Source organism: Ixodes scapularis, unplaced genomic scaffold (genome assembly GCF_016920785.2).
Source record: "Ixodes scapularis isolate PalLabHiFi unplaced genomic scaffold, ASM1692078v2 PGA_scaffold1__304_contigs__length_218370807, whole genome shotgun sequence".
Taxonomy (NCBI): Eukaryota; Metazoa; Arthropoda; class Arachnida; order Ixodida; family Ixodidae; genus Ixodes; species Ixodes scapularis.
In genome coordinates, this window is record NW_024609846.1 from 16,283,150 (window position 1) to 16,355,238 (window position 72,089).

At 43.9% G+C, this 72,089-nt stretch overlaps 2 protein-coding genes across 2 annotated transcripts in view; both read right to left on the reverse strand.

Moving 5' to 3' along the window:
• Positions 1–24,319: 24,319 nt before the first annotated feature.
• On the reverse strand, positions 24,320–40,815 carry LOC120850873 (chymotrypsin-like protease CTRL-1). The gene is made up of 6 exons (XM_040223558.1): positions 40,671–40,815; positions 38,865–39,042; positions 36,012–36,141; positions 33,351–33,495; positions 27,586–27,716; positions 24,320–24,563 (listed from the first exon to the last, which is right to left on the reverse strand). The coding sequence occupies exons 1-6, from the start codon at positions 40,804–40,806 to the stop codon at positions 24,354–24,356; spliced, it is 930 nt and encodes a 309-aa protein (XP_040079492.1). The 5' UTR covers positions 40,807–40,815; the 3' UTR covers positions 24,320–24,353.
• Positions 40,816–62,407: 21,592 nt separating this feature from the next.
• LOC115316314 (chymotrypsin-like elastase family member 2A) overlaps positions 62,408–72,089 on the reverse strand; it is a 22,528-nt gene continuing 12,846 nt past the window's right edge. Inside the window, exons 5-6 of the mRNA XM_029975710.3 lie at positions 71,882–72,012; positions 62,408–63,192 (exon numbers count right to left, since the gene is read on the reverse strand). Of these exons, the coding sequence (XP_029831570.2) occupies positions 62,980–63,192; positions 71,882–72,012 (344 nt within the window). The 3' untranslated portion in view covers positions 62,408–62,979. The remainder of the gene's footprint in view (positions 63,193–71,881; positions 72,013–72,089) is intronic.

Below are 72,089 nucleotides of genomic sequence, written 5' to 3' on the forward strand. Positions count from 1 at the left end.
AACGTGGATTGGCTTCGTCTTGGGCTACAGCAAAAATAATGCATAGCAGTAGTGGCGGAAAATAGCAGACGATATAGTTTAATCACGGAGAAAGCTCTCGAAAAGAGGATAATGTGAACTGTTTCGAAGTTCTTTGACAGCGACGACGCGGTGTTTTCAATGACTGCTCCACCAGCTCCGCTTGGTCACCGTCCTTTTTACCTCCGAACAGGGCGTCATATTGTTTATAAAGTTTGACGCCACCACCACCATCCTTTTGAGCAGTATATCGGTATCAAATTCACTTACTACTTCCAGTAATGCATCAAAATTGTGTTTTTATTATTCAGCGTGATCGCTGCAATTTTTGCCTATGCGCACTAAACGCATACGTTTCACGCATCGTAATCTGCACCCACTACGCTTTGCAGGAATTGATTCCACACGGTGCAGGTTTGCAGCGAAGGGGCTTTCTCACAATGATATGTAACTTACGTTGGATTTGACTCGAGTATGATTACGAAATCACAGGGAACAATCTCCAAACCGCTTTAGACAATTTCTTGGGTGCGGGGATGGGGTGGGGTTGTAGACTGTTGGTTAACATGAAATATTCGAAGCCGCTTTGCAAACGTTATCATATCATTACACACACAAAAAAAATAGTTTCATATGCTGAAAATAATTCCTGGAGATGGAGAACAACGCGGACAAAGGACAAATACAAATAAAAAAAAACACAACTTGGGAACTGGTGCGCGACCGAAAAAAATCCGCCTGGTCCTGGTGTCGAACCAGGGACCTCTCAATTTCTAGTGGAGCCCCCTACCAACTCTGCTAACCACGACTTAGACATCAGTAGAGCAAGCGGATTTCATCAGCTGCCACCAGTTTAACACCAAAAAGAGTGAATAACTGCTTGCATTTTAAGGTTATAATGAAAATGAAAATAAATGCAAAGTTGCAAGCGAGCTGGACAAGAATTGCGAAAATAATCCGTGGAGACGGAGAAAAAGGGAAACTATGGACAAACACAAATCTCCAAACACTTCTAGGTGACTGGCGCGCGACCGAACAAATTAGCCTGATCCTGGTTTCGAACCAGGTACCTCTTCATTTCTAAATCCGTTTGCTCTACTGCCATCTAACTCCTGGTTAGCTCAGTTGGTAGCGCGCTACACTAGAAATGGAAAGGTCCCTGGTTCGACACCACGACCAGGCGGAGTTCTTTGTTCGCTCACAATTCGCCTTGCTGTGCTTGGAGATTTGTGTCTGTCCTTTGTCCCCCTTATTTCCCCTCTCCATGGATTATTTTCGTGATTCTTCTCCAGCTCGCTTGCACCTTTGATTTCATTTGCATTATAATTATAGTTCACATCATCCACTGCGCTCGAACCTTCTCAGCCTTGAACGTAAGATTACGGAGTTCCCTCCAACGCCGTCGACGAGGATGCGGAGAAGTTCCTCTAAACCCTCGCACTCTGATAATAAAAATAGGTCTGGATGTGTTGCACGGTCGGTCAATTCTTTCGGTGAAAACACCAAATCGCAATAACCACACATAAATGGCTGCACGTCATTCATTGTCATTTTGTACGTCTGCCACCAAAGCAAGCGGACCAAACGAGCTTTGATGGCTGTCAGCACAGAAAGCAGACGACGAGCAGACGGCGAGCAGATCACGTGTCGAGTCTGCTTGATTTCATCCGACGTTGCCTCCCGATCGAAGAGGGTCACGTGAATAATTACTCCAGAGTAAACAAGTCGCTTCTGGAAGGCGGGTTCTGATGCCATCAAGTAAGCGCCAGTAGGTTTTGAAACGCCATGCTATGGAACATTTACTCCGCAGTCGGGACGATTAAATTTTGGAACACAGACTAAGGCAACATTTGTTCTGCCCAGAAGGAGTGTATGCTTGAAGAGGTCGGTGACATCAGCATCGTACGTATACAAGGAGCGAAAAAACTTAATTAAATTATCTGAGCTTGAGAGGTTTCCCAACTCTTCTCTTTTCATTCACTTTGAAAGTTCTTTAATTTTTTTTCCTGTTTCACAGTTTTACGTGTTACAATAGGATTAAGGTACCGTGTTTTTTGCACATACCCTAAACATCAAAAATTAACTCCCGAGGCGGTTTTCTCTGAATCTGTGAAAACTGAAAATTCCCAAATCTTTAGCTGTCACAAGAAAACGGAAAAGTAAGGACTGCCAGCTTTGCAAAAAGCAGTTTTGTACCTCGCATTTCTTTTTTCTCGTGGACAACGAACACAGCCGCACTGAACTGTCTTAGGCGTTGTTCTTTCTATAGAAACGACGTTCCTTGCCTGAGTTCCTTCTCTTTTCGTTACCAGCCCTACTTTAGAAAGTATTATAATTTATAAGATATAAGTTATAATGCGTTGTTTACTAATTATTGAATTGTTTTACATTACACGTCCGGTACAAACAGATTTTACTCCGGCATTGAAATTAGACCGCGAAAAGCACCGATGCAAAGGATTAAAAAAAAAAACGAAAAATAACCCCGAATTGTGAGAAATATCCCGACCAACAAAATTGCACCATCTTCCCGAGGGGAACCATGGGGTGATGCGGAGCGTCGCGGATCGTTATTAACGGTGTTAGTAACGTTGTTAACTTGCGTGTTATTACGTTGTTAACTTGCGTTGGTTACCACACATCGCGTGAACGTTGTTGGAAACTCCGCGATGCTCCGCATCACCCCATGGTTCCCCTCGGGAAGATGGTGTAATTTTTTTAACGTGCATCACGCAGTAGTGATTACACGAACGCGTTCTTGAAAGATTTTTTAGGTCCATAGCTGGGACTAGAGTCACCGTATGGGTTCCCAGATCAACGCATTCCCTTTCTTTTTTCGGTTTGCCGACAACATACTCTTTTTTCCCTTTAATGGAGGAGGAGGAGACGAAAAGGAGAAGGAGGGGGGAGCAAGGCCGCGGAGGACTGGTTCCCCTTCTCCAGCACTGGACAAGCGTGCTTCCTCCTCCCCACAGTAGGAGGAGGAAGTATAGAGGGAGGGTACCCTCAGGGTCCTCTGAGAAGGCATGGTATGCTTCTCCTCCCCCCCTCTTTCCCCTCCGCGCTTTCCTTTTCCTACAAACCCCTTTGTACCACAAATACACCTACGAACAGAACCTACAACCGTCATCGCTCAACGCGACAAAAGTGGACTGATGCAATTAAGATGTAATTAAATACAAAGGTGCAAGTGAGCTGGACAAGTATGACGAAAATATTCCCTGGAGGAGGGGATCAGTTCTCCAGGGACTATTTTTGTCATTCTTGTCCAGCTCGCTTGCACCTTTGCATTTAATTGCATCATAATAATAACCTTAAATTGCAAGGCTTTCACCCTTGTTGGTGTTAGACTGGTGGCAGCTGTTAAAACTTGTTTTCTCTACTGACGTCTAAACCCTGGTTAGCTTAGTCGCTAGAGCGCTCCACTGGAAATAGAGAAGAATCAGGTTCGATAAATGGACCAGGCGTTCTTTTTTTTTATAGCGCACCGATCACCTAGCTGTGTCTTTAGGTTTGTGTTTGTCGTTCGGCCCTCTTGTTCCAATTCTCCAGGTATTATTTTCGTCATAGTTATTGCTCTCGCGAGCTCTGTCTGTAAGCGAATATTGATAAGCAGAGAACAGGACAGGAAGCGAACTACAAGCAGTATGACCTTTCAAAACGCCAACAAAACGTCCGCCAACGTTGAGTGCCGTTCTGAACACACCTACTTGAAGAAGGTGCGATCGGTGTTGTGGCTATTATGTGGGTTCTCTTTGTTATCCATTCACTCACTTCCGTATCCCAAGGTCGTTTATAGTGAACTCCCCATATAGGTAATATGGATTGTAGTCAAAGGATGCGTCTGAGATGCGCCGCAGGACATGATATTCAACCCTGCAATTGTAATTAAAATTAACTTTTTCCCTAGAAATGTTTCGTAAGATGTATCAGTGAAAGTAACTTGAGTAGTATTTTAAATATTACATAAAGCAGGTATTTAGTAACTTAAGTTAAATACTTCTATCGAGTGTTTTGTCTAACACTGCTCTTGACCAAGGCGTGCAATCGGCGAGACGACTCGGGACAAGAGGCTGGACGGACGTAGCATCGTGTCTTAGCTGAAACATTGACTATGTCATGTAACAATCGGTCCCTAGACACGACTGTTCACATGGGGTTCCATTTTGCTTGCACTTCGAAACCAATGATGTCGTTTTTCCTTTTTATGCACTGCCATTGGCGAGCTTTCATACGTTAAGTCGTCAATGGCCTTATATCTCTTTTAGTACCGACAGCGCGTTCAACGGATAAATTTAATCGTGTTAACGTTCTGCTAAATAACAGACTCAATATTGAGTTTACGGACCGCTTTATTTAGAAGGGCATAGACGTGACAGGCCTCTATTAGCTCCCCATGTGACCTGCACTGATGCGTTTGCTTACCAAGAACCCATTCTACTTTTTGTTTGACTTCTCAGCATTGCCAAGCTGCGGTTCTGCTCGGCAGTGTTGAACGCTAAAGGGAGTTTCCCTTCAGTTCCAATGGTTTTCACGAACATAATGAACACCGGCCATATTTTCATTCCAACTTCCACTGGGACTCTGACACAACGATCGGCAGTTAAGAATTGATTACACAATGCATACCTTACCACATTGGTCAAGGAGGTGTAAATTAAATAATCTTAGCAGGCTGGACATTTCGGAAATTTTAGAAAGCGTGGTTTTTGGGAGTATTTCCGGGGCACGAAATATTTAGACTTGGAGTAATGTATTATGTATTCGTTACCCTTAGCAGTATATTCACGAGAGCAGTTTTTCGCGAAATTTTTCAATTCGAGAATTTCACATACGTTAGGTCCTGGCGTAGATTAAATGGTTTACAGTTCTAATATTAACACGTTTTCTTAATGAGCTTCGAATAGAAGTAAGTTCCGCACTTAATAACTGTTTTACAAGTAAGCATTAACAGTACCTGGAATAATTTTTTTTTTCTGTCAGGTGTGCGTGTAATGTGTAGAAGGGGAAGTCGAGAGGTGTTTTCAAGAAGTACGAGTTTATTATTTTTCATAGATATTTGAGTTGCCTTCTTTGTTGAGTTAGTCGTTCGTCGCTTTTTTTTTTTCGTGAGGGCAATAGTCCCAGCAAGCACAAATTTCGCATTATCCAGTGATGACGTCATCGTCCTTTACATGTTTTTTTTTTTGTTTTTTGTTTTGTTTTTTCATCTCATACAAATCATAGCTCCAGACGGGTGAATGAACAAAAGAAATCCTAACGTCAAAGACATGGGTAAAATATGTTTTTTTCCGTGTGTTTTGCGAGGCACGCCCTGAGTTAGAACTTCTGGATAGTTTCAGGCACATGCCGAACGGGAATGTGAAAACGCAATTAGGCGCGGCGTCGACATTTTTTTCTTCAATCATGCATTCCTCGCAAAAGACAAACCACGGCGAATGCGTTTCTCCTTACGGCCTCACTCCGTACGTGCACAATTCTGTCTCCCACTCAAAGACATCTCATGCGAACAATTGTTAGAGCATTCTGTTTTCTACGATCGAGGTACGAAAGCGCCTTTTTCGTCAGATAGAATACGGGCTCAAATAAAAGAATAATTTCACAGTATCTTACCGCGCTATGTACCATGGCGGACTCAGCTGTAACACGCGAATTGTGACCTCGTCGTACTCCCAGCGTCACATGGGAGGCAATCTTCGGAACACCTCGCGTGCATGGTGCGACACATATCACTTTTCGATATCGTGCACACACCACCCTCTTGTGCGCGGCCATTCCAAGAATGCCAGCTATAGTGGTGGCAGTACGGCTGTATAAATTCTTCTGATGCTACACATCTTTTTGAGTGTGGCTAAACTAAGAGCGAGTAACCAGCAAATTTTGAACACAGAAAATGTACGCAGGGACAAATGAGTAGGTGAAACGTCGTTACCTTTGTCGCTGCGCGTGTCAGCTTCTTTTATTCATCTATCACTCTCTGTGATCCTGCACAGATTACTCGGATATTCTGGGTTTCGTCATTCGCAGGGATACATTTATCGTTAGCCGTGATTGGCTCTCGCCATGTTCGGTAGAGTACTGAACTCACGTAATTTTTAAAGCGTATACTGGCTGCAGTCTGAGAAATCCAGTGTGTCATCTACTTAACACATCAAAGCACATAAGAGAGTCAATCACTGCAACCACCGGACGGAGTTAGGAGAATAGCGACGCTGAAGATACTGGTAACACAACATAAAATGGTGTGCCCCATGGCACGAGGACAACGATTGTTCTGCTTACGAACAGCGTATCACTGAAGAGGTCAGTGACGTCACCATTCGGAGTATACAAGGAAAACTAAAAATGTATTCAGTTCTACGAGTTTGAGTCGTTCGACTTGTTCTAAAAAAATCTAAAAAAAAAACACACAAGTTTTTACTGTTTCCGAGGAACAAATTTTCTACATCTATCAGGAAATTAAAAAGATCGCTATCTTTTTTTTTAACAAAATGAGCCCGTTTTTCTTTTTCTTTTTTTTTTGCGCATACTTTGCTTCTTTTTGTCAGAATAAAGTTATACACCTGTTTCGAATAGACATTTCAGGGAACCTTCTTTGAAAACTTTATTGGGCCGTAACTAACCCAACCTCATAACTCAGATCACATTTTGTGTCACATATATAGATATGTTGCGAAAAGCTGGAGGTCCGTCGGCGTGCAGAAATTAAAATATTACGTTGATGGCACGAAGAATCTCCAGCCTACCTCCAATTATAATCTCCCACTAACATTCCAAGCAGCACAGATTCCGCCAATCATTTGCCAATGGCTGGAAATGGTTGTTTGGCCAGTGGCCAGACAGCGGCCAGTCATTGGTTGATGACTGGCCTTTCTTTGGACATTGGCTAATGGCCACTGGCTCTCAGTCATCGGCCAAGCATTGGCCGATGAGTCGCTACTCTTTGACTTTTTGCCAAAAGACCACCGCCAACTATTTGCCAATGCTTGGCCGAATTCCGTGCTGCTTGGGGTTGCAATTTACCGCAAATACAAGGTGTTTGATTTTAATTCAGACGAATATTTAAAAGGCGATGAGAGTTAGATGAACACGGTCTTCGCCGTTTGTTTATCATGCTTGGGGGACATTTGATGAGAGAATAATTATCCTGTTAGTTTGGTTATTAGATAATTTATGTTTGCAAACTTTTAATTTACTCATTTTAGATGTTATGGTGAAATTCCAGTGACAACGAAAATTACTATTAGAGGCCAGAAAAATTGAAATAATTGGGGAAATTGTCGTGGTTCTTAAGATAATAGTTGATCCATTTTTACTGTTCTTAGCCCGATGCAAGCCATACATGGCCCAGTGCAAGCCATGTATTTGAGAGATACAAATTACGCTTCATTGGTGCAGCGTCGTGAGGAAAAGCGCGAGCGTCTGGCACCACGAAAACGCTCTTCCTGACGAGTATTTGATGCAGAGGTAGTAGTTTCCGGGGCTAGGCTTTCTTGTCTATGCCGAAGATGCGGAGCAGAGATACCTTTGCAACACAGTGTGTTTTTTACAGCTCCTTAACCCCCCCCCCCCCCCCCCCCCCCCCACCGCTTTTTTTTTTTTCTCTCTCTATTTCGATGATCCTTTAGAGAATATCCTTTCTTCCTGAGCTACTCCCTCCTCCGTTTGGGGGAGTTAAATTGATCATTATACTGGGTGTTTCACGAAAAGTGGACAAATTCGATATTGCGAACACTACGCATCGCAATAAAAAACGGCTTGTGTCATTTTGGTCTGCCCATCTAAGAAAAAATGATTAAATCTAATGATAATTAGGTTGTTAATTATTTTTGCGTCATTAACTTTTTAATATTGTGTTTAGGGGCATGGTTTCAATTAGAAAATTGCTGAGAATCACCGAAAAACACTAAATCAATAAATTGCAGAATGAGCGAAGGCACGGGTAGCATTGTACGACTTTCTGAAAAACCGCACAACTTCGACGGCTTTTCGAGTTTCGGTTTGCAAACGGAGCGCTTCTCGGCACCGACGGCGCCGCGCCCCACGCTGAAATAGTGAAACCAACCTCTGCTTCGCTGGCCTCGCGCAACACAGCAGAGGCTGGTTGCGGACTGAGATCTTTTGTTTCAGGTATTCCTCCTGGAAACAGCTGTAATTCTATGTGAAGTCGGATCAATAAGTCACAATTCGTAAATACCTCACAGGGTCAACTCTTTGAAGCAGTTTAGCAACAAAGAAAACAGGACTGGGGGCCTCAGTGATGTGTACATATACATTGGGCCGTGCACCACTTTTGTACTTTCAGTAAATACTGCTAAAAACATATCCCTGACGTTGTTACTTGCAAAAATAGTAATACTTGTTAATTTCCCTCTTCGCGCACTGGCAGACGTAGAAAAATAACGGAAATAAACAGTCTTCCCCCTCCTCCTCCCCCTAAATTGCCCATTAGAATAGGCGGTCACCTGAACTCACGCTAATTATGTATAGGTACGTCAGTGTTCATCCTAGTCATGCACTGAGGCTAGCAAAGCATAAAGAATTGGGCTCGGCTTCAGTCAATGTTACAATTTGGCCATCCTTATCTTTACTTGAACACGACCCATCACGCGAATGTATGGCGATGCTGACTGTCATGAACCCGAGCACTTGACTCGGCACATGGCAGTCGAGTACGTTAGGCTGCAACAAGACTTGCGGTGCGAAGTCGTGATGTCATTTGACGTCACGGCGTCAACAACGCTAATAAATCTAGTGACGCTCTAAATTTCAGTCGATCTACGCAGTGAGTCCCATGACGTCACTGTGCCACTTGACGAGACATAACTTGACAGCATGTCTTGACACTATGGTGCCTGCAGCGCGTATCTTAGTGGTATGTTTCCCATATCGACCATACATCAACAGCGGTCCAAAGTGTCACCAAATAACGTCACAAAAGCTGGAGTGTTCTGCTGTCGGATGTCGCGATTATGGCCGTTGGTCTTAGAAATGCTGGCGAAAAGCACGAGCGAACGCGGGTGTCGCTGTCGTCGCAGGCGTCCCTACTTCTGGCTTCCGAAACTTCCGTGAACTGCCACAGTGGAGAGCGACTTGCAGCAGAAGACACGTCTGCCAGATCAACAGCCACTGCAGGGGCGACAGCTTGGCACTTTTATGATGTCATCAAGCGGACATTGAGGCACCACTTTTTTTGGGCGCGCTAAACACACCAGTCGGAGACACGTTCCAGTCTTTATATAAAAGACCATGCACGTGAAGTGACCACGTGACACATGATTAATCATACTGCCAAATCAAAATTACCACGAGAACCCACAATTTCTAACACATTACAAATCTGCATTTGAAGATTTGATCGATATATAGAAATACAGCTGTCCAATTTTTATTCTCAAATAGTTTTTTTGTCATACCGACGAAAAAAGAAAAATAAAACATGAACCGTGTTGAACTGAATACCTTTATTTTAGAGCGCAGCTCTTAGGGGCCCGTTCCCGGCTTGAGCGGCGTCGCCGTCGGCGTCGGCGTCGGCGTAACCAAGGTCATCCCAAGGTCACGTGACCCCCAAGGTCACGTGACCCCTCCCAAGGTCATCTCAAGGTCACGTGACCCCACGTGACCCCCTGAAGGTCACGTGACCCCTCGAGGTCACGTGACCCCTTCCAAGGTCATCTCAAGGTCACGTGACCCCAAGATGACCCCACGTGACCCTTTGAAGGTCACGTGACCCCCAAGTCACGTGACCCCTCTGAGGTCACGTGACCCCCGAGGTCACGTGGTCGCCTCCCCAAGGTCACGTGACCCCCAAGGTCACGTGACCCCTTCCAAGGTCATCTCAAGGTCACGTGACCCCACGTGACCCCCAGGTCACATGACCCCTCTGAGGTCACGTGACCCCCCGAGGTCACGTGACCCCTCCAGGTCACGTGGGGGTCACCTTTGGGGTCACGTGGCCTTGAGGTCACCCCCAGGTCACGCCTCCCCGAGGTCACGTGACCCCCTCCCCGAAGTCACGTGACACCCCCCCCGGAGCATATTAAAGAATGAGGGGAGGAGGAGGAGAAGGGGGAGGGGTCTACCCTCCCCTCAGTACCCTTCACTCCTCCTCCTCAAGAGCTGCGCTCCAATTCGGCGTTACAGGGATTTGTAAACGGCTTTCACTTTTTTTTCGCTCAGTTTCTTTTCAGTTACAAGAGGGCGGAGAAGATTTCGGCTTGGTTCAGTTCAGGTTCACCTAAAAATAACGGCCCAGTTCCGGTTTTCGGTTCGGTTCCGGTTCGACACCTTCGTTTAGCTATAACGTTCCATCTGAAAAGCGAGGCCTAAGCATCCTCCTGTAATTTTTTGCTGCTTCATCGGCTGCATCGGATTGTGCCGTCGGCTGATGTCGGGCTTTAATGTGAAACGAACTAGGAAAGTGAATGGCGGTGTCTCCTTCTCACTGTCTGTAGAGGTGGTCGCATTTTCGCTCGCCGCCGTGACAGCGTTTTGTTTTAGATAATTTGTTCTATATTTTTTTTGTTCGTGTTGAACCGCCCTTTCTCCGCCATAAACGGAGACATATCGAGGGTATTCCACAATGGGCCCTTGCCATTGAAACTTGCCCCTGACATGGAGTCGTCCGGGAACGCGAACCCACGCGAAAACTAGAAGCTAGAAAGTTCACCCGTCAAACGGCTGCACGGTTCGCCATTCCATAAACTATACCGAGCACCGTGGCCGCGTCTCGAGCTAATCTAAGCGTCTCCGTAAACGTCGGATCATGTTCCGGTGGTTCGAGACGTTGACTGCGGGGAATGGGGGGGGGGGGGGCTCATTGGTTATTTTTTTGGCCGGGTCTACCGGGATGAGAGAAAGGAAATCGGCATTTGTGCGGTGCTTCCCTCTACGGTGACAAATCTCTAACTGATATTCTTAAAGCATAGAGCCCAGCGAGCGAGTTAAGGGGTAAGTTCACGTTTTGTTTGAATTCATGACTATATAAGTAAGGCCGAAAGTGCTGCACAGTCAAGATGAGAGCAAAACATGCCAGTTCTGTAGAATGGTACCGTTGTTTCGCACCCGTGAGATGACGACTTGCGAGGGCGCGCGATAATTTGCTGAGCTTTGTCCGAGGCGTGTTCTTCGAGCTCACAGACCATTTCTACTGGCGTCGATACGCAGGAAAGATACAAATTCCGGATAGAAATGGGCTACAATTTGCAGCTAAAGACAACTTGCTTTGATATCGTTGAAAGCCTGCACCTCGCTTGTGGTTCATTGACAAGGGAAGTTTTTACAAAGGCGTAATAGGGCCGGTGCGCGACCTGCAAATTCTGAAAGAAACTGCCATAAATAACACGGAAATCCGAGAAAGCTTTCCACTGTGGAGAGGCGGGTCGGGTTTGGGTACTTTGATATCTCTCTGTGGTTTCGCGGTCGAGCCTGAGGCCGTCCTTGTTGATGACACGACCAAGGTAGAGAACCTCTTCAAATCCCAAGAAACAGCTTTGAGGTTTGATCCGTAAATTTGCTCGATTAAGTGCATCGAAAACTAGTTCGAGTCTTTGGTCGTGTTTTTCAAAACGTTCTACCATAAATAATAATGTCGTCAAGGTAAAGTAGTGCCATAGTCCACATGTGGTGACCTAGAGCCTTATCTACAAGTCGTTGGAAAGTAGCTGGTTTGAAAGTAGCCTGCCACGACGACCTGACATCCGCTCACCTTGGCTACAGCCGAACTATTGCAAGGATCCAAGAGGCGTATTACTGACCCAAGCTTCCGAAGACTGTACACCCCTAGAGAAGATCGTGCCACGAGTGCCTGCGACGGAAGAAACCGCCGAGGAAACCGGCAGGACTGCTTCCGCAGATCGCGCCCCGACTGCACCCTCTCCGCAGATTGGACCATTCCAGACGAGAACGCAATAAAACCGTTGGATAATTGTGGCAACTGATTACCTCGTTCGATACACCGAGACAAAGGCACTCCCTTCGGGAACCGTTGTGGAAATAACCAAGTTCATTGTTGAGTCTATCGTCCTCCGACCCGGCGCTCCCCAAGTCCGGATTACGGACCGAGGCTCATTGTTCATGGCGCAACTGAACACACCAACCACCACCGAACCCCGGCATACCACTCGCTGACTAACTGGCTGGCGGAGCGATTAAACAAGGACATCGACGGCATGATCTCGGTATGCGTGCACATGTAACTCAAGACCTGGCACGATATCTTGCCCTACGTCACGTTTGCGAACAAAACGGCCGTTCAAAAAACCACTGGGGTTACACCTTTTCAGCTTCTGCACGGCAAAAAGGTGATGATGATGATCATCGCCATGCTGCCCCACGACCCGACGGACGACGGCACCGACGACGCCCAGCTGGTCACCCAAGGGGCAGTAGAGGTATCCCATCTAGCCTGTTTCGGATGAAGGACTAACAACGTGTCGACGCTGGTCGTTACAACCATCGCCGCCGCGACGTGGAGTTCCAGCCCGGAGACAGGGAGTGGTTGTCAACGCCCATTCGCTGCCGCGGCCTCAGCGAGAAACTGAAAACGCGACTTCACACCCTACAAGGTCATTTGCCGCCTTGGTAACATTAATACGAGGTGCTCCCTGACGGAACCCGACCTTCAGGACGCCGCCAGAATTGGGCAACATAGTTTGACTCAAGCCGTTTTACGCGCGTTATGACTGCGACGCCTGATTTTTAATTCGTTTCACGGAAATATTTTTATTTGCCATTTTTGCTTTCCTTTTGCGTTCATTGGGACGATGAGCTTTGTATTGGGGCGCTGGGACTCGTCAAGCTGCTAATGTGCAGCTTTTTTTCCAGGGCCTTTGTCACGAATGTATTTTTCTGGCAGAAAATAAACTGATTTGATTTGATTTGATTTGATAAAGCGAGGAATAACGCATCGCTCAGGGCCGAGCAAGCAACTCTCAGTCACGGAGATCTTGGAGATTGTCATTTATTGGGGCGTGACTTTCACTATTTTGTCCTTGTTTCTTGTTCTCGAAAGTGTCTGGCCATCCTCACCCCGAACGGGTGACGCTCGAGCATTTTGGGCCAAGTTTTCAAGATTGTGACGCGCACTAGATAAGGAGCTGCGCGGGACGTTGTCGAGGCAGTCCCGCTCTCGCTTTTTTTTCCGTCGCTAAATCACTGTCCGCCATTCAAGTGTCTCGACGCTCGTTTTTTATTTGTTTCTCACAAGTTCGCCGATTAAGCCTTTCTTTTTACTTGATTATTTATCTTCTCTTCGCCTTATTCTGCATCAATACATTACAATAGTACTTTTATGTGAAACTAGAAACTTAAGAAAATTCGAGTATCGATGTTTGATAACACCGTCTGCTTATCTCATGTATATACGTTCTCCTAATTAGAGAAAATAATTTAGAGTCGAACTTTATTGTAAGGTGCTTATTAAGAATCGACCGCATCGACTGGCCTATTTTGGTTTATATTCTATCACAAAAATAATTATGTGTACCGTTTCTGGGAATCTATTTAGAAATTTAGGAACAATGGAACTCAAAATTTGAGACCCATACTTTTTGCGAATATTTTTGAACATATTTTTTACGACGCAAGTTATAAATTGTGGTTTTCTGCCGGCAATTTTCTTGAAATAGAGGCTCGCTGTATTTAAAATTTGTGTAAATTTCTAGAGCCAGTCTAAAGTAATAATATTTTTGGATGGAAGGAATACTGTGCTTCAGAAAGAAGCAGCAGTATGGTCGTAACTATCTATGTTATGTATGCACAGGATAGCTTTCTTCTGTAGGACTCGTAACCTGTCAAGGTTAGTTTCTGTTGTTGTTCCCCAAATCAATGAACAGTAGTTAAGATGGGCGTGCAACAATGCATAATACAACTGACGTTTTAACCTACAAGGCAGGGGTAGCTTAACTCTACGCGAAATACCAATAGATTGAGAAATCTTTGAACGAAGGTGTTCCACACGACGAGACCAAGTTAAACTCTCAACGAACCAAATACCAAGACATTTATGCGACCTAACGTTCTCTTTCTATACTTGTGCCTTCAAACTTTGCGTTGATCTGATAATTCATAGGTGTATTTTTAGGCTTAAAAATAATATATTTTGTTTTGCCAGTGTTCAACTGAAGCTTGTTGAACTGTAACCAATGATAAATTATTTAAGCACTCATTTGGCATAGTTTCCAGCTTCATTTGATTTGAACCTGAAAAAATACACTCGAGTCATTCGCGTACAAAATAATATTTTGTGTATGTTTCAGATTTACAATGTCATTTATATACAGATAAATAACAATGGACCAAGAATAGAACCTTGTGGTAAACCACAAGCAATTGTTCCAAGCTGAGAACGCGTGCCATTTATGAACGTGTATTGAGAACGTGCCGATAAGTAATTATGAATCATTGCCAATGCAGTGCCTCTAATTCCATACATTGGCAATTATGTTAACAGAATATCTAGCATTATGGAATCAAATGCGTTGCTAAAATCTAAACAAAATCCGAGTGTGAAGAGATTATTTTCTATATTGTTAATCCTTCCTTCCAACCTTCTAGCAGAGAAGACGCGCTATGTCTCAAATACTGTTAATTAACGCATGCAAGATACATACCGGTTAAGCGAGAAGAAGATGCGGAGTTGTGTTTAAAGTAGAAAATAATCAGAACAAATATGGCGGTTTTAATTTTTCGACTTCTCTCAAGAGGCGCGTGACTCGAAGTACACTTGGAACTTTGCTTTAAATGCAAACCTCACCATACAATTTTTTTTTTGTTTTATCATTGTGAAGTGTTTTGAGGCACTTTAATCTGGATACCGTTTGTTGACTTAACGCAGGCGCAAAGAAACAAAGATAAAATGCAGCGATAAATATTTAAGGTTTAGGAAAGGGCCCACGCAATAATACAAGGTAAATAAACTAGGAGTGCCAGCTCACGGACTAGGCAACCTACCGCGTGAAGAAGCTTCCAGCGTGCGCCCATCTACCATTTGTGAAATTTCGACAACACGATAAACCAATTCAACTGTCCCTTGCTATGAACCATAGGACTGGCATGTCTTAATAACAATGTAAAGAAGCCAGATTGACGTGTGTTCTGTATGCGAACTTAATTGCCTTGACCGATTACCAACTTATATCTGTAATGTTTAGGAAATTAATGCTTTGGTTTATAACAATATTTTTTTTGTAAATCACTTAAATCCACTAAATTATGAATGTTCTCACGGACATCTCGAAATTCAATTGGATATTCTCTTATGCCCAGAAGGCAATGGTTTCTAAAAAAAAGGGATGACATTTTTAAGAAACGTTTGTAGTGGCTACTGAAGCCAAGAAAGAAGAAGAGAGATCGTGCAACAAGTTCACGAGCCAGGGACAGAACAGAGCGGTTGCACTGCCAGTGGTACTACCTTGGGAAATAAAACATAATGAGAGGAAGGCGCTTCACCAGTTTGGTGACCCAGACAATAAAAAACGCAACATGCGAGCTACCCCGAGCCCTCTACGACCATCGCTGCTGTTACAGTCAAGCTTTTACCGTTCTGGCCTGCATATCCAGCTCTCTGGTTCGCACATGGTGAGTCCCTATTTGCAAAACGCAGTATAACACGGCAGGAAACGAAGTTTCACTATGTGGTCAGCGCACATCAACCAAGCGAGTCCGGCGAAGTCCGGGTCATCATTATGAACCATCCCACTGAACATCCGTATGCCAGAATCAAAGAGCTCATTAAGCGCACAAAGGCATCTGAGCACGGCGTCTGCAACAACTGCTTACAACAGAAGAACTAGAAAATCGTAGACCGACTCAACTGGTACAATCCATGTGGCAACTTCTCGGAGATCGTGCAACCACCTTTGATGACTCTATATTACGCGAGCTCTTTCTTTAGAGGCTTCTGAATAATGCACGCATGAAATTGGCAACATCCAGTAATACTCTTTGGAGTGTTTAGCCGAGCTTGCAGACAATATCTTAGAGACCACTGTACTATCTGTAATCTCCGCCCCACTAGCTTCCACCAATACACAGGCGTCGGGAACTCAACAACTCCGAGACGAAGTACGCCAACCAGCACAACTGATGAATTCAAGATTTCAGCTGCCTCGTTTCAACAGCCCTCGCAACATAAACCAACGTGGCTCGAACAACTTTAGACCTAGACAAAGCAGCTCATCCCCACGTTGGCTCCATCGCAGCACCACAACAGACAGATCTCCGGAAGGTGCCATCTTCTGGTGCCATCGCACGTTTAGTACCCAGACATTTGAATACCAAGACCCCCGCTCTTTCCAGGAAAAAAAACCCGCACAAACTACTGACGGCGGCCAGTTTAGTTGAGTCATCTACCAGCCGCCCCGCACTCTTTTACATCTCCGCGCGCCGGACGAGGTTTCCATTTCTTATTGACACAGGAGCAGACGTTAGTGCAATTTCCGCAACCTTACATGACTGTAAGATTACCACATCCACGAATGCTCTGCAAGCAGCAAATAGAACTGCCATTGCAACTTACGGGGCAGAGGTCCAAAACCGTAGATCTTGGATTGCGCAGTACTCTAAGATGATTATTCATTGTTAACCCACGAATGGCACGAATATTTTCCGTCTCCTTTCATACAATATTTTTTTTTTAAATTTAAATCGCAGCAGTGGTCGATGGGGTGGAGTATAAATGTTAGTGAAAAAGGCTGCAAATTGTGCACTAATACGAAATATGTGTACCATTACAAGTGATTACGATTTTCTGGCACTTGAATTGCAAAATACGATACTTTTTTTGTTATCGTCCCCCTAATGGTATTAGGACGCCCTTCTTAGATTAGTTGGAAACATTCTTTTGTTATGTGAATAAAAATGATCTCGATTTAATTTGTGGAGATGTGAATATAAACATGCTAGCAAATGCTTCTTCAAAAATTAGTCTATATGTTTTGTTCAATTCCAATGGTGTTTAGAACATGATCAATCTACCTACAAGAGTAAGGCAAAGTCGGAATCGTTATTTGATATTTTTTACGAATATAACTCAGGCCGATTCAAATCGGGCGTATTTGCTTATAAATTAAGTGACCACTTACCTATATTTGCTTGCACAAAAGTACATGCATATAGAAAAATTCAAGTCGATATGCTTTATACTGTCACGAATGAGGGTGACGAGAGAATGAAAAGTGAACAGAAAATAAAGCATCTAAAAGGCGAACTTGTGCCAGAGAACATAAGGCACGAGCGTCAAGACAGCAGAAAAGCCGGGGGCGATTAGACGGCGAAACAACATGCGAAAGCGAGACTGACTCACAAGGTCGCGGGCAGCTGCTTATCTATAGTGCGTCACTATCTGGAAAGTTCGGCACAGAAGGTTTGAGCGTCGCGCTCTCGGGGCAAGGATAAACTGGCACATTTGAGAACAAGAAAGCAGGATGAAAGTTACAACCGGGACCAGAATAAACGCGAATTTTCCAGAAGTCCATGACCGAGCGTTGCTTTCACGGCCCATCGGGCAGCAACACGACAAATGAAGGAAACAAACTCTGCACATTATGTAAAAACATTGCCTTGGTGTCTTCAAATTCCGTGCTCAGATCAAATGATAGAAACGACACTTATGAAGAATTTCTTAATATCTTGAAGCCCATATATGCATTTATTTTCCCCCTCGTATATATAAAACAAAGTACAAAAACACGAAAGCTCTGGGTAACTGCGGAGCTTTTAACAAGAATAAGAAAGAAAAACATTCTACTCAACGTTTTCTTAAGTATAATTATCCAAAAACAGTTCAGGAGTTTAGGTCATATCGAAATTGCTTAAATAACACTTTTAAAAAAGCGAGGTTTGATTTTTTTTTTTATTTAATATGTTCTGCTTTTGGGTGTACGGATCACACATGGAAACGACTAAACTCTATCTTGAACTGTAAGACTTTCCATGTCTCTCTTGATGATATAAAACGAAATGGTATTGAAGTGTCTGGTAAACAGCTTGAAGATATCATCAATAATTATCTTGAAAACATTGTTTGATAGACTAACGTTAAATACCGACCTTAGACATGTTTCATACAATAACTAATTTTTTCTTGAACCTGTATGCAAAGATGAAGTAGCTATATACTTGGAAATTTGAAAAATAGCAATGCTAAAGATATTGATATTATGCTTAAGCATTCTGTTTTCTTTCTTCCACCATGCATAGCGCAATTTTTTAATATTTTCCTTATTCAGGCGTTTTTTCCAATAAAAATGCAGGTTTCGCGGGTCACTGTGCTTTTCAATAAAGATAACAGGAATGACATGGGAAACTGCAGACCAGTATCGATTCTACCGGTACTCTCAAAGGCATTCGAGAAAGATTATTTTACGATTCAATACATTTGCAACAAAACATCACCTGCTAATTGACTCCCCAGTATGGGTTTCCTAAACACGTCAGTACAAAACTTGCTCTACTTTTGCAGAAAAAGAGTATTTTATCCGAATTAGAAAAAAAAGAAATTTAGTCTGTTAAAATCGTGAGGGTGTCTATTTTCTGTCCCTTCTACGTTTTGATGTTTCTTCTCTACCCCAGTCTCAGGTTAATTCAACATGGTTAGTCTTAGTTCCTTAATATAGACTTTACAAAAGTCTTCGACCATATTAATCACAAACCTCTCATATAAAGACTAAAGCGATATGGATATCGAGGAACAGCGGCACCACTTATTCGACAATATTTACACTATCGTAGCCAAATCGTTAGCTTGGATGACTTTCTAATGGACCATCTACAAGCTTCTTCCGGTGTACCACAGGGCAGTATTTTTGGCTCCTCTCTGGTTAATATGTATGGAAATGATATCGTAAGTATTTCGTCTAGTGCTAAGTTTATTAATTACGCAGACGATAGGAGTATACTTTTTTGCTGGCAAACTAACCAATGAAATAATTGGCCTTGCAAATTCAACACTACGCAGGCTAGAAGACTAGAAAAAAGGTAATGATTTAAAAATAAATTTTGAAAAGACAAAAGCAATTTTATTTTGTGGTAAAAACAAGACTATTGTAACAAGGAAAGAAACTACTTTAAAATCTGCTCCTGTCGAGATCGTGCCCTTTTTCAAAACATTACGCGTCATATTTCAGGAAACATTGTCTTAACATCATCATACAAATTCAGTTATAACTAAACTGTCGCAGATACTTGTCGTGCCATATCGGAACAGGTATATACTCCCACGTAATATTACGATCTTAAAATGTAATTTACTATTTTCTTAAAGACTCAAACACTGCCATTTAGTCTGCGCTTCGTTCACACAAGAAAATCTCAAGAAAATACATGTACTAAAAAACGGTTTCTGATAATGATAGAAAAGGTGTCTAACCACTATCACTCTCAATCCCTATTTACAAAGTATAATGTAACGCCGATAACAAAAAATATTTGATTTACGTCTCTGCAAGCAATATAGACAAGAATTGAGAAATAGTATTTGCCTTTTAAAAAACTTGGCAAAACTTTGAACACATGTTACAGTACACAACACGTGGGAAAATGAGCCTATGAAAATAGACACCTGTAGAACAATTCAAACGGCTTAGAAATGATACAAAAAACAATTTACCAGGATCATTAAACAAATTGTAAGACAAAATGTTCAGCCATAACACATCTCTTTTCAAGAAATGTGTAACTTTTTTAGAATGCTTTAAACTCTCATCCTCAAAAAAAAAAGAGGGGGGGGGAATATAACTTGTTTCCCGGAACTTCTATGGTTTTATTTTTGTTTATCTCTGTTTTCGTGTGTCTGAATCAAAGGACTTGTCACTGCGTGTTAATTTTATTTCTATTATGTATAGTTTATTATATTTTGTTGGTAAAAGGATTCGTCACTACGAGTCCATTTTTATTTGTATTTCTGTTATGCAGTTTTTTTACTCTTTTCTGTCTTTTTTATCATTTTGCGTTAAAAGATTCGTCACTATATTTTCACTTTTGTTTCAATAGTTTATTATCTTATCTTTGCCCTGACGCTGCTAGTATGGGGGCCTTCGGCTTTCTCAAGCTGTCTATCTGACAGCCTTTTCTTCAGGCCTCCTGCATCTTGCATTTTAGGTGCAAAGTAAACATTATTATTATTATTATTATTATTATTAATATTATTATTATTACTATGAGATGGTCAATGTGCAATTATTCGTACTATTTTTTTAACTCACTTCTATCTTGTCGACATAACACTCCATAAGCTTTCAGATGCTATCAATCATATTGGCGTACTAGGAATTCTCTCAAATCCTCCATTACTGAGCCCTACACAGCTTTGCTCAAAGACTAATACCAAGTACGACGCCATCCTTTGCAACTTTCCCAACCTGACCCAGCGCCGCCACACAGAAATACCTTTGAAACATGACGTGCAGCACTTCATCACCGGACCACCCGTTCACCTTCGCGCCCGTCGTCTTGCTCCTGAAAAATGTCGAGTTGCACGTCAAGAATTTTAACACATGATGGATTTGGCATTAATCCGACCTTCGTCGTGCAACTGAGCATCCCCACTGCACTTAGTTCCAAAGAAAAGTGGAGACTGGAAACCTTGCGGTGATTATCGTGCACTAAACAACACATTCCCAGATCGTTATCCTATACCTCACATGCAAGACTTTTCTTCAAACCCCTTCGGTATGTCGGTGTTTTCCAAAACAGACCTCACTCGAGTGTATCATCAGATATCCATCGCACGTGACGACATCCCTAAGACAGCGATCGTAACTCCATTTTGTCTCTTTGAATTCGTTCGAATGCCATTTGGTCTAAGTAACACTGCGCAGACCTTTCAAAGTTTCATGGATTAGGTTCTCAGAGGACCCAACTTTTGCTTTGCTTATCTGAATGACATCCTAGTAGCCAGTGCACGCGAAATTTTTTTTTTTCGTCAAGACCGTGATTTTAACACTACCTTGCTACTGTACCACAGCCTGGATACGCCTACCAGTATCATGGTAGATGCTTCGGGCGCAGGAGTAGAAGTAGTACCAGCAGAACACATTGGACAACATTGGAAAACTCTCGTTCTCTTTTCACGAAAATTAACAGCAACCAAGACTCTTTACATTGCCTTCAGACGGGAACTGCTTGCCACGTATCTCAGCGTCAAGCATTTTCTCTATCTTGTCGAAGGTCATGGATTTTTTTTATTCTCCCAGGGCTCGCAAAGCACTCACTTTCACCCTAACATCATATGGAAAGGCTTACACTCCTCGAGAAGAAAGACACTTAGCATTCATGAGCGAGTTCACCACCGATGTCCGACATATCACAGGAAAGCAGAACGTGGTCTCTGATGCGTTATCACGCATGGATATTTCCGCGTTGAATCTACGCGGCGTTGAACAGGTTGACTTTACCGCGCTTGCTAAACATCAGAAACAGGACGCTGCGATTTTGCAGAAAACTGGACAGTTGTACTGCTTGAAGATGTTCAGGCACATAACTAGCAAAAGACGCAAGTTTCAAACTTCGCATGCATTGTGACAACTAGAAAGGGAACGGGTAGCTGCGCCGTCATCAGTGATGACACCAGCCACGATTTCGCCCATGCATGCTACGCCGTTGCGAAAATTCACTGCTTTAGTTCGTTCCTCCGCTGTACGCACATGTGGTGTACACATCGCGACACTGTTAGCGCGAACACGACATCGGCGCATTTTCGCATGTTACTTCTAAATAGTATTAGCGAGCACGAAATGTTTTCGCTTACATTATAAAACTAAATTAGCTCTTTCCGTAGTAATAATAACTTCGATGACATCCCTTGGTTTCAAAGAGAAAAACTGGAAAAACCGGTGATCGCTTGTTCGCGCTAACAGTGTCGCGCTCTGTACGTCACTGGCTGTACAGCACGTCATTTTAAGAACCGGTATCAACTCCATGAGCTTGCGAAAACCAAGTACCTGTCAGTCATATGGCTAATTTAAGCCAGTGGGCATGGCAAGAACGCCTGCAATGGGATTGGAGGCCATGTCAAACACCATACAACCTTTTTCAATCGCCGAGGGCTGCTACATCAGTTATTAAGCGTGCGTCAGACATGGTGAACGTCCTCAAGACAAAATTACCGAATGTTGCACCAATTCACCTGCCAAGGCCTGACTCGCAAGTGTTCAGGAAAATGAAAATGAGAGACTGGGATTCCGTCCGGCCATGCCTGGAATTCAATCCTGTCACTTCTAGCAGTGCGCGCGTCAACCCAATGCGGTACGAGCGGCTGATATCAAGAACGGCAGCGTCTACAAAGAAGTCAATTCGGAAATATGGACTTGCTTCCACCAGCGTCTGTGAACAGTGTAGTACAAAACGGCTACAACAAATCTCTTAAAAATCTGAGGACAAAAAATTATAAAAACAATTTTGCACAACGGTTACTCTTAAGTATTTATCTTCTCGTCGCGTTTTACGGGCTGTGAGTACATCTTCAAAGCTAAGGACGGTACACGCAGTCCCACAACATGATGTGACACGGTTCAGAGTTTTTATTTTCCGTCTGAAGGCGCTCGTGGAGAGAAGAAACCTGACCCTCGAGCCCAGCCGGCGCTCAACGCTGTTTACATTAACGCATAGCGGAGCGCCAGTTGGAGCGCGCTAGGGTCCCTAGACGTACATTGTTTTTAGGGTGAATACATTGTTTGTAGAACACGATAACAACAACACGCGCTGCAAGTAGACATTAAAACAAAAATCGTAGAAAACAAAATGTTGTGAATATCAAGAGCTCCTTCAGGGAAAGGAGGCGCTCTTTCATACGTTCCAGAACAACAAAGAATGCACTAAAGCGTCGGGAACGAATGGTCGTCGTGCTAAGCAAACCGGATACGATGGTTCTTTGCTTAGTGTAGTGCGCGTTCTGTCTGCCGTTAGCCTCAGTGGCGCCTGCTGGGAGGTCCGGCCGCGTTCCACAGGCACACCGCGGCGGCGGCTCAAATGCCGTGAGGAGGCGGGCCGGTTTCGCGCTCCATATTATGTTACCACCAGGCAAAATGCTGAGATAAACATGGGTTTAGCAGAATCGCTTTGTTCGCTTTCGTTATGTGGCGTGCACAGAGATCCAGCACGCCGGCTAATGAGAACAGGTCCTGCGAAGCATGCGACATGACAGAGCTTCACGATCGCTCCGGGCCGGGAGTATTTCCTGCGACTCTTATACAACAACGCACTGATAATTCTCAATTTAAACCGCCGTCCGCCACTGTGCCGTAAAATTGTTTCTTTCTGACTAGCCTCGACGATTTTAACACTTCGTAAATGAAATAAATTTGTAATCTATGAGTATACTATCTACGGGCCCCAATCAATGTGCTGCGGTAGACTCAGTTTTGGGAACATTTCTAGCCTTATAACATCAAATACACAAAACGATGCAATATGTTCTTGCAGATTCTGTTAGTTCCTCTCATTGGCCTTAATCTGGGAGAATTGAAAGCAATCGAAGATGGCCTCTCTTTTTAATTGACTTTCAAAATAACTCGTAATTATCAAAATGGCCCCATTTGAGTGGTTTTTTTATAAATTTCTGTTGGTGCCCTGGACAACCATATTTAGCGACCACATGAGCAAGGTACGGGACAACAAGCTGGCAAAGTTTGGAAGCTCTCGTATTTACAGATACGGAGAAAAAAACAAACAAAGATCTTTACAACTCTCTTTAATGCCGAATTAGAGCGCAGCTCTCGAGGAGGAGGAGGGGAGGGGTACGGAGGGAATGCTCCTCCTTCCCCTCCGTAGCTTCCCCTCCTCCCCTCCTTGTTCCCTCTCTCCCATTTAGTGGGAAATTTCGGCTAACTTTTTTGCTAATTTACGCGAAACTTTTCCCGCTAAGTTTAGCGGGGAAATATTTCCGCTTAATGTAGCGGGGAAACTGAATTGATGTTGAGGTCACGTGACGTCAATTTCCTCGCTAAATTTAGCGAAGAACCTTTTTCGCCGTACGTGACGTCACACGTGACATCACACGTCACGTCACGCGTGACGTCAATATGAGAAACGTCCCACACTGCAACGCGCGGTTACGCCGACGGCGCCGGCGACTCGGCTCAACCCGGACTGCAAATACAGCTTTCTAGAAGACGAATCCCGTTCTTTGCTCGCGCTGCAGACGAACCTCCTGAGAACGCTATCTTCGCATACTTCGCGAGAGGCATATTGGACCTCGTTCTCATTCTCGCAGTGATTAAATGGGACCCCATGAGACTTCTTTTTATATACCTCATAAGAGTCTCTTCCACTTTCGTGCTTTTATTCGAAAGGACGAAGTTCGTCATCAGTGCAATCAGCAGTCGTGATTTATTTCGCTACTGCTTTATAGAGCACATGTTGCGAATCCTTTGACGGCTCGTTAGTGGGTCGATGTACGGAGCGATGAAAGTGTCCACGTAAGCTGATACCCTGGTAAATATGTGGGGTCCTAATCTTGTTCCACACACCCTGGGACCGGCACTGACGATTCCGTGGAGCGACCACTGGCCGTTTGCGAAGTGTACAACTGGGCTCCCACTGTCTCCCTGAAATAAAGGACATTGGTTATTCCAACAAAGTGGCATCGGGAAACATCAGGTCCCAACCTGGAAGGGTAAACTTTTACGCTGCGTTGAATGATTTCTAAGTTATTAAGGCAGCTTTAGGACCCTATACGTGCAGCTAAAGAACACAGATGAGCCACACTGATAAACCATTCTAAACTTAAGCCTTCTCCACGCTGCCATCTTTGTCCACTGGTTGGCGGGGTGCGTTTCGAGCATGCACTGTGACTGTTATGAGAAACATCAGGCACTGTGCATGCGTCCCGAGACGTTTAGTGATTCGACAGTTGTTTGCCCGGGTATTTAGCGTTCGAACGATGTAAACACCAAAGAAGCTTCGTCAAACTTCGAGGGATTCGGAGGCGGCTTTGAACCAGTAAATTGGCTCTGCGAGCGTGGATGATCCGGGAAACGAAATGTTTTTATGCAGTTTTTTTTTTTTCTATTTCTATTAAGATGCTAGTATTCGACTTAGCGATAGTCGTTTATCTTACGACATGCAGGTTCAAATAGCTTGACTGCTTGAAAGGTTTCGAGCCCATTGATCCGCTAAGAAGGTGTCTTCCTGTGAACGCATGAATTTGTAGTCTCGGTGCAAAGACATGATACTTATGCTAGCGATCGACGAGTCCTCTTCAACATAAAAAAGCTTACGAGAGATAGATATTTGTGTGGTGCAAAAGTCTGAACATGAGTTGAAGTCTTAAGGTAGCAAGTTAATCTACACGCTCGTAGAACTCTTCTTAAAAAAACAATTTTATGGATATACGCTATCCTATATATATTTCTGTTTCAAGGGACGCGGAACCGAAAGCCCTTTGTGCGGTGTACTCCTAGTTACTCGACTCCGAGCGCTCTTGATCTAGTGTATTCCTTTCTAACTAAAGCGTCCTATAATTTGATACAGATAAAATATGAACAACTCTGGTACACATTCCGTATAATTCACTGTTATTAAATAATTATGGTTCAGACAGTGTCTTGCCACGCTTCTTTCGCTATGCACATTTTGCACAGACATGCGCCTATCAAATATGGCGCGATCTAACATGCGGACAATTTGGCCGAAGGCTGTGGATCACCAGGTTGCCCACCAGGTCCCCTGGTGGGCAACCTGGTGGGCAACCTGGTGGGCAACCTGGTGGGCAACCTGAATATGTTCTGTCGTACAATAAAAACAAAAATTAGCAACGGACCTGGAGGGCAACCTGGTGATCCACAGCCTTCGGCCAAATCGTCCTCATGTTACATCGCGCCATGTGATTTCTCAATACAGCACGTTGGGCGCATGTTAAATCGAGCCTATGCGGAAAGCAAGCCGTCTGCTTCTTGCGCACGAGCGGCGGGGACGTCAGAACGACGCCGAGCTCTTATTGGCTGATCGAAAAAAACTAGTCGGTAGACCTCGAGGAATCTAGCATTGAGGTCTGCCTAATATAATTTTTTCCCTTTAAAAGATTATTTTTTTCAATCAGCCCACAAAAATTGGCGCCGTTCTGAGGGCACCGTTACTACTGAGCAAGAAGGAGACGACTCGCTCTCTGCATTGATTTCTACCGCGAGGTGGCATTGCGCAATCGGCCACTCCACGGCTCTGGACCACTCCAGAGATCCTCTATTCTCTCCCTACGGGAGCGAGAGTTGCCAGTCTGTTTTCCATGTGCCGCCGCGCCACAATTCGCCGGGATCCAATCATGTGAAGAGCATACTCAAATGCCGTGCAGGAAAGCAGACGTTGTATACGCGTCGCGGCGTACGTTCCCCTGCTTTTGAACGCGCCGCGCGTTTCGAACTCGCGGCGCCGCTTTTCGCTGAATTCAGTCACCTGAGGAGCTCGATCAACATGCCGCGCTGAAAAGATGGCGCTTCGGGGATGAACGCGCAACCCTAGCTCCCTTAGGGAGCCTATGCAGGAACTCTAGGCCACGCGAGGGGCACTTTGCCGCTGATAAAAGACCGGCGCAGAAGTATGCGCGGGTGCTTTTTGTGTCGTGGCGCCTGGCGGTAAGAGTCAATAAATCATTTTGACGGACCGGTGGCGTTGTGTCCTTCTCTGAGATGGAAAGCCGCAAAGCAAATCCTGCAGCCTGTTATCTTCGTGTTTATATTTTTAAAACTTAGTGGTCTCGCTTTACTTGCTATAGTAGTCACTCGTCAGTTTTTCTTTCACTCCTTGCAGCAATACTCCCATTTCAAAGAGCCATCAAGCTACATTGCCGGTCGCCATTTCTTCCCAAGAAATGGCGACCGGCAATGTTGCTTGACCATTCGCCAATAACACCAGTTATTTCCGAATGGTCAAGAACTCCTAGTGTCTAAGACGTGCTGAGAGAATGTGCCTAAACAAGAGAGGACAGGCGAATGCACTCGTTTGTAAAAAGGGTCTATTTTGGTTTTAATAGAGAAAAGTTCTCCCGTTAGAACTATAATAAGAATTAGCTCTAATCCTTCTGTGTCCGCGGTGCACACACTGATTTACTACACCCACTGAAGTGCTAATGAACACAGAACGCATATCATGTTCACCATTTATATTCCGTGATCCGTTCTTCTGCATTCTTATGGACTTATGCCGCCATATGATTGGTTTGGGAGCTAAAATAATATGCTCGGGTCTCTTTACGCCATGCGTTTCTTAAGCTGTCGTTGACGGTAAGAACTTGTAAAATTGAAAGTGAATTAATGCTCGTGTATTCCTTATGACGAATAATAAAAGTGCAACGCCCTGAGAGTGAAATGTCTCAAGGTGCGATTATACTTTTATAATTTGGCACGCTTGGTTTGGTAAATTCGTCAGCACTGGGCTATTGTTTGTGTTCGTAAAATGAACGCCATTTACCCGGGAATAATTAGTTTAAGAGAGGCATGTTTTCAAGATACTGCAGTGTTTGTGTATAGACGATGAATGTGTCTAAGCGAATGCACCAGAACAGAAACAAAATACTGATAAGGTCGCGCATGCATCAGACAGAGAGTTCGCTGGAGACGAAAATGCCATACTTACGCCGCAGGTACTGCCGTATTGATGACCACCACAAAACGCTTGAGGAATTATGCGGTGTCTGAATCGTCGGCACTCTTGATGTGAAATTGCTGATACCATAACCTGCTTTAGCTCTTGTGCAGACCTGCCACCTATAAAGAGCATGGCATAATGTATGTATCAGTACTGGTCAAACAACAAAAGGGAATTGTTGGTTTTGTTTTCGTGCCATAAGTGACTTTGGTTTTGAACCACTCCTTTAGCTTTGTGTTTCGGCATAATTTAGCCGCCCACATTAACAAGTATGATGAAATAGCTCAACAAAAGCCTGTCACGCAGTTTTTGTCACCTGGTGGATGAATTAGGCTAGTATATACAGAGTCAGTCAAACCGAATACATTCGAATTTGCTCTATGGATATATTGCGTTCGAAAAACAAGCAAGCGTTAAAAGGTGAGTATACTTAATAGATTATGCAGAAGAATATTCTAGGCACAAACATATAAATTCGTTTACTTGTACTTAATTGTCTCAAATTTCTTTATGACAGTCGTCTGGATCATGTATGTGGAGTTTAATGTGTCAAACATCCTAACATATATTTCAGGTTTATACTGGGATCGGTGGAAATTATAAAAGAAAAACATGTACGCAAATTTTTAAAGTTATTTCATTCCATCGGCAATAGCATTCGAGTTTCGAAAACGATTTTGTACGAAATGAAACTGGAGATGTTAAAGACGGTTTACAGATTTGCAGCCGCTTCCGACCGAGGGGCTTAAAACCCCTAGGGATCTCTTATGACCAGAGTGCACACTTGCGCCGTCTATGGGTAGCCCTAGAGAACTTGGCATTTGTGTATATATTGCTATTATTTTCGCACACCATTCTTTCTCTTTTGGCTTGAAAACCTTTCGAAAATATTATGAAATATAATTTTGTATAAATTGTATCTATATTTGACCTTGCAGACACTGCAAACAATTCCCTCGTGTGAGCATATTATGCAATCTTGCGCGCAGCAAGGATCAGCACAAAAGGGGAGGATAGGACACAACAGGCGCCTTGTTGTGTCCTGTTCTCCCTTTTGTCCTCGCACTTGCTGCGCAAAAGATTCCATAAGATATCAAACCAACTCGCCCAGAACAACCACTCTTCTTGAATCCCTTTAGTGAAACACAGTTCCAAGGTCGCCTCAATAATGGCGCCCGCGTGCCAAGAGCGGATCGGAAAGAAGGAAATGCAGAACTAGTCAGTGAAGGTGCAAAGGACAATCAAGCATAAACTGTATAAACCTGCAGGTTTTTAGGGATATTTTTAAAGGGGAAGGAATTTAACAACAGCTGCATCAGTAGATATTAGTGTGCTTGGATATGTAGAAACCTATTCCTAGGGATACGGAGCGGCCTGTAATAAAACAACTTGAAATCTGCGTGGGTGTCATCAAATAAAACAAAGAAATAAAGAAAAGGTGGTGTAATTGGACCCATAGTGAGAAAGACGGACACTAAAGAAATGAGGGCGGAGTGCACGAAACATTGGGAGAACGTGTTTTCTTAGGAATTGTTTACCTTTGGATGGGGTGTCATTCTATGGAATATAATACGCAAAGGCTCGACTGTGTATCACGAGACATACAACAGATGGGTGGTAACCATGAAATTGTGATATTAGGAGATATGATTATAATATAAGTAAGTGTTTGTTGTGTTTGTACCCTATTTCCCACGTACACTATTTTTCATTCCTGAACAACCACCGTTGCAGTCTGGAGAAGTTCTCGTTGGTGTACCCGTGTTCGTCCTTTGATGGGATGCTGAACAGAAATCTGGATTCCACAAAACACGTGGCAAAAGCGTGCAACGGGATGCTAGAAACACCAAGTCATCACTCATACAGCACTATCTCGAACGGATGACTGTATTTTTCAAGAAAAGGAGGCGCATTTGACGGAAATGTTAAGGTCATGTTTCTGCGAGAAGGAGAGAGAGCAGCCTCGCGTCTTCTCCGCCTCGCGGCCTTGAGGGAGCGAAGCGAAGAGAGGAGGAAACTAGGTATCTTCACGGTCAAGCGCCTCGTCGGTTTGGTTCAATTTCGACCTCTTTTTCCAAAAATACGGCCGTCCATCCGAGACATCGCCTTACGAGTAGTGTTGTAGGGATTGTAGCTTTCCGCCAACATCTCCTGCATTGTTTTCATGAAATCTAAATTTTGGGTCACCATCCCTTTAATGCGGTAGGTTTGCTGATCTATCTTATCCGTTCCTCTTTTCATTAAAGTATACAATCACAAGAGGAATTTTACCGTCTCTCGCTTTTAGTCTGCGAATTGACTCTATCTTATTGGGCTGCGGCACAAATAACTTCAGTTTCGCTGCTAGGTTTTCCATTACTGCTGTCAAGTCTTGTCAGCCCTGTCGTGTAATTCTTTGAAGTTCTATGTTTATTCTTCACGAGTATTGTTTGCCTTTTTTGTAATGCCCATTTAAGTTATTTAATTATTATTTAATCTCTTTTCTACCTGAGCTGCTCAATGTCAATTGTCCTTTTATTTAGTTCGGTCGTAGCAAATGTCAAAAAGTCTACTTTTTTTGATGATATTGTACTGCTTGGAAAGCATGGTTGTCGAGATTTCTATCTCTTGGTTGTTTTTTTCTGAACATTGCGTTTTTCGATCCTGGTATGATATTTGAGAGACTGGATTTTTAGCTAACATTTGATGTTCTCAATTCTAGATATGACTTCTCCCAGCTCCTGCTTTGTTTTTAATATTTGCTCCATCATAGCTGTGTTAGTTTCGCCTGTCATAGCTGTTTCCTGGCCATCCTTTTGAGGTGCTTGTCGTTGGTTGTGCACGTTGCATGTGCCACAACTCCAAGACAATAGTTCTTCTGGTTTTAAGGTTTTAAACTTTGTTTATGTGATGTCTGCGCATTCACCGATGAGGTAGGTATTCTTACATGTTGAAGATTTTAGCAGTTTTCTGTTTGCTGCTATGTAAAGTTGAGTGGAATCGAAGAGAAGAACAAAAATGTAGGCAAAGCCTTGGTTAAACAAATGGGTAAGAGAATTGAGAGCACAACGTCAGAATCTGTCTTGGCATCATAGGCAGGTAAGTGTAAGGAGATTCATCGTAAGATGTAGAAACAAAGTGGGTAGAATTTTTTTCAGATTCGAAAGGAGTATGAATCATAATAAACGAGAAAATCTGAAGAAGAGGGTCAGACTGGATGGAACATAGAAACAAGAAGAATAGGCAAGAAGCTAGGTAATTCTGGAATATCCTAAATTCTCTGGGCAAAGAACAAGAAATTAGTAGCGATTCCTGATCACATCAAATGGGAAAACCAGAAAGGGAAGCATCAATTAAACACGTAAGCATGATCTTAGAACTGATGTTTGAAAAGCAGATCTCTGAGCGAGTCAACCTGTGCAACGTAAATCAGAGCAACATGAACATTCTGAAATTACCTGAAATTACTGAAAGAAAATGCAATAGAGCAACACAAAACATCCTCGGAGGCACAGCTACAGGCCGAGATGATATCCAGGTTAGTGAATATAATGCGTCTACAGTCCGTGACATTGCTTCAAGAGGCATGTGAGAATATTTTTAATGATAGAACAGTTCCAAGAGATTAGAGGCGACTCATAATGAACCTACTATACTAAGGTAAAGTAAAAAAAGGGTGTATTAGACCTTAGCGCCCAAAAACAATAACCTCAGTCATATGCAGGTTAGCAATGCAGGTAATTAAGAGTAGGGTGCAGGATCAACTAAAAAATAACAAATACTAGGTGAACAATGAAACGGGTTTAGAAGGGTGAGAAGTTTAGAGGATATAGTACTTCCTTCAACGCTGTGCCTCTAAATTACAAATCAGGAAGGTCGGCCAATCTGGCTAGCGTTTTTAGATATCAAAGGTGACCATGGTGGCGTAAATCAGAATAAGGTGTGGAATATTTAAAAGAAAAGAGGACTGGGACCGTGTGTCATACATTTTATGGAACGACTACAGGGATAATCAGATGTCGATAGCATGTGAAGGTGGACAGATGCAACCTTTAGTCATAGGCAGGGGTCTCAGAGAAGGGTGCCCGATGTCACTCCTACTATTTATGATATATCTGCATGGGTTAGAACATAGGCTAAAGAAGACCGCTCGTAGGTGTGATCTAACCTATTTTAGACCGGGGGAGAAAGTCACACAGACGATTTCAGGGATAATGTATGCAGGAACTGATGACAATATGCAGGAACTGATGACAATATATGGACGGGAAAGTCACAAGTTGGGACTGAACTTTAGTGCAGAGAAATCAGAAGGTATAAATGGAGAAGCCAGCTTTTTAAAGGTACAGGGCAAGGAAAGCAGATATTAAAAAGAAGAGAATATTATATGGCTTTGGAGAAAGTGCCTTATTATTTGAGGTTTGAGAATTAGGACGTACAGGGCCAAACACTAAGCAATAGATACAACGTGTATCATATATGCGGTGAGGGAATGGAGCTATCACAGCGTGCCAATATAGAATGTAACGGGCACGGCCACCCAGGACATCACGCGAAGAAGCTGACCCCTTCAAGGCCCTATGATTTAATGGAACCAGTGAAACAACACGTTTGGAAGACATCGAGCTTATGTGGGGAAGATTAGAGGAATAGCGGCAAAATCAAAGGACGGATAAAGGGTAATTATGAATATATTTTTCTTTTTTTGCATTTATTACCATCTTTGGATTGCCCTTTCGAGCTGTCTCAAAGATGCGTTTTTTCCTTCTTTTTTTAACGCAATGCAAGAACGAGAAGAAAAAAAACTAAGAACCTTACAGCAACCCAAAACCCCATATACAATCATTCGCGCGATCTCTGTATCAAACGTCAACGTACACAAAATCATCGCACCAACACCATTTTAAATGAACTCAAGAAAATATTTTATCGGAATGTATACACGTTTGCAAGCCTGGCGTCCCGAGTGCTGCCCCATGCTTTTAAGCACGTGCGGCATGCGCGTGAAGATGGATTTGGCAGGCTTGCAATTTCACGTGCTTCCTCTCACGAGCAGGAACATGGCGGCGGCCAGATGCCATGTTTCTAATCGTCTATATCAAAGAGTTGGGTACATGTTTACTGGTTATTTTATGAAATACAAAATCGTAGTAAAAATCAAGAAACGTTTTTCAAACTTCTCTGAATTATCCATCACGGCATAAACAACGTCGTCCCAAATATTACACTTATCACTTGTTTTTACTGAAAAGAGCACATAAAAACCTCATGGTTTGGATTGTATGGCTTGACTCCAAATCAAGTGTCAATTCTGGGAGAATATTTTTAATCACTTATTCACCAGAACTCATGCTGTATTACCCGTTATATAACTGGCAAAAGAAACTTCAGCCTTCCAACTTTTTTTTGTAAAACCAAAACTGGTAGCTCGTTTTTTTTGTTTTTTTTTAATTCCGTTAAAAAAAATTTGCGAGAATACTCAGAACAAACACATTTTACTGCAAGTCGCTGAATAAGCTAAAATTAATTATTGACTAGGCGGTGCAAGTCACCACCTGATTTAAAGGTAACAGCCGTTATGCACCCATTCATCTATCCATCCATTCATCCATCCGTTTTCTCTCGGGGTAAGGAATCACATGATCTTGGTGTTGCAGTACTTAAATTATTCTGTTTTCAGTAATATTTCGCTTCACGTCCTTTACACCTTCAATAGCTTGTATGATATATCTCAGGGTAGACTTCAGTAAATTGCAAATCTAGTGATAACTCACCTCCTACTTCACCCCATCCTGTGACGTAGAGCTTGGATCCTGTAGTGAGCTGTTCCCCCTGGTTCGGAAGGCATACTGGCTGAATTGTCCTTGTCATGTTCACTTTCCGTTTAAGTTTGATAATTGCAATGTCCGGTGCCTCACCCTAAACGAAATAACAATATATTAATCCATGCTACATAAATTTTGCTATACGTTCTCAGGGGATCTGTGAAGGTATTATCTTCATAATATTTCAAATGATTATTCAGTCAAGAAATACGAATATAAAATAGTACATTTAATTAAAAAAATACTGCTTGACATTTATTCACGTTGCCCATTTATAATAACAGTTTACTCAGAGAATTTCACAAACAAGCTTTTCGGAATGCACTCTTGGTAGGCGAAGCGGCGATGGTAGGTACAGAATCCAGTGACACTCTAGAGTCAGTCAGATACGATATAAACAAAAAAAGTGCGGTACAACATACAGTAATGTCTTTGCACTTTAGGCAAGCATTTCCTAAAAAAGGTGTCTTGGGGATTTATATCAAGCAGCTGGGTGCTGTTTACTCGTTATTTTATAAAATATCTTAATTTTTATATCACATACGCTAACTTGACACACTCGGGTTTCACTACTGCCGACCCCTCTACAACCGGTTTTTAAATCTCTTGCGACTACTTACGACCGCTTACGCAGCAGTATGGCCTGTCGTAATCAGCCAGAGGAGGATTAGAAACCGGTCTTCAAACCTCTCCGGTAATAATCAAAAGGGTTCTCTTTTAAAAAGAGTTATCTTTTGTAGTACGTCGTGCATTCGATCGTACCGCGCTATGCTCCACGTCCGTATCACCATTTAGCATTAAGAATCATTGCGAACGACAGAGGAGCACCAGATGTATGAGCCCGCGACAGATGCTTTAAAAAATGGCTCCGTTTATCGGTCGAATTTCGAGAAGGGCGACAGAGCTAATATTCTGCACTCTCGCTTCTCTTTATAATCCTTAAATGTATCAAACCCGGGGCAGAAATTGTTATCGCAATTGCTTTAAAATTATACAACCTCAGTTATATTTTATGTGAAAGTTAGCGTCTTGTTTTGGGTGGTTATAGTCCACACTAAGAAAACTAAAAAAAAACAACCTGAAAGCATGTTCCCCTGGGAGGATCTCAGACTGACCTATATATAATGTCTGAACAGATTTTCTCTTTGCCATTAACCGCCTGTCTCGAAGAAGGTATATACATATCTTCGCGATATAGGTTTATCGACACACAAATTCGTTTGTTTAACAAACCATTTTTTTTAGGATAAGTTCACGTTTCGGCTCAATCAACACGAACACGACATCGTAGGTTTCGTGTCGTGTTCAACACGACACGACATCTACGCAAGCAGGTGTTGATGAGCATCGAATTGTAACGCTTACTTTTGCTTACCTAAAGAGAAAATGTAAGCCCCGCTAGTAATCTTTGTGACACAATTTTATTTTCAAGAAATAAAACATTGAAAAAGCTCTTCTTCTTTGTCTGTGCTAATAGTGTGGCTCTATGCATACTATCGTTTCGGTAATCTTACGTGTGCAACATTTGATAAGCGGGATGGGAAACCTGTCTAGTTTGCTCACGTAAACAGTGGCGATCTGTGTTAGTTACTACATCCTAATTTTTTTGTTAGAAGCAGCTTTGCTTTTCAAGGAAGACAGTCTACATAAATATTGTTCGGAAACTACTGTGAAAACAAAGTTAGCGGTTCCCTGCGGCGTCCTGCCAATGAACTCCGGTTATATCGAGGCGCTGGACGCCCTGCTGAGCTCTGATGCTTACAGCTGCATTGCATTGATTCATTCAGTTCATTTACGTCCGCTAAATTTAGCAGACGGTGTTGATGTGACGCCGTGACGTCATGTAACAGCATGTCGTCACAATGTGATATCCCGTCACAATGTTAATTCAGTTTACAGTAGATATTTCCACGCTAAATCTGGAGAAAAAAAACGTGACGTAACATGACACCTGACAGTATCAGACCACAATGTTTTTTTCCCAATAAATATAGCGCATAATTGTTCGCGCTGAATAGAACGGGCCAAGACCTTAACAACTACATATGCCTTATCCTCGGCAAAAACCTCGCAAATTACTGATATCGGCCTGAAGAAAAAAACGGCAGTGGTGGGACTATTCACTCTTCTGTGGAACACATGCTGCATAAAAGTAGAGTAGTACGATGCACGCTTTCCCTTCGACTAAACAACACAGTGAACCGCTCTCGAGTAACAAGCGCCTTCTTGTGGAGTAGTCTGCGAACTACAAGTGTTGGGCAGGCCAACGTAAAATATACCCTCCAAAGCACGTTGGCATCGTGCTCCTGTATCTGTGTTTATTGTTTTTCATGCCAAATAGTACCTTTGCTTTAAAAACAAATCGTCAAGAACGACGAAATGCGCGCGGAGATAGGTTTTTAACTTGCCGGTCATGCGGTATGGTTGCCTCGAAAAATGTCGACAGGGGTAAGTAAGAAAAGCCAGAGGATGCGCAGGAACTTACTGCAAAAAGGCCCATTGTCTCATTATGGTTATGCTTCATGAGTCTGCTCACATACACATGAGTGAAGCCCATGAATCGACATCTTGACACCAGGTCTAATGGGTCTTACCCGCACGATTCCTTACCGGCGCTTGGGAACGATGCCAGGCAGGGTGGACGCACATCTCTTTGACCGGCGCGTGTACTTCTGATGCCCCCGACTGCCAGCGGTGATGGGAGCCGAGGTAGACGGTGAAGGTCGAAGGGCTAAGATCCCTGGACGGACAAGGACGAATGAGCCCGGGAGGCACGCCAGTAAAACGCTTAACTTGACACAAGGTTGTCAATCCTAGGGGCCTAACTTGGACCCAATGCGGGTTTGCTCCAAGGAGCTATTCAGTAACATTATACTTTTCTTTTGACGCTTCTATTGCTCGTCTCTGGCTCACCGCATAGTTCTCCAAGTGTAAGACGTTAGCCAAAGATGGCACGTATGAACCGAAGAACTGTCAGTGAAGCCTAAATTGGGCACTTGTTTGCCAATTTATCCCCAAAGTTGCCACATGACAACAGAACAAACAAGAAGTGAAGCCTCACTCTGGCACTTGCTTGGCGATTTAGGGCCAGACCTGGTAGATGACAGCTAAATTATTAGCATTGAAGCCAAGCTTTGGCGCTTGTTGTGGCGAAGGAAAGCTCTGGCTTCACCGGTCATTTAACATCCTTTATTCTCAAGTTCTACGTCAAGTTTGGCTTTACCTTGGCTTCACCGGCCATTTAAAAGCCTTTATTCTCAAGACAGAAACTATATTTTTGTCTAAATAACTGTGCTACCGGGAAGTTATTGTCACACTGTTCTTGCACTAGAAAGTTCAAACTATACGGTATTCATGTGGAAGCTGAGCGAGGAATTTAGAAATAGTTTCATTTAAAGTGAACAAAAAATAAATTTCGATATACAAATGTTTTTCTCTTTCCGACATGCTAGACATGATTTCTAAACTCAAAACAGGTGTTCAGAAAGCGGCAAATGAATGTTAGGCCAAAACCGACATTCAAAATTTATTAGGTTCTCCTGTTTTGGTGACGTCACCTTATGTACTCTCAGCAAATTAAGTATGCCCTCTAAAAAAAAAAACAAAAAAACACGATGGTTTTAACCCGAGAATCGCGCAGAAGGATGTAGAATCTTTTACAGTGGATTAAAAAATAACAGGGACAGACAACAAATCTAACTCATAGAACAGAGCTCAATTAGGAATGTTGATTGCCCCTATTACCTTCTCCTCCACAGTAAAAATTTTTCCTCCTGCCCCAGCCTCGGTTTGAAAACGTCAATATAAACTTCCGAAAACCCGCCTGTAATTCCAGAAACAGTTTTTGGCGCAATTTTTATTTTTGCTTTTCTGTCGTGAGCTGCTCCAAGATTAATTTTAAACAAAAAAATTTCTTATGAGCCGCGGAGAACACGCTGCACTGTCTTTCTATTAAAATATTTTACGTCAAGCTTCCAATGTGGCCAGAAGAGTCACTTAGCCTCTCGGAACATACGTGGAAATTCAATAACTTAACAAAAGACAAATGATTGTGACTCGCAATTCGAGTCGCTGTACTCTATTCCCCCCCCCCCCCCCCCCCCCCCAAGTTGCTATTGCGGTGGGAACTGCTTGCTCGTCGAACCAGTCATAGGCCACGCCACGTGATCAACTCCCCTTCATGCCTACGCGCTATGATCGGTTTCAGGTGACGAAAGGAAGGCGGTTGACTCAGATTTTCACTGACCCAACACGAATCCCTTTCGAACACCGACGCAATACTCGTCTCAAGACTGTGCACCGGCCTGGCCCCTCGTAGATGATGGGAAACTTCCAGCGCTACGTCCTTGCTCTCAAGAGTCACCGAGAGCTGAACAAACGCGGGGCGTGTCCAGTCCCGAACATCTAATCGCTCAACAGACAATGAGATTGTGCCATCAGCCGTTAGGAACTTCGAAGCACGAAGCACGAGACCACATGCGAGATCGCAATTTGCGACGTGCTTATAATCTGACAGAGGCTATTAGAGGCGCTGACTGTAGACTCTAAAAAAAAAAGAAAAAGGCCGTGATTTCTTTTTTTTTTTTTTTGCAGCAATTCAATTTTGGCGAACAATAGGAGAACCTCAGCGAGTCACGGAGCTGAGAAGGCGATTAGACAAACATTAAGCGATGTGCGCAAAGTGCCGTTTCCCTTTCTCTCTTTCTCCGCGCATATCGCAGTTTTAGAGCGCAGCCCTTAGGCGCCCGTTTCCGGCTTGAGCGGGGACGCCGTCACCGTTGCCGTCGCCGTCGGCGTAACCTCGTGTTGCATTATAGGACGTTTCCCATAATGACGTTAGACGTGACGTCAGGAGGGTCACGAGTGACGTCAAGCGTGACGTCATCCTGCTGACGTCACATGGCGTCTAAATTTGACGAAAAATGTTCCCGCATAATTTAGCGGAAAAGCTTCCCGCCATATTTGGCAAAACTTTTGTTCTGCTCAGTTTAGCTCAAAAATGCTTCCGCTAAATTTAGCGCGGAAACTTTCCAGTCAAATTTAGCGGGGCAATTATCCTGCTAGTCTTAGCTGGGGAATGTTTCGGCCAAATTTAGCTGGCTGTTTTTTTCCCCTAAATTTAGCGGATACATATTTTTCTGCAAATTTAACCGAGAAATGTTTCCGCTAAATTGAGCGGGAGAATTTACCGGAAAATTGACGAACAATTTCGCGGTAAACTCTCCTCCATAACCTTCCCTCCCTCCGCACCCTCCCTCCGCACCGTCCCTTCTCCTCCTCAAGTACTACGCTCAAATCCGGCGTTACAGACAATCTTAAACGTCTTTCATTTTTTTTATTTGGATATTCGTCCCTATAGCTGAGAGCCTTCTATCGTTCGCCATCATTGGCTGCCTCCTTGTTCTATTCAAAAGCGAACTCGCAGAGCCTTTTGTTTTAAAGAATAAGTATTTTTATTCTTACCAGACGCAGTGTGCGGCAGTCAAGACATGCTGGTCAGAGATCAGGGTGCCTCCGCAGATGTGTCTACCGGCGTAAACCTGTGCCTGCCACGGCCAACTTCCCGGCACGGCCACGCTACCTCCGTAGATTCGATCTTCGACGTCCAGAGCCGGTTTAATTGCGGGGTTTCCGCACTGGTCTGGAAGAATAAAATAACGAAGCAAGGTCAACTTTTGGTGTTAATTTCCATACGGAGTCGAATAGTGATTGACAATCTTGCCTTTGATTTCTGACGTTATCACACGATTTAATGGATCCTGTTGCTGTAATATAAATTTCGTCTCCGGTCTTGGGCGAGATATATTCAAGATATGTTTCCCTTTGATGGGGAGGATCCTAATGTTCTCTAAAAACTTTTCTCAATTTGCAAGTACTCAGATTAACCACGGAGCTTTGAGGTCGTAAAAATAGAAGAAAAACAAATATTTTGTCAAGTAAAAATGTAAAACTGAGACTGCGTGATTGTGATACGCAGATTCTAAAATAAAACGGAACTAATAAGGCTTATATTTCGTGGCTAATTTGTTGACAGAGTTGACTGAATGCCACAGGTTGTTTTATTTTACAAATTTAGACATACCCGTAATGCCGGGATGCGTGATTGATAAGCAGCCATTTCAATGGAGCCATAAGTTAACCCCGATTGTGCACTTTACACGTGGTTTTCTATCATATTTCATTAAACGTTTAGCTCTGAAGAACATTATGGTTCTGAGAGAGATTGCCTGTTTCGTGGTGTCCTAGCTACCCTAAAATATTCGGAAGTGATACTAGTGGTAACATTGCTTTTACCTTATTAAAAATACAACATCATTGGAAATTTGTTCCTTATATCGGTCGCGCTCATCGTTCAAGCTTATTTTTCTTTTCACAAGGGCCTTCAAGGTTTCATAAATGACGATGATCATCATCATCCACTGTGGATAGCAGTATCTCGCAACTGTTGGTTGCGTATTATCTCATACAAAAAATAACCGAAGTCTCATCATATTGGTTTTGGTGTTTGCTGATGTTTTGTTAAATTTTCAAGGACGTTCTACGGACAACCAGTAAAATTGCTCCTTCTGATTATTCGGTGATAGATGCAGTTTGAATAATTAAGGGAGCCAAGGAACTTATGAAGTGAAAACACGGTGGAGGAAGAAATAATAACTCGATGGTTGAAGATTAGGTAAAACATTAAAAATTAATTTTTGACTTGAGTTTACAGACTACCAAAACTATAAATTCCTCGTATATCACGTTCTCTCAGAAACCTAAAACTAAGACTATGTTTACTAAAATCAATGGAAAGCGCGGCAATATAGACACTAAGAGCGCATAAAAATATAAATGTAATATTGCATTTATTAATAGTTCGTACTCTTTTCGTTAATGTAATATCTATGCTTCATAACATCTATAAAATTTTTTTTTTCTAGATCTTCATCCACTGAGGCTGCAGAAAGGACCGAGGAATGTTTTATAAAGTAAATATTATTACACTGGGCGTTCGGGACAGAAGTCAAGAACAGACACAGTTAATACGAATCGTGGAAGTCTGCAACTGACTGTTCCTAGCGTTCCAACTCTCCAGGGTTACAACATTGCTCCCGATCTATTGTCCCAGTTCTAGCTAATTGAATAAGGATGAAACGGTTTTACACATGAGACAATAAGATTAATCTTTAATGAAAATAATTTGATAAAAAGACACGAATCAATTACAGAAACAAAAAACAAAACAAATAGGAAATCGAATGAACAGATAAAAGACGTAATACTTGCCTTTCTGCAGAGCCCAAGCAGGAACCGCCAGAAGTACGACAATTAACCCCAACATTGTAGCCACAGCCGTACGTCTCAGGTAGCATGTCAATTCCACACGGCAGTGACAAGTTAAATAGAGGGGGGCCATTTGCATTGCTTGCACAATCTATTCAACAAGAGTTCCTGCAAACAGCAGAGAGGATCAAAAGATAAAACATATCGGTATTCTTTGTACCGGCGCATATAGCGAAGGTTGCCTGATAGGGAAAAAAAAAAAAAAAAGAGGCGTGCTTATGGCACACCGCTGGTTTGCTGTTTCCACACGGGGAGTTATGATAGAGGATCTGCACAGACTGCCGCCGTAGTGTGAAAAAAAATATTTTTGTCGAGTATTGGCACCATACTAGCTGATGCTCCCGAGTTGAGATGGAAGGAAGAACGCAAAACAAGAACAATATCGATGGCACGTGAGGTCAGCAATGAACACCGCGCGAGACTGCTAGCCGAAATGCGAAACATACGATTTTTCTTATTGCAAAAGGTATTGGCGGGCGCCAGTGGCGTAGTCCTAGGGGGGGTTTGGGGGTCGAAACCCCTCCCGAAATGTCGAAACTAACCCTTTCTCCCCCCCGGCTCGCTCTCCTGATCACGCAGTCGGATTTCCACGAGGCACGGAGCAACGGGGAAGCGCGGACAATCTCCAAATTATGTGCTTTCGGGAAAGTTGTTTGTGGGGTGGAAAATGCTATAATTAATAAAATATGCAATATTGCTCAATTCATGTTTATTCGATGGGATGCGGAACTTGGTCTCAGATATTACAGAACGGATATTTCGAAACATTTGCGGAGTGAAGGATGGCAATTTCAAGGCAAAATATAACAAACTATTTTCACTAAAATACACACTTCAATCAAACCAAAGTGAAGATAATAAAACGAACACACGGTTATAATATAATACAGTGTCAGTGATGTAAGGAATAATAAATCAATTGTAAAAAAAAGACATTCACTGTAAGCAACAGGTAGGGCTGCGCTCAGCACGCCTTTTGTGATCAGAATTACGTGGTTTCGACTAGAAATTGCCGCGAATAAAATGGTAGCTGTGACTAGTTAGATTAGAAAGCAATTTACAGGTTCTCTGTAAATTGGTTTCCAAGCGCCTACACACTAAAATGCAGCCGCCTGCATTCACGGAAAACAATATCCAGGACGTTCTCCGCTTGAACTTTATTGTCGCGGTGAACATTCAAAAGCGATATATTTTGTTTCCGCTTGGGTCCAGATGCAGCCGATGGTACAAGCGCGAGCTCCGGGATTTCAGCGTCCCTGCCAAGCACGCGCGCTCGTGCACTCCAAGCACTGTTCAGGGCCAAAAGGCTCGCGCTTGCAGCATCGGCTGCGTTTGGACGTAAACTGAAACGAAGTGTAGACCGAGCAGTCGCTCATTCGCAGTGGACGCTCTCACGTATGTTTTCGAGCGTAGTAGCGAAGATAACGAGCGCTCAGCGCTCAGAGTGGCTAGTATCTTGAGGAGACGATGGACGTTCTAAAATAGGGGATCCGGACAGAGGGCGACGGCCTGTATATGCACCGCAGACGTGACGGGCGCTTCACGTTTCTCCCTCTTGCATTGGACGCCTAAAATTTCCCTATTTTTGGCGACGTTTTCCTAACTTTGAGAAAATCGCCGGTCACGGATGCGACAAAGTCCGTCTTGCTTTCTGCTTTGTATGTCGAGGTGGCGTCCGATGCAACTCCATATTAGATTAATCTCTTCGTTGCACGGAACAACAGAAACTCCTAAGAAACAAGCCTTCATATTCTGACTACGCATAGGCGTAAGGATAGTCAAGTTCCTTTCCACATTCAGCGTGTAGTTTCTGCGTGGTGCGTCATGTCATTTCTCCGAGTGACGGAACGACGGGTTCGGACCGATGACTTCTCATGACCCCTATGATATGCTGCTGCTGCCTTTGGACCACGCTGCAAGATAAAGCGGGCTAGTAAAGATAACACTCTCTTTCCTTTGGCATCTGGTTCTGTAGCATGAATTTGCTTTAATAGATAATAGGTTTTGGATTTGTAATTGCTCAGAATTACCTTCGCCGTAAATATGGGCCCCTAATGTTGGTGCCTGGTCGGTTGCTCCAATTTTTCAGCGTCTAACTTTATTGTTCTTGCTGCTTATTTATTAATTTTAATTAATTAAAATTAATTAAAAAAAAGAAAAATAAATAACGTATGGATCGCAGGACACTCAATCTTCACCGAAGAGCAGCCGCAGGGGTAGAATTAAGACGTGTCATGTTCAAGCGCATTACGTAGGAAGATTGAGAAATCAGTTGAATTTGACAGAAGTAATGCAGCTTCTCTCATCAATTTTCTTCTTGTTTATTAGAAATGTTCCAAAGAATTGGCTACCAACCTCTGCTCGGTTGTTCAGGCAATGGATCCAATTTTTGTAATCTACAAAAGAGTATTATTGTCGGTCATACCGCTTTCCCCGAACCGCCCTAATGATGACATCTCGGTCCTTGTTGCTTTTCTTTTTAGGCGTAAGAGTCTTGATCTTGTCCAAAAGTCTAGCTAGGCCAGTTGGTGCCCTTTTCCTCCAAGATTTTTTTAAGTATTTTTTTTTATTTATTTTGTTTTAAATTAGTTTAAAACCCTGGCACCAGATTAGGGGAAGAACCTGAATCTTGAACCAGATTGACTCTCAAGTTTCCAATGAATGTAATCGCCTTAGTCTAACACGAATAACGGACGGAAAAAAATATTTAAGTTCTTATAAGGATTTAAAAAAAACTAAAACGTTTGTATAAAAAATTAAATGGTATTTGCGGCCGTTATATTTCAGAATCAGTATAGATGAGCTCTCAAAAGAACTAAGACGTTATCAGTGTATGTATGCAATACTTTTGCAAAATCAAAAAAACCTTTCGGACCGATGCCTTCGTACTCCAGGCATCCGAAGTCAAAGGCAATGTTCTGGCAGCATCGGATTTCATCCAAAGTCGTCCTTCAGTATCATAAGACAGACCCCTACTGCTTATTTATAGACATTATGAGTGATGGAACGGCATTTCGGGTTGAAACCCCAGTGCTACAAAGCGAATGGTAGCTAGCGCTATCTTGGATTCGCTGTCTAAGGCAACTAGTCTGTGTCTTCGAGAAATTGGTGCTATTCTAGACTCCATAAGCCCATAGTACAGAACATTTTTGTAGATATCCTATGACGGTGTAGCAGCCGTGCCAGCTGTACCACTGGAGCGAGAGAAAAGAAGCCGAGACGCACGAGAACAGACCACGAGACACGAGCTTTGCGATTCGGCGACCGAGCGGACCGGCGGCTAGATCGGACGATGTTTTCTACTGTTACGCTTTTCTTGTAAATATTGTATATAAGATATGCTGAGTGCCACCTGACTGGTACCCACAACGGTGTCACATGTGCAAATATCTAACAGGACACACAAAAATAAAACTGATCTGCAGTTCCTCTGCGTCCCCTGTGTCAGCTCGTTTACTTAAATAATGAATATCAAAAAGAACACGAACGATTCTTGTCTTGTTGCGACAATATAATTTTAATTTGTAGCCGCGTAAGATAGGACAAAGGGTACACGAGCGCGTGGCTTGGAAATGCTCCCGTTATCTGACAGAATATGAGATGAGGATAGACAATGCCCTGGATCGCGCATGAGCTATATTTCGACTACTGTTAATTATCTGTCATCACGCCACCGCGTCCCCCCAGTCAGCGATCTGTTGCTAAGTCAACGCTGATTTCGGCGCGCACACAGATACATATCGGACAACTGAAATATTCTCTATTGTCGAGGAGATTGAACTTTCGGTGACTCTTTGCACAGCTTGTTTTTTCTCAGAGTTCGTAGTTTAGCGAACGCGAGGCATGTGAACTTGATCCATTACGTCATCCGCGTCGATCGAGTGCAAATTGGAGGCGAATGCTGCGTCTGCGCTAGGTTAGCACTCATTCTGAACTGGTGCTCCACTGATTGAACACGAAACCACAGCCAAACGGCTGAGCAGCGCTCGCGTCAGCCGAGTACCATCTCAGAAATATAAGCCAACAATTTATGCCGCTGCTGGCCCGAGAATTTAGTTCTCAAGTGAGAACTAAATATAAGCCAACAAAGAACGCGTACCTCTGCACCTAAGAAAAGCCATTCGTGTAGCCCAGATCCCGAAGAACATGCGTCCGGTTTACAATAAGGCTCGGCGCATCGCTACAGCACAAACCATGAACACCAAATACGGCGATAGCCCAACTGGAAGATACACCGACGCGTCCCGTTATCCGCATAAGCCAGCCCATGCTGTATGTGTAACCAATGCAGCAGGGCAAGAAATGACCGCCCCTCACAGTCCGCACAACATCTACAGAAGCCGCCGAAGAAATTGCCATCGCCCTAGCCGCAACGACAGGCGACGATATAATCACAGCGCTCACAGACTCTCAGGCAGCGTGTCGGAATTACCTACGGGGACGCATCTCGTAAACAGCGCTTCGCATCCTCAAGACCATCCCACGGCTCCCCGAAGTACACCTAGTCTGGGTACACGGACACGAACACCTCGAAGGTAATGAGGCGGCACATGCCGCTGCCCGAGCGCATACACACTGGGCCACTACCCAAGAGGAAAACAACCTCACTTGTTGCCCCCACGACCGACCTGCTCATCAACTATGCCGACATACAAGCCCACTACAGCCACGACCGAAGAAAATACCCGGCACCGCACCCAAGATTATCAAGAGATGAAGCCACCACCCTCCGAAGACTGCAGACCAACACATACCCCCACAGCACCCTTCTTCAAGCCATCTCTCCCGCTCAATACCCCGCCACTTGTAATTTTTGTCCTTCTCCCTGCAAACTTTACCATCAGGTATGGGAATGCCAACGAACCCCGGACCTCACTCCCAAACCCACCCCATCCTACGAGCAGTGGATGGCCTGCCTGACCAGCCCGGACCCTGGGATCCAGCAAGAGTTGGCGACAAGGGCCCGGATAGCCAGCCGTAGCCAGGGTATCCCGGACTAAGGATGCCCTCCACCGGGCGGGTGCCCTAACATCTGCCCCTGATGCTCGATAAATAAAGGTTTATTCATCATCATCATCATCATCAAGTAGCCGCTAAGGGCGGAACGGCTGAATCACTTGCCCAATTCTTACCGGGTGTCGATTCCCAAGAGTCGCATTATCACTTCACATCCATTCGGACAGCGGCATTACATGACTCAAACGACGAATCACCAATCGCAAAGCAGGGAGCATGATCAGATGTCACGCTCGATGTTTCTTAAGCTGTGAGTGAAGCTGCAGTCTGATTGGATTTGGAGAGATGGCAATATTTTTAGGGCTATACAGTCACTGACAAATTAAAGAGCCCAAGGCGTGGCATAATAGGTTACCTTCCCCTGCTTCGTGATTGCTTCTCCGGCATATTTTATCAGCTAAAGACGCAGTCTTATGTGGAACGCAAGTTTGTCTGCTTCGTTTGCAGGGATTATGGTGACGTCAGAACGCAGAGCTTAGATTCGCTCTGATTGAGGGATGGTGAGTAGTCCTTAATGCAAGCTACCTTGAGAATCCTGGAGATCAGAGTCAATCAAAGCTCGGCGCTTTGACGTCATCACAACTGCTGGAAAAGAAGCAGACGATCTTACGCTCCTAATAGGCTTCGGAGTGATAATAAGACGTCGGAACTCGCCGCACCCTCTGTTTCATAAGTTGTCTGTGACCATTTACCCGTACCCTGCGTTTTCAGTGCTATTACCGACTATGGATGAAGCAAAAACCGAATTTGCTTGATACTTTGCAATATTCATTATCGAACGCCAAGTCCTGCCTTTTTTATGTATGTGGCAGTGACTACACACTGATCCTCCAAGACATCTTAACCCCTTCCCCCATCCTACACCGTCCCATCCGCAATCTCTACCATGTGCTCATGCGGATGGTAGACAATGGCTGCCGAAGATGTAAAAGGAGCAATTTGTTGCTACGTTATACTATAATCCGAAATGCTGATGATTTAAGCCATTTTGACAATGGGGCAGATTGCGATCGCCCGACCGTCTCAAACAAGTACATCAAAAACTGCGAAGCTCGTCGGATGTCGACCAGCAGCCGTCGTTAGTACTTATCAATAGTGGAAGAACGACGGTGGAACCGTCAGCGGACAATGAGGCGTTGGCGATCCAGGCCTCATCACTGAATGTGGACGTCGAAGGCTTTACCGAATAGTGACACAAAAAAGGCGGCCAGCTGTGAGTCAACTGTCTGCTGCATACAATGCAGGTCAAAGTAAAATTGTTTCTAAGCACGCAGTTCATCGAGCTCTGTTGGGGATGGGACTCCGCAGCAGGCGACTCTTGTATGTGCCTCTGCGGACAAAGCCTCATCGTTGCTTACGGCTCCTGTGTGCATGCGAACGTTATCACTGAACCGTGTAACAATGAAAAATCGGGGGCTTGTCTGATGAAGGACGATTTAGTTTACACCATATTGATGGCCGTGTGAAGGTACGTCGTCTTTCAGGTGTATACAGTTAGTCGAACCATGCACTGCTGGATGTAAACAAGCCGATAGTGGCAATATTATGCTTCGGGGGAAGTTATCGTGGGTATCCCTGGAGCCCGTAGTCATTGAGTAGAATGTAAAATCTGTGGACACTGTCAACATCGTTGCGGACCAGTTAGACCCATTCATGACTTGCTCCATATCACAGGGTCAGAATTGTACTACAGAAGTTTGAAAAGTTTGATGAAAAACAAACTTTTATGTTCTCGCACACTTAACTCGCCAGCTATCAATCCTATTGAGCACATCTGGAATCTGATGGGGCGCCAGCTCAGAGCTCGCAAACTACCTCCTCGTAAATTGCGAGAATTGCGCGACCCGTCCTTTCAAATTTTGAAGTCTTTCTCAGGCCGTTTAATAAGGACTTGTACAATTCATGACAAGACTCGCTGCAACTGTTGAGCGTGCCAAAGGTGGATAAACACTGCATGAGGTGGGTGATCGTAATGTTTTGGCTGATGAGCGTATATGTGACCGGAGATACAAGTTAAGAATACGCCAAATACGCGCCACCACGTGTAACCTACAACACGGAATTGTCAATGAGAAAAGGCAGCAGCCAAGACGGGTTATGTGACGTCAGAGGGGCGTACGTGCGCCTAGGGCTGTTTGTGCTTCAAGGAGGAACAGTGGCTCGCGGTAATAGGGAGGGTGTGTGAGGAGCTTCTGGCGCCTTTTTATGTTGTCTGCAACTATTAGCAAATATATAACACTATTACCGGCTCTCACTTTCCGTTGCGGAATGTCGGAAGCATGATCGCAATTCTGGACGAAGTAAGCATTAGCTCGCTATAGTGCTCGAGAAATTAAAAATAACCCAGAACATGGTTTACCCCGTTCACTCCTCTAGCTTCGTCATTTGTTCTTTAGTATCCTTAAAGGCGGGCGCTCAAAATTTTCTTCAGCGTGGAAGAAATTCCCCCTTTTCTTTTTTTCCTCCTCCCCTTTCCTCCTCCATTTTCCTCCTCGCTTTTTTACTGCCTTCCCGCACGAGTGCTAATGGGCTTACCGGCCCCCCGAGAAAATCTCTGTATCCCTTCAAGGTTCTCTGCTTTAATCCCAAACATCAGGGATTAGTTAGGCAGCCTGGACATGAGCTCGGAAGGGTTCAGGCTGGCTCGCTTTTCTCCTTTTTTTTTTCTTCCTTTTTTTTTTACTCTTTTTTTTTTTTTTTTTTGCAGCTCTAAAACACACTCAGATAGTCAACACCAACTAGCCCAACAACAAGTTCTTTTACATTCAGATACTTCCGCGTGCAGCCACATACGCTACAACACCGTAAACGGTGGTATATTTATCTAGAGTGAACGGAACTTGAACATCACAGCAGAAGGAAAAAAAGATGGGTATTTTTATCTGAACTTTGAGCTCTACCCAGAGAGTTGAAAATTGGTAGTTCTAACAACGGCACACTGAAGAGTGATTGTATCACTATTGTGTTTTTGTTTTTCTGTTTTTTGTACAAAGTAATAATCATGAGTAACTACAAGTCAAAGATATTGCAGTCAGAGGGACACAGTCTGACCATTTCTGAGGCATAATATATAGGTTCGCACTACAGGTGTTTTTTAGAGTGACGGCCGCCTCGTTGAAGCTACTAAGAAGAGTAAAAACAAACTTCCATAAAAAGTGAAACGGTTTATGGTATATTTCATCTATTTTCAGCCTTTGAAAAAAAATTCTTCGTGGCGAAACGTGCATTTAGTTTTTGTCAACAAATGTAACTCGCGTGGCTTCCTTCTGACCTGTAACAAAGCTTATGAAACATGACAAAATACCTTGTGATAAAGCGCCCGCCCCATCATAAACTCAATGTAGAATGTCCCGGGATTTGTTTTTATAGGCCGGAAAAAAAAAAAAAAAAAAGCGATGCATGCAAATCCGCGTGTTTCACGCTTTATTTATATCAGAGAAGAACTGCCCTCTGTTTTATATACAGCGTTGGTTTTTTCTTTTTTTTTTTTCACCTACTAGATATTAGAAAAAACGTGCAAATTAACGTTTTGTGGATGTGAGCTCGACGGTCAGGTGAAGATTGGTTCAAGAAAGAACGCAACAAAACCGACTGGTTACCTAAAATTTGTTAATGAAATTTTTGAATATAAAAGAAAACGGGATCATTTTTGTCAGTATATTGTCATTGTTAGCTTTATTATCACTTTTTACGTGCATTTAGTGCTCTTGTTTTCTATTTTGCGCTCTCGGTGCGTTTTGTATTTAATCTTGTAACCACTTTATTCTTCGTAGCTCTGTTGGAGGTATGAATCATATTCTTTTTTGTGTGTGTGTGTGTTTGTTCCTCCCTGCCACGGCCCCACGGGCCAGCAGTATGTACAAATAAATAAATAAATAAAGTTGTTGGGCATAATCGAAAGCCACCAAATTGTCCAGTGAAAATTAGCGCCATTGCGATTTGTGTAGGTGAGCTATACGGCCAGGCGAGGATTAGGCTCAAGAAAGAACGCAACTAAAACCGACCGATTGCCTAAAATTCGCTAATTAACCTTTTAGTTAGAAAAAAAAAAACGACATCGTGTATTTAGAAAGTTGTTGGTCGTAATCGCGAGCCACCAAACCGTCCATTCTTAAAAAGATGTAACGCGCGTACACTATTAAACGGCGTTTTGATACGGCGTCCTCCTACTTTGAGCGCGAAAATATAGTTCTGATTTTATGTGGGCTCCATCTCCGCTTGGCACAGCCTAACGCCATGAAGCCAAAACGACAAATCATGCGCATCGCTGTGACAACGTCACTGTAGAAGGGGCGAGGAGTGCGGCGGCCGAAAAGATTGCGGTAACACGATTCGCGTCCAAATTCGACATTTTAGGACGCCGTGAACCACTTCACGTGCACTACATCTCTTTAAAAATGAATGATTTGGTGTTTTTGATGACTACAGATAAGGCAAAAACCGAAATTGCGTCACTCTGACGTCTTTTGTAGAAAAATGTCTACTCGCAAAAAAAAAAAAAAAAAACCGCTCTGTATAAGCGCGATTGTAAGGCAGTTCTTTACGTCCGGCGACATCATCACGGCATGGAAGGAGACGTTGACCACAGATCATACGCTGTGTATGATCTGTGGTCACTGTTTTTTTTTTCGTACCAGAATAAGCAAACATTTGATACAAAATAAAATAGATTTAGCATTCACCAAATTCGACTTGTTTTATTTTATTCAAATCGATATTTGATTTTATTACACTTATCTTGTACCCGCACACGCCTCCTTTATTCCCTAATGAGTTACAAGTGATAATTACATTGTTTTTTTGTCGTGCGAGGTCATCACAATTTATTATTAACAATCGGAGCTGTGCGATTACGCGGAGGCGGCGCATTTGAAGATATTCAAAATTGTTCTGAATACACAAACAGGCTCAAACGTCTTGCTGTTTGGGCCCTTTCCTACACGTATGACCAATAATAAAGCCAAAACCTTACAGAGGAGACTATCTCTATCTACTCAACGCGCAAACAGGATGTGAAGCGTGTCTGCGTACGTTGGAAAAGAGATACCGGCGAGCAAACCATAGCGTCGAATGTCCATGCATCAAAATGTCCGTGCACCGAAATATCCGCGCACCGAAAAGTCCCCACCAAAATGTCTTTGCAGCAAAAAGTCCGTACACTGAAACGTCTGTGCACCAAAACGTCCGCACCGAAATGCCCTACAGCAAAACGCTCCACGCCGAAAAGTGCTAGACACACTACGGATGGGGTCCTCCGTCACCTCTGGCGCTTTACGAACCATGATGATTCAGAACCACTGGTCTATGGAGCGCCATCCCTGATATACAGAAAACGCCGCTCGTACTTCCCGTTGTCGCCATGAATCCGACAACGAAAGATGCCAAATCAGATATTTATATTAAAATTGACACTTTAATGACTACTTCTTTGAGCAGGACGAGGTATTTGTGCCCTCACAACCAGCAAGAATCATCCTCCAAACCAATGCTAAAAAAGAGCCAGTGCAACTCGTTGGGAAGAGCAAGTGCCAAGCTCGCTCAAAACAGCTCCTCGGTTGGTTCAGCTCCTTGTCGCAGGTGTGCCGGCTGGCTTCTGGATAATCTTTTCAAATCCTTGAAGCCTTTTATTTCCTCCACCCCAACCTTGTCAAAAAAAAAAAAAACAGTTAGCAAAAAAAAAAGTCGCAAACTGGCGAGGAGGAAAGGAGAGGCTATTTCCTCCTTTCCCAGTGGCGAGAAGGAAAGTGAGGGTCGGGTTCCTTCTCTCTGCTTGCGGGCCGGCCTTTAAGGGCTAAGGACGCAACCTCAACGGCTGCGACGCGACAATAAAATGTTCTGACCTCGCCATGTCCGGTGTTTCTTTAGGTGTTTATTGACTCTAACTTCATTAACTCAGCTTCTGTGTGGCGGCCAAGCAGGCAGTGACGACAGAAGTTGAACAGATATGACTCAAATGCCATTCGCGTGTACCAAAATATCATCTCGTAGCTTAGATTTTTTCAGTTAGAATGCCTGGGAGGTTTTCGAAGCCAAATGGTCGCTTGACCTTTGTCATGTGTTCGGCGACTTCAAGTTACAAGAGGTTCTTCCTAAATTTCCCCTAGAAAAAATCGAGGCAGTTAGATAAAACTTCGCGTTACGTTTGAACCAAACTAACTAATGGATATTGGTTTAGCGTACCATATAATGAATATATTCAAGGAAATGCGTGAGAAATGCCGCGGAATTAATAATAACACCAATATCAAATTGAATCACCAACTTTTTTTTATTTGCTAGTTTTTTTTTTTTTTTTTTTTTTTTGGACGGCCACTAGGAAACTTTATTTAGTGGCTAGTATTCTCTCATTATTGCGAAGCCTGTTTCTTTCCAAATCAATCGGAAGATTTACGACCGAGCATGCTTACATGCTTCTTGAATGTGCCCGCACTGAAAAAAAAACAACAAACAAAAACTGACACGTTTCCGAATCTGTATTGCGAAACTAGAGCGCAGCTCTTGAGAAGGAGGAGGGAAGGGTGTGTCCCTCCTCCTCCTCCTCCTCTCCTCTTCCTCCTCCTCTTCCCACCTTTGTCTTCCGCTCCTTCCCTGTTCTTCTCCTTACCTCCTCCTCTCGTCATGCCGCTGAACTTGTTCATGGGTGACTGACACGAAGTCGTAACGTCATTTCCCCGCTAAATTTAGCGGGGAAACTGAATTGGTGTTGAGGTCACGTGACGCCTATTTTTTTCGCTAAATGTAGCTTTGAAAATTTAGCCGCTAAATATAAGATACATTTTTTCCGCTAAATTTAGTGGAAAAAATTTCCGCTAACTTTAGCAGCGAAACGTGTCATAATGCAAAGGGCGCGGTTACGTCGACGCCAACTTTACTAGAACGCTCATTTGGGAAATTAACCGTTGAAACCTGGGTCGCTGGCGTCTACCGAGACCGAGCTAAATACAACAACAGCGCCACTCTTTATCATTTATCTGTACTGTCGTCACGTTGAGCTTTTAGAAAGCATGTTTTTGGGTAAAAACCAACGGAAAAAACTGTTTTTAGTAACTTGTATTGGAGTTGAGTACAAAATTAAAAATGCGTGATGTTTTTAAAAACTGTAGTTTCCAAGGTTTTGCAGAACAATTAATATTGTTTTTATACAACCATGCCTCAGCGGTGATTTCAGGTAGCGCGTCCCGACCTACGCGCATCTTAACTTCGGTAGTAATTCGCGGCGCGTCCGCTCGGGAGACGACGATGGCACCCCTGAAACCCCTTTCACCTTATCTGTTTCGGCGCCAAAAGGGCCGATTAAAGCCAAAATAGAAGTCACGTGCAGTTCCTCGTGTGGCCGCTGCGTGAGAAATGGCGGCGTTGTGATCGCCATTAGCTCGCTTCTCGAGTGCGGATCGGTGCCACTTTTTCAGGGCAGTCTGTATGGCAGTTTCCCAACTGAGTGGTTCTAGTAACGTTGGTCGACGCCGACGCCGAAGGGGCGACGCCGCTCAACACCGGAAACGGGCGCTTAAGATCTGCGCTCTAAAACGAAACAACCGGTATATCAAAAAGGCGTAGCTTGTGCAATTCAGCCAATCGCATACGCTCCTTGCCATAAAAGTGTTGTGGCCACCTTTGTCATCACCGGTAATACTTTCTGTCACAGCACAATCAAAGAAACTTTTTAGAAAGTTTCTTTGATTGTGCTGTGACCTAGGCCCAATAACCGAAGCATTCATTTCGCTTCGATTCTCAAACATTCCAACGTTCAAAGGAAGCGAGGAGAATGCGGAAATGTTATTCTAAAAGGGTTATCAATCCTCGAAAACACCTGGGAATTCGAGCACCGCTATACGGCGAAACCACTGATTCTATCTCATAGGTGCCAATATCCTGGGCGATCTTGCTTAGAAAGCGTAAAAAGTCATTAAAAGAGTATTCACTTGGGCTAGTTGTACATTTCAGGGGATCAGTAAAAGAAGACACACACACAGTAGAGCGCTCTACTTTGTGTGTGTCTTCTTTTACTGTTCCTCGTTTTTTTTAGCGCTTTTAATCCTGAAGCGTAAAAAGTCATATTCCTTCAGACCCTCCCGTTATTCCTGCGTTAGAAAGCTCGAAGAAGTCCGAAATCGTCGGCGAGCAGCGCCATATTGTCAAGAGTTAAGGCGACGAGAAGACGAACAGTTAACTGAAGGATAAAGGTTTAATTGGCGAACTTGTGCCAAACAAACATAAGAAACGGAAGAGCGTCGAGGCAGCAGAAAAGCGGGCGGCGATTCGGCGGCACTACAGAGCGCTAGCGAGACTGACTCGACAAGGTCGCGGGTAGCTGCTTATCTACCGTGCGTCACTATCTCGAAAGTTCGGCAAAGAAGGCTCGAGCGTCGCGCGCTCGAGGCGAGGATGAACTGGCACTTTCGAGAATAACAAAGCAGAGGGAAAGTTACGTCTGTTGCGATAATTAACGGGAATCTTCTAGGAGACCGTGACCAAGCGTTGCTTTCTCGGCTCTGCGGGCGCCAATATCACGACTGCCACGCACCGAACAAACTCGCATCCACCACCTCTGGGCGCTGCCATCCTACCGCGGTACCTTGCGCCGCCTGGCATAAAAGCCTTTACCCTAATTCCCTTTAAATTTCGCTATAATTGCGTTTTTCGTTAACACCCCCCAGCCTACCAGTTCTGTGCAGCATCATGCTCTATAGACCTTCTCCAGCAATCTCGTAACCGACTCTTTCCGACTGTAACACTTTGTTCTTCAATCATCGCCAGCAAAATTCAGTGCTTCTGCGAATTCCATTACCCCTTCAAGGTAGGTAGGACGAAGCTCCGTGTACTTCAGAGCCACAAAGTGCCTCGCTAGTGTCTCGCCGACCGATATGCTATTGTTTTTAACAAACCAGTTGTTACCGAGCACTGGGGTATGTTCTTCTCCTCTTTTTGGTGTGCACAATTTCAGCGGTATACTTTTCGCTTCGTATTGAGGCTTCACTTTTTTTTTTTTTAACACGAAACTTTTTTTAGCCAGTTCATCGGAATTTTCTGAAGCCGTATTTTGTGAAGGGCCTGTGAACTCCCATAATGTAACGCGCGTAGTGCTGCATTAAGGGACGTCACAGACCTACAGACCAATTCAGTTTCTCCGCTATATTCGGAGAGGAAGCTGAAGTGGTGAGTAGGTCACGTGATGTCAGGACACGTGACGCCAATTTCCCCGCTAAATGAATTAACGCCCCTTGACCAGGCTTGAGAAGTAATCCGTTACTTTTTGAAGGGATTTTGTAATTGCCAAGTTCTTTTTTATGTAGTTTGTGATGTAATTTCGTTGCAAGATATTGATAATGAAAAGCTTTAATTACTCGTTACTTTAGAAAAATATAAGCATTATACAGTAACTGGAGCAAAACGAGAATAACATTCAGCAGCAGAAAGAGAGCAAGTTCAACAAAAAGAAAACACATGGAAAGGGATAATAACCAAAAAAAAACGCGACTTTTTGTGTGACCAGTCAATAGAGCCACTAGAAAAACGGGCAAGGCATGTACAAATGTATGAAAGACAAAGATCAAGTAAAAGGTGGAGTAGACTCTCCGCCGTCTTCCATCCCGTTTTTCTGTTTTTCTTCTTCTTTCCGGGCAAGAGAAACCTCTTCGTGTTTAGTTGTTTTTGTCTTAAGCGGCGCTTCAAACTGACTCGGAATACGGAACCCAGGAGCCGGAACCCGTACTGACGTAAACACTTCCGGCCCCCGTTTACGGGAGGTGACGTCACGGTTTGATTTGAACGGCGCGCGGCGCGGGTCCTCATATACGGGAGCTGACGTCACGGCGGCTCCCCAGGCAACCAATCAGCGGCTGTCGTAAAGCCGTGTCGTCGCCCGGCCCAGTGCCCGGTTACTGCCATAGACACAATGGAGTCCATTTCTGGGCAAACTCGGCGCTCAGCAGCGCCGCCGTGGTCGGAGGCGCTCGTTACTGCAACGAATCGAAGCCTCATTGCTCTATTAATAGATTGAGAAACTAAAATAAGCAGTGATAATTATGCTCATAAAATGAAGCGCTAACGTTTTAATAATTACTTTTGACGCCGTCAAGCTAGCTTGAGCGGCTTCCTAGCCGTTTGCGAAGACGAAGCCGCCCAAAATCCAACATTGCGCAGCCCCTCCGCCGTGCCCTGCCGCTGCTCCCTACCAAGTTACCGCCGGTACCGCGGTAGGTTTTGTTTGGAAATTTACGGTCCGCGCGTGCCATGCCACTTGATATGGCAAAAAATTGTAAGTTTTGCTTGCCTACCTTGTGTCCAGCAGTTGAGAGTCCGTTACTTGTCGTCAGCGTCTTCCAGGGAATCGAAACAGATGCAGCATTTATCGCACTCGTTGACGCATTTATTCAGTCTTTTGCATGACAAGAAAAAACACTTTGAACAAACGTTGCTATGCGGAAAAAGATTAATAATGCGCGCAGTATCTACGTTAGCAAGAGGTGCTACAGTGAAGATACAATGTGCGACACTGTAAGCCCGAACATGACATAGCTTTTTCACTTTGAAAGGCTATCGGCGCGCACCAACTATTACCCTATTACTTACTGCCTTAGTTCGCCAAGTGACTGTTTAAAGTTTCGTAAACCTCAGATGCAACTATGGCGCGAGAATATCTGTCGTCGCGATTGAAAAGCACAATAGTCATGTCTCGCTAACATGGTCGATCGTTTCGGTCACGCCGCTATTTAGGTCATATTCTCGGGACTGATATGTGTCCCCATACAATTCTAACTCGTCACGTTAAATCAAGAAATCCAAAGTACGTACTATGGACAGCTGCTTGGGAACGAAATAGATGAATACATGTTTTTATCTTTTTATTGTGGCCTCTGTAAAGACAAACGCAAAAAAAGGGGGAAAATATATTAGGAGGCAAAAAAGAATAGTAAAGCTCTTCGGTTACGGAATTTACCCAGAGCTGCACCATTGTCAGATATGACAATGCTGACTCAATGGTTACAATTTTCAGGGGTTTCCAGCCTGAATCACTTGCAATTCTTTCCCTTTCCCAGTTACAGATGACAAAAATGAACAACATACCACCTTCATTGTTTATTCTTTCTGATCTTGGCAGTGAGTCAAGATTATGGATGACCAACATTATGGACAATTGTTTTGGAAACTGGAGATGTCCATATTAAAGAGAAAATATTGTAAGAGCAAACAGAAATGTCTGTTTCCGTGGCATGAAAACACAACAATCATAACTTCTATGTGTTACATAGAAGCAAACCCAGTGTGAAGTAAATATGCAGCCTTGCCGGAGAATTGTATGCAAACAGCCCTATCGGTGAGGTATGTCTAAGAAGTATTTAAATGGTTATTGGTTGTGGAATCTCAAAATCCAACCTGAACGTATATTACGATAAAAACATCAATTCTTAAACATGTGTAATAAGACAATAATGCAAAATTTTAGTGGGTCAGATATTTTCCACCAAAACTTGAGATCTTAAAGGGCGAAACTCTGCAAGTACGTAGTTTGAATTCTAGGTGCCAAAGGTCATGGAATCACTGGTTCGAAGCGACAGATAATAATAATAATAATTTTTATTTGCACGAGAAAGTTTGCCCACTCAGCGGCGTGCAAGGCTAGACAGAAAAGGTTAGTACCCTTACGCATGTGCGCCTGCTAGCCCACCCCCTCGCCCTCCCACCTAAAAAAAAAACTGCCAAGAGGTTGTTGGCCACCAGAAGGCTAACGTGTCTAAGCAAAGTGGATGCTCAGAGGCATCTGCTAGTCTATGATCTTGCTCCATAAAAATCGTGCAAGGAGCAACCTGCTGATGCAGTGGACATTATTGTCTCTCGAGGGTCTCAAGAAGCACAGCCAAAAGATTTCATGCCTAGTTGAAAGCTCGTGTCATTCTGACTGGTCCATGTAAATAAACAGTTAACACAATGAATTGTAATTCGGGCAAACTTATTTGTTGCTTACTTACAGGCCTGAACCAAAATCTTTAGAGACTTAATAATGTGTAGGACTAGCTCTCTGTAGACCACTTTGGTATTTCTCATTTCTCTTGGCCTCTTGATGAGCTTCCGATACCTGTCGCTTGCGCCGTCAAGTTGAACCACAAGTTGAACCGGGTTTTCTTGGTGTGGCCACCGAGATTTTATGATGCCCATGGGATGGACCAGCCACTTCATTGTTCTTTTTTTCATTTTTCCTCTATGTGTGTTCTCTATCCTCTCAGGATCTGCACATGACAATGTAAGAACAGATTAGTTTTTCTCGTCACAACACACACACTTGCAGAAGAGAAACAGGGCTATGAAACATTGCATAGTGCTGCTCCTACTATCCTTTTGTTTTTGTTATAATCCTCTTTGCCCCAGCCACTCTCGCTTTACATTACAGTTGATCGTAGATTAGACTGCATAGATCACTATAACAGAACCTAGCATGCTGATTGTTACATATTCAGCTTGATAGGTTGGCCAGCAATCAAGTGGACGTCACAAAAAGGTTACCACGGACACTACCTTTTGTCTATTGGGGTTCCCTGTCCCTGAGGCTTGTTGGAGTGATTTTCATGCCTTGAGAATCTGTATGGATATGCAAAAAAAGAACACATAATGCAAATGATGGAATTTTATGTGCAACAAACAAAAAAAATGCCTAACGCAAGTTTTAATTGTTTTGAGGGGTGTGCTTTGGGAGGTGTAAAAACTTTCGAAAGAATTACACATGGAAGGACGGATAGCACATCTCGCGATCGAGCTCTGCTGTCTACATTCAACCCCTTCTAAAGGTTTCAAGATTTTAAAAGTGTCTTTAAAAATTAAATTATGTTACTATCCAGCTTTCTATTTATTTCTGAAAGAAATAAAACATGGCGAAACTAGTGGCAGGGCTGTAAAAGAATCTACACGAGATAAATTAATAAACACGGGCAGATATTATAAGATGAATTCTGAAATATTATTAACTGGGAGAATATTTGTATATAGACTACAATTTACTCGACAGGGGTCTACACTGCTGTGCACGAAATTGACGAGAGGTAGAGCAGGTGATATTTCGCAAACAGTAGTCTACAGATCATAAAATATTTGCCGGACGGTCGTCATCCACAAAACCACGTGCGAACGCTCGCCGAAATGTGTGCGTCGCAATGAAATCACGGTGACATTTTGTAAATTTCAAAAATGAAACGATATATTCAATTACCTAAAAGAGTACAAAACCCTCAAATGGTGCTATTTGTGGCTGGAAGATCAGCTTAGGAAATGTTTCACTTGGGGTGAAAACTTTCAAACTCACCGTCGTCAGTTGGGATCCGAACGAACGGGTGCTTCTTGTTCCCGACGCTGCTTGGGCACGACTTCGCGTAACCGCACGAATGAGGTAGTTCAAAGACACGAAAAGCTTTCCACTTGCCCGAAAGTGCGAGGCTCGCGCAATGCGATGATCGACGCGCCGACGCTTGACGCAGCGAAGACGAGCGAAAGCCCCGAGCAGACTAACGGACGCCTCCACAACGGTCCACCGGTTTCAGAACGCGCAGAGCGCAAGCGCGCATGCGCACAGGCAGCGGTTTCGTTTTAGAAACGCAAAAAAAGAAACAGAAGAAAAGCAACATTTTGAGAGTGTGATGTTGACATAAACTTTAAAAAAACTATGTTATAGTTTTAGGAATACGTAATTTGTATTTAGTGAAATAATATGCAGTCATAACTACAGTTGAATGAAGTTTGATTTATTATTGTTTTCTTTAGTTTTTAATAATGAGCGCTTCCGACCACGCGAGCGCTGCTGTACACCTCTATGGTGGCGCCATCCGTGTTCGGGCCGCGCAACTCGCTCTGTGTCCGGAGGTTGGCCCGGGCAGCCCGGGCGCGCGGCCGGCGCGGCGCGCTCCGTCTAGAGCGGCACTCGCTTTGTTTCGTGATGGCGTCGTCTCGGCAGGATCCCGGCTACGAAGCTCGAATTGCCTCACTTATGAATGTTTGTGTAGTGAGGTGCGTCACAAATGCAAGAACTATCCCCTGGCGTCGGCTGACTACTTTCGCGGCTGCGTGTGAGCAGTACCTACGGAGCGTGAAGAAAAAGAAGAAGCGAAAGGCCGTCCGCGAGCTCCTGAAGCCTCGAAAAACGCTCGTATGCCACCATCGTGAGACAGATGGTCGAAGACCCCGACGGCCGGGAATTCTTCGAGTGCTTCCGAATGTCACGAGCCAGGTAGGGCGTGCTGCTTTTTATTTTGGATTATTTTCATGTTATATATCAAGTGGCGTTCCACATGGGCCCGCGCGTCGCGCGCAGGGATGCTCACCTGCAGCGTGCGTTCCCGCAGTGAAAGCACGTTTATATCATTTTTAACGCGGCAGGATCACGAGAGCAACTTTCGTAACAGTCACATGCATGTCAAATTTTACTGCGTCTGTGCTATAAAAAATAGCAATGGCATGCACATGTGCAGCTCGTACGACACACCCTTTCGGTCCACTATGGTCACGGTGTTGTGCTCCTTTGAGTGCATGTATGACGGAAGCCCGTTGTGCTTCCTTGTCCTTTGTGCTAGCTAGGATGTGTGCTTACAAGCTGCTTATGAGTGAATTCTGCACGAAAGCTCGCGCTGCAGAACCCAGGGATCTTGGGTTCCATCCCCACCCCTACCCGTTTCGATCTGGATGAGCATCGTACCAGCAGACGTTCGTGTTTCACTACTGCGTGACGGGTGTTAAAGACCTTAGGCTAGCGGTCGTACAGTACTGCCTAAAAAAAACTGGTCTACAGCGCGTACCAGTGTCGTTGACCTTTTTAACCTTTTTTAAGTGTCGGATGTAGCTCGCACGCAGAATGGTTGCAGCTAGGCACGTAGCCAGGATTTTGTTTCGGGAGGGAGGAGATTTTGTCGGTCGCAGAGTGCCCGAGGCTGGTAAAAATTGTGTGTAAAAAAAATGAACAAATGAGTTGCTTCATTACAATTGTAGTGAACAAGCATGCCCTCAAAGCTGGAAGCTCAGCACATTTGCTTATTAACAACATCCCAGTGCCTTTCCGGTCTCTTTGCAGCCAGCAAGCCAACCACTGCCTGCCTCTACAAACGGCCACTCATATTTGCATTGAAGATGCCGTTTCATCGGGTTGCAACCACCTCCCGTGTCTCCGAAACCGTGTCAATAAATTATTAAACGCAGTATCGAGTTCTTTCACTTGTCCCGGTCCTTGTGGTCGCTACGATACCTGTCGTAGATCCAGGGGTACCGCTGAACTAGCTGAACTAATCCATAGGCTTTCTCGGGTACGTTAAACGCAGCGGCACTCTTCTTTGCAGCTTGAGCTGCTTTCCTCGCGTCGGAGACGGGTGGGAAGTTCATCGCCGGAGCTTTTCTTGCAAGCAAGCACAGAGCGAGAGGCATTCGCACGCGGAACCACGTGAACGCCGGTGGCAAGGAGGGCGATGGAGGGAAGCGCGCCGCGCTGATTGCCCGCGGAGAAAATACGGAAACCTACGTCACGACCCGGGAAGGAGAAAGTTTAAAATTTTTCAACTCTTCAATGCGGGAGCCGGAAGCCGTAATTACGTCACCACCCGTACGGAGGGAGCGGTGACGTCACTACGGGTTCCGGCTCCCGTCTCTGCATTCTGGGTCTGTTTGAACCGGGCTTTATACACCGTTTTACCCTTTCCACCTTCTTCCACGACTCCCGCCACCTGCACAGACATCAAACGCGGGTCCGTAATCTCTCGATTCGGGGTTAACAACTCGCGTAACAGGCGATGTAGTCTCGAGCGAGGGTGTCGAATTCTCTTTGTCTTTGATGTGTGCTACTGTATTTTAGCGCGCTCTTGAGGCACGGCTGAAAAGCGCCCGGCGCGAGGCTAGGAGCATGGTCTTTGAGGGTATGGACGATGCTTCTTTGGTTTACTTGTCTGGGCATGGTGGTTGAATCCACTCCTCACTTTAAAGTCAACTGTCAACATAAAGCGTTGGGGGGGGGGGGGGGGGGGGTTAGGACATCTAAGGAGTGCTGACAGAGGGAGAGAGAAAACGCATAAAAGTGGTGTGATCGTGTATGTTTTGTGAGATTGATGGCCACCGCTTCTCTCGCTCTCTATGTCCTCCATGGCCTCCACGAATATTGGTATGAAAGTGGGAACCGGTGAACTACCGATAACCCGTAACCGCCACTTTTTTTCTGACTGATCGAGTTTTCGGTCCTGGAGTGTCCGTCGCCTCCAGGGCCATCCCTTAATGAGATGTTCAAAATTCAGGGCATTCAGGAGAACAGAATCCTATAGTGTCAGTGCTGCATACTTTGCTTGCCAAAAACACTCAGTGTCATCAGCAAGGACAACAAACTTTAATCTACAGAAAAACACCAAGGTAAGCTGGGACGCCAGCATTCTGCATTGGCTATACATTCTAACGTTCGAACCAAGTTTTCTTTTTTCTTGTGAATAACAGGCGAAACAGCCGAGTCAAAGGGAGCTTTCGTAGATCGTTTCTTTAGCTCGGAATCTTGTTGCGGAGGAAGACGCTCCTACTGAGCTTGCGCACCGCTAGATTTGTCTGCAAAATTCCAGGATTCATTTCCGGAGGCCGTAAGCCAGCGGGATGGCGGTTGTGGTTCCAACTGTCGGTACCTTCTCAGCTTGCAGGTGAACGGAGTGAACCTACACTCATTTCTTTTGAATGCAATATTTTATTTTTAAAAGAACATTAACCATCAGACGGGCGTATAAGAAATGAAAAGTAGAGCTGCGGAATATTTTTTTAAAAAGATCAAAATTGTTTCTATCGTTTTCTGGATAAGTGTACAGAAAAAGTAACGTGAAAATAATTTGTAATATAACGAGAAAAGTAATTTGTTACTTTTCAGCGAAAGCAATTTGTAACGGTAATTAATTACAGTTGAGGCTTGGTAATTTGTAATTGTGATTCATTTCATTTTTCGAGTAACGAGCACAAAGTCTGCCGGTACCTACACACGAATTCAGCTTCCGCGCTAAACTTAGCAGGGAAATTGACGTCACGTAACCTTATGTCACGTTGACTGTACAATGTATTTTATTTTCTAAGTTTAGCAGAAAAGTTAACATCACGTGACCTACACAAAAAGTCAATTTCGTAGACCATTGCACGTATGCTACACAATCGCCCATCTATTGTGTTCCATAAATCAGCATAAAGGTCAATTTTCCATTAAGTAAAAAAAAAGTACACTAATGCTGTCTATTTGGTGTTTCACGGCATCTTACGAACTAACTAGTCTGCATATACTCCGAATTTTATCGCGACTTGTTTTCGAATTTATGTAAGGTGCAATGAAGTTGTCAACGTAGGATGACACTTTGACAAAAAACTGCGGTGCGTATGACCATCCACAATTAAAGGGCCCTCCGCTGACGATGCCATGTTGCGACCACACGCCGCCATTTCTGTGCACAACAGGTCCACCGCTGTCGCCCTGAAATAAAACAAAAAAAAAGCCAAAAATCAAGTATCTCTTTTTTTATGTGCAAGCTTTTGCTCTACGAGTAAACGGCCTTACTAGCTGTTTGATAGAAGAAAGAACAGCGTTTTTTTTAGCTTTGTAAATTAACTACGTGTTTTAGAATGCTTCAAGTCTCTTTGCGTGTGCCGCTAGAGGTAGTGACGAAACGCGAAAGTTAGCGAGGCCAAAATATACAAGGAAAAGACGCAAATTCTATCTTGAGCTAGTCGACTTACACCTGAACTCAACATCTTAGAAACAATAAGTGACCTTCTGGACGCATTGGATATTTATATCGTCACAGATGAAAAACAATAGAGGAATGTCGAACTGAAAATACACGTTTTATGAGGCGGACGTGTGCTTAAAAGGTTGAGCAAAAAGGAACCGTACATTGTACAACGGCGACGAAAGAGCTAGTCTCCAAAGCAGCGAATCATAGTGCAATTTCGCGTCATTTCTTCAAGGATACTTTGAACCAGAATAAACGAGGACAGCCGATAATGGCTTGAAACTGTCCAGAAGTTTGTAGTTTTGAAAAACAAACAAAATGAACGGGCAGAACTGGGTTGGAACATCGTTCCATGAATAGCAGCTACGTTAGTTGCGAACTTCGCCAGACACGCGGCAATATTAGTAGAAAACAGTTTGCAGCAAGAAATGGAGTTGCTTTATCTATATTACCTAAAATTTGGTTTCATGGAGTTAAATCACAAAGTCACCTACAGTGTCCTTTTTGTTGTGATATTATGTTAGGTACAAGTAGGGTCAGAGAAAAATTTGATCCTACGGTTTTTGTCGTTTGATGCAGGTAAGGTCATGCACACAAAACTTTCTCGTTCTATACCCACCGCTAGCTTCATAATTTCGCACAGTTTCGACTTTCCGCAATGCGTACTTTCTCTGAGCGGCCCGAAAAATATATTTATTTCTTCTTCTAAACAGCCGGTGCTTTAAATACATATTAATTTCAATTGAAGTGCCTGTGACCTGGAAATTGTGGGGACAATCCAGATATTTTCGTAGAAGGGTGTTATTTGCTTCGATGGTAATGCTTTAAACATTTGTATGGAAAGCGGAATTACTGATATTAGTTAATAAAATATACCACTTGGCACATAAGTTCGAATTAGTCTGCGGAACATACGAAACGTTCTCGCACTAACCTGGCGTTGTTACATTGAAAAACAAACAATATTATTGAAATCATAGGAGTGCGTTGCGTAAGCATTTCCGTCAGGCTGGTCTTTGTCTTATCGTTTCAATCCTACAAACATTTGCAGAGTTATAATAATGAATCAAATTTGAAAACGTAAAGTTATGTGTGTTTTTCCCCCCTGACGAAATGTTTTGTTTTGAAATCTCATGCAAATCGTATAGCGTATGCACCTACTCGACAATTGAAAGAAATTGCTAAGAAAGCTCTGAGATTTGTAAATAAAAAGTACAATGACGTTAAGTGTCATGTCTAGCGTGTCTCGAAAACTATAAGCCAGTACCTAAAAAACTTCCGAAAAACAAAAGGACGAGGAAATAGATAGACCTGAGCGCACTCGCAACTGGTTTTTATTGGTGAAATATAATCATTTATATGTATATATTTGAACTAACAGAGAACCTCTGCTAAGCTCCGTGTAACCTCCGCAATAACAAGGAATACTCACTCACCGATAAAAAAAAAAAAATTGACCTATCGCTCATGCATTTTTTGCCCTTTGCCTGGATTTCAAAGACCTCATCCAGCTTTTTAGAAACATTATACCGGTATCTGTAGACCGACACGCTGTTTACAAACAATCCCGCGTTTGCTCACACCAGGTGTGGGCACCGTGCGTGCGTAGAAAACGAATTCGCGTGAAGGGAAGCGTCTACGCATGCGCCATGCCGTCGACAGCGCCACCGCACACTCTAGGAAAAAAAATGGAGGAGAAAGGTAGCAACGGCGCAATCTTCCTCCCTTCTACTGACGCGCCTCCAAGCGGGCACGAGAAACAGGGAGGAACGAGACGTTTTCCTCGTTCTCCAAGCAGACGGGAGAAAGCTTTCACCCTCCCGACTCATCTTCTTTCGGTTTCGTTTTTCGAGCACGTCGCGCACGTTGTTTAGTAAATGTTATTGAGTTGATCGAACTTCAGCGGCAGCAAAGGCCGCCTGTAATTCCGTCTTCTAGTCCAAACGTGCAGAACATTCCGGTTGCATTGACGTTTTTACCACTAATGTTATCCAACGAGTAAACGAAGCCTCTAGAAACAGCGAAGTTCCGGAGCAGTGCCAGCAGCGCTACGTACACAGGGTAAGATGGCCGTCTCTGGATTGCGGGAGCGGGACGCACGCGGAGCTACAGTAGCGAAACCACGCGGAACTGTGCCGACGTTTTCGACGTTTTGTAAATCGTAGGAACTGCGTCCAAGGCAGGCAGGTTTTCTTGCCGGCTGCCTAGGTACCTTCCGCGCTGAGTTCGGTTCTGTTTTCTCGTGCCGAGTGCCAACCGGCGTTCAACGTGGTTCTGTATTTCTGCGTGTCAGCAACATCGTGATGGCAGTGTTGTGCGTAGTGAACAGAAGACTGGAATTATTGCCGATGTGACCGTGTGTTCGCGTATCAGTGGTGTAACAACAAGATGAGATGACGTAAACTGTCGGGCATTGATGCCGCTGGTCGGGCCGTGATCGGAGGTGGCGGGGTGACGCAGGATGACATTCCGCTTTACATTAAAGAGTTTAAGATCCCTTGAGGGATTAGGGGCAGTCGATCGACGTGTGGATAGTCATGTTGGAACGCTGCTCTGAACGGTAAGCTCCTATCGTACAGTGGCCAATGTGACTCTGGGTCCCCGGGAGCGATTGCGCTTTGGAGAAAAGAGTGAACAGTACAAAAGTATGACAGAAAGTACGTATATTTACACTGAAAGTTTAGCATTAAAAAAAAACCGCTATCCTTTATTTTACTGTTTAAATTCCTGGAGAAACTGCCCTCCAAGTGGTGCGCACGGATGAGCGCTAGAAGTTTTCGAGCTCGCCACGGCGTAACTCTGTACACTTAATACCTGCCGCAAGTAGCGACTTTCACTGCATTCAAGTTGATCGAAAGCGATTTCTCTGCCCGTGAAGTATCACTTCCAGGTGAGTGAATATCTGCTCTACAAAGATTAATTAAAGACGGCAATTGCAGCCGTGCGCGAACAGCACAAATAGAAAAACAATCGCTACAATAGAAAATACTGACTACGAAGTGCGGTGCGGGGAAACAAACTCTGGCTTGGAACCACATTGGAGTGGCTCGACGTATTGGCTTTCAAATTATTACTGCATGATCGAGCGTTATTTTTTTAATAAGAGATTCATCCCCTGAGCCATTAAAAATACTCTCAGATGTATAACAGTGCTGGAAATGAATCAACATGCTGGGAATATTTTTTATTGCTTAGGGAGTCACCGAAAAATTCCGTACGTTCAAAACGACCACTATAAAAGACGGAAAAGCAGAGCTCGGGAGTAGTGATCGGGTTAGTGTGCTGTTGAATTGATGCATGTATGTACGATGCATGTGAATGCGCTCTATGTAAGTTCATCTGATGTTTGTAGTATGCGTAATATGTCTATATGTGTGTATAATAGAGGTCCCCGAAGATAATACCACGCAATGCTAACGTAAAAAATATATTTTTTTTTGTAGAACATGAATTGGGCGGTACCAAGCGCCACCTAGCCTAGCTACGTGCGATTACTCTGCTTGACCCTGCCATCTGGTGGCATGCGATTTAACATCCTTTTACGCTACGCGGCTACGCCATAATCTCGTGTTACCGTGCTGAGATAAGCCAAGAGGTTGGTTCGGACTTGTTTTTTAGAGCGCAGCTCTTAGGCCCCCGTTTCCGGATTGAGCGGCATCGGCGTCGTCGTCGCCGTCGGCGTAACCGCGCGGTGCATTATGGGTAAATTTGCCCCCTACATCTAGCAGAAAAATTTCCCCGCTAAATCCAGCAGAAAAATTTCCCCGCTAAATTTAGTGGAAAAATTTCCCCGCCAAATTTAGCGGAAAATTTTCCCGCTAAATCTAGCGGAAAAATTTCCCCGCTAAATCTGGCGGAATATTTCCCCGCTAAATCTAGCGGAAAAATTTCCCCGCTAAATCTAGCCCAAAAATTTTCTCGCTAAATCTAGCGGAATATTTTCCCCCCTAAATCTAGTGGAAAAATTTCCCCTCTAAATCTAGCTGAAAAATTTCCCCGCTAAATCTAGCGGAAACGTTTTCCCGCTAAATCTAGCTGAATAATTTCCCCGCTAAATCTAGCGGGAAAATTTCCCCGCTAAATCTAGCGGAATAATTTCCCCGCTAAATCTAGTGGAAAAATTTCCCCGCTAAATCTAGCGGAATAATTTCCCGGTAAAATTTCCCCGCTAAATCTAGCTGAATAATTTCCCTGCTAAATCCAGCGGAAAAATTTCCCCGCTAAATCCAGCGGAAAAATTTCCCCGCTAAATCTAGGGAAAATATTTCCCCACTACATCTAGCGGAAAAATTTTCCCGCTAAATCTAGCGGGAAAATTTATCTTCAGGTCAGGTGACCCCCCGAGGTCACGTGACCCCTGTGGCCACGTGACTACCCCAGGTCACGTGACCCCCACGTGACCTTGGCGAGGGGGTCATGTGACCCCTCCAAGGTCACGTGACCACCCCTCCCCCCCGATAACACGTGAACCACAGTACCCTTCCCTCCTCCTCCTCAAGAGCTGCGCTCTAATTCGGCGTTACAGGGAGTTGTAAACGGCTTTCATTCTTTTTTTGAGAGCGGCTTTTGGTTTTGCGGGCGAGTGGTTTACCACTACTCCGTGATGTGCGGTTGACGCAACGGTTGACAAAGGAATTGTGGCTCGAGGAACAGCAAAGTTAAGACATAAAGTGCGCGAACTGCATGCCGGTTGCCTCCGTTTGAAATCGCACTGCCGACGATGAGAAGACTGAGTGACTGCATGCTTTCGAAACGTAAGTTTCTTTACCTGCAGGGGGAAGCCGGCTTCGGAAATAAATACAGTTCGCGGAAAGCTCGTGTTACGTTTTTATTTGCTGCTCCTCTCGCTCCGTACAATACACTTAGTGTTCTCGTTAAGCCTTATTGAGCTCGATTTGCTCGAGTCGTGGCCGCCATAATGAGATTCAGGCGACGGAGGAACTTTTGCTCCCCTGCTTTAGGGACGAAAGTTGCTCCCTTTCCGAAGGAACATATGTGTCAAGAGCGTTCCTCCGTTTAGGGAGGACTATACTGACCCTTTTTCCTAAGAGTGCAGCTGCGTGACGTCAGGGCCGCGTGTCGGTCTATAGACCTTTCCAGCGGTAGTCGCGAACGAAGCGAGCGGGCAAAAAATGCTGAGTCATTGAGCTGTGGACGCACGCGCAGCGTCCGACATACCGCACAGCGGATCAAGAGCGCATGCTTGGAAGGCGTTCCACAGCCCAGCAGACAAAGATGGCAGCGCGCAGGAGGCGATTTCTGCAAAAGTCTATACTCGCGGTCAGCTTTCTGTGGCAATGCAGTCACTGCTAGGGGAGAGGGTTCACCAACCACTCTACCCGCACTTTCCTCGTCTCTTCGGATTGCTAAAGAAACCTGACCGCGAGTACAGAAATCTGGTGTCGCCAAATGACGGAGCACATGTGCAACAAGTGCAGGGATTGGCAAGATGTCGCGATGGACTGACTTTCGTCGTCGCGGCGTGTTCACATGCACGATCATTGAAGCACCTTCCCGTCTGCCCGATATAAGACGAGCCGCATGGTGTTGCAATTTCGAAGACAACACCCGTAGTACACTCCGTGTATTTGGTGCAGTGTCTGGTATCAGACGGATCTTTCGATACAATGCGATTGTTTATCCTACGGCGCAGCCACGCGAGCTTATTTGGAGTAGTAAACACCAGAGTCACCTGGTCGCCCGAGGTAACTTTCTTAAGATTATGTGCTACTGTGCGCATATACATGACTAACATCTCCCGCATCGTATTCCTGTCGCTGGGCTGCCTCTGTAATCTTTTAATCGTAATAACCAAGCTCTCAGCCAGCTCGACCAGAGTGCCCTGAGGGAACCCCGCTCTCTTAAGCCTGCAACCTGTTTATCGAAACTTTTTTGTGCACTATGCCTGCAGAATTACTTAAGGGCCGCCTTTGACACATAAACTCCATGCTTCTTTTCACAAATTTGGAATGAGCAGAGCTATACGGAAAGTGGCCCTTTTTGACCTTGGCTAGTACGTCCAGCAAATGTGGTCCTTCTGGAGACTTAACCGAAGATCCAGGAACTGCAACTGTCCCTACCTTGGCTCCACATGAGTAAAGTGTACCCCACTGCCACATGCCCTAAACACCTCCAACATTTCCGTCGCTTTACATTCTAGTGCGTCAGCCTGATTATTCAGAGTAAGGAAATCATCCACAAATCTGAATATTTTGAACCTGTTAGAGACCCGTAGTTTCTTTGCGATGGCTTTTCCGCACGCACTGAGAGAAACGTTGCACAACACAGGTGCCATACAAGAGCCACTACAAATGCCCTTTTTTCCCAAAGATATCCCCATAAAAATGTGAGCTTCAAGTAATATGTGAGAAGCTAAAAAAATGGTCAGCGGTAATCCCACAGGAACTCTTGAACGGAAGATTATCGTTCTTTGTCATTGCACTCTCTCATAGACAGAAACAGGGGGTCGTGAGCAACTGAATAGAAAAGGTCTTCGACGTCGACAGAGAAATCCCTTCGCATTCCCCTGTGGACCCCCTCTCAACAATTGAATTATGTAATCAGAATTTTGCACCACAAACGGGTCGTGAAAATTGAGGGCCGTCAAATGTTTACACGTCAAGAAGGCAACGTGATACAGCCATGAATTCTCCTCGGTAACATTAACCCTGAAGGAAACCCCCGCTTTATGAGTTTTTGCCGTAAAGAACATGTCCAGTTTCAGTTTCTTGCTGGAAAGTCAAATACAGTTGCAGTTCCTCGACCTTCGCTAAGCCTCCAGAAGGACCACATTTGTTGGACGTACCCGCCAAGGTAAAAAAGGCCATTCCCGTGTATAGCTCTGCTTATTTCAAAGTTGTGAAGAGAAGCATTGTGTCGGTGTGTCTAGGAGCGGTCCTTAAAACATCCTGCAAGCATAGTGCACAAGCAAGTCTCGATACACAGGTTGCGAGGCTTAAGAGAGCGGATTTCCCCCAGGGCACTATGCTCGAGGTGGCAGAGAGCCTGGTAAAGAAAATAAAGGATTACAGAGGCAGCCCTCCGACAGGAATATGACGAGGCCGGTGTTAATCACGTATATGCACACAATCACGCATAATCTTAAGAAAGTTGCCTCGCGCTTCGATGTGCCTGTGTTGTTTACTCCTGCCAATTAGCTGGCGTGGCGGCGCCGTAGGATCAACAATCTCATTGTATCGAAAGATCCCTGTAATACCAGGCACCGCACAAAATACACGGAGTGTACTACGGGTGTTGTCTACGAAATTCCAGCATCACGTAGCTCGTCTTTTATTGGCAAGACGGGAAGGTGCTTCTGTGATCGTGCACATGAGCACACCGTGGTGACAAAAGCCACTCCATCGGGACCTCTTGCAAATCACTGCACTCACTGCCCATGTGCCCCGTCATTTAACGACACCAGATTTCTGGCTAGATACACGGATAGGGTTTCTAGAGAGCTGAATGGGGTCTTCGGAATCCAGTCAGAGGGCAAAAAAATGCATAAGCGATAAGTCCATTTCCTTATCGGTAAATGACTATTTCTTCTTGTTGCGGAGGTTACACAGAACTTAGGAGAGATTATGTGTTAGTTCAAATATGTATATAGGATTTGTTTTCACAAATAAAAAAAAAACTGTTGCGAGTGCGCTCTCGTTTGTTTACTTCCTTGTCTTTGTGTGTTTTTGGCGCTTTTTTATGTGATCATGGACGAACTTGCCCAAATTGCTACCTAAATGCTTTATGCCAGCGTTGGCGATAACAAGTTAGTAGTCATGGTGCAACCGGTAACCGTAACTCTTTTCGGTAAGGTTGTAGCGTACTTGTTGCATTCCTGAAACAGTTACGCGTAAAGTACTTTCCTTACTTATTTCGCCGTAATGTGGTACGTAATTACATTACTTCTATATTTTTTTGAAAAACTAAAAAATGTAATTTAAATTTTTTTTTTGCGTTTTTATGCGTTAATTCCTATAGAGTTTTGAGTTCCCAGCGCTTACGACTTATGCATACCTGTAACGTCCAATGAGTAAAACGTTTAATTCGCAATTAGAAAAGTAACGCAAGAGTAACGTCCGTTACTTTTTAACGGTAACGGTAAATCGTTACATTTATTTTAAGATAAGTTTGGGCGGTAACGCGTTTTTGTTTTATTTGGAAGTAAAAAGTAACGTATTTCGTTACTTTTTTTTCGGGTAACGCCCACAAGATTGCTATTGACAAATGTTAGTCGTACCAACAGATCTTTTTGTCAACTTTATTAACTGCTTTGATTCCTCCAATTACAACGTAATATCTAGTCGCACTTTCTTCGAGGTTATTTTCTACGAAACTCTCTCGCATATGTTGAGTCGACGAAGAATAAATGTAAAGACATTTAAAGAATTCAGTGACCTGAAAGTCCTGAAGCCTTCGCACATTTGTACTCACCCTGCAGGTGCTGCCATGGATATGACCTCCACAGAATATTTGTGAAATTACTGTTACTCCTCTAGCTCTGCAATCACTGTTTGATAAGTACTGCACCCTAGTCTGTTTCAGTACTGGTGAACCTCGGCTGCCTGATGGAAAACAAAAAGGAAGAAATGCACGTTGAAATGTATAGAAATACAAATCACTACAAGTGATATACCGCGTA

Excerpts from the sequence above, each read along its gene's own strand:
- LOC120850873 (XM_040223558.1), bottom strand. The coding sequence starts at position 40,806 with ATGCAAATGGCCCCCCTCTATTTAACTTGTCACTGCCGTGTGGAATTG. Across the intron at positions 39,043-40,670 it reads TGCTTGGGCTCTGCAGAAAG|ACCAGTGCGGAAACCCCGCA; the intron begins GCAAGTATTACG and ends TTATTCTTCCAG. Across the intron at positions 36,142-38,864 it reads ACTGCCGCACACTGCGTCTG|GGATCTTAGCCCTTCGACCT; the intron begins GTAAGAATAAAA and ends TTGTCCGTCCAG.